The 72089-nt window shown below is 39.9% G+C and overlaps 2 protein-coding genes across 2 annotated transcripts; one reads left to right on the top strand and one right to left on the bottom strand.

The window, feature by feature from the left end:
- The first annotated feature begins 15334 nt into the window (after positions 1–15334).
- Positions 15335–51042, top strand: AIMP1 (aminoacyl tRNA synthetase complex interacting multifunctional protein 1). Its single transcript, XM_019534138.1, has 6 exons — positions 15335–15501; positions 19808–19921; positions 29939–30100; positions 32228–32439; positions 43914–44082; positions 50792–51042. Exons 1-6 carry the CDS (start codon positions 15393–15395, stop codon positions 50956–50958), a joined length of 933 nt encoding a protein of 310 aa, XP_019389683.1. The 5' UTR covers positions 15335–15392; the 3' UTR covers positions 50959–51042.
- Positions 51043–52415: 1373 nt separating this feature from the next.
- On the bottom strand, positions 52416–64741 carry GIMD1 (GIMAP family P-loop NTPase domain containing 1). The gene is made up of 3 exons (XM_019534139.1): positions 64640–64741; positions 62338–62759; positions 52416–53426 (listed from the first exon to the last, which is right to left on the bottom strand). The coding sequence occupies exons 2-3, from the start codon at positions 62728–62730 to the stop codon at positions 53169–53171; spliced, it is 651 nt and encodes a 216-aa protein (XP_019389684.1). The 5' UTR covers positions 62731–62759; positions 64640–64741; the 3' UTR covers positions 52416–53168.
- Between the last annotated feature and the right edge of the window lie 7348 nt (positions 64742–72089).

The following is a 72089-nucleotide window of genomic DNA, read 5'->3' as shown; positions in this document are numbered from 1 at the left end:
TACATTTACAGACCTTTTCTGTTGAAGTCCATATTAATTGCGTAGAAGATTGCGGATGGTATCAAATTATAACATAATTTTTCAGGAGACATTAAAAATACTTAGCACATTAAGTAGTACACATGGCATACTTAAGCAAGCATAGAAAGAAAACAAACCCTAAAACCTTGCTTTCGGGGAAAAAAATGTTCTTTAAAATAGTAATCTTTGCTGACGTTTGGGGTAGTGCTTTCATTCTTTCCTCATGAAAGAAATGCCTACTTTTTGCCATTGTCTGGACCATTGAAACATTATTTTTTCCTCTTCCAGGTACTTGGTATTGACAGAAGTTTCACTGCTATTAGGGTACTGTGGTGAGGGGTGTATGGACAAGAACTGGATTGAATAGTGTTCTGGCTTTCAGGAGTACAAGTATACCTCAGTTGCTGTGGCCATTCCAAATTTTACGGGAGTAGAGTCCCACTCTTCAGCTCCGCTCCTACAAACATTAGGACTTCTGCAGATCTGAATCCTATGTCCTGTGGTCAGGAATCCAGGACACTTGGCAGAGGGTCTCCTATTAATACACTGGCTGCTATGATGTCTGTCCTGCGAACCTGATGTATGCTATTGAGAATACGGCTGGGTGTGAGCTGGCCAGCCTGCCACTCTAAGCCCTGCTTTTTTCATAATCCAGAACAACAGAAGTTGGTAACCTACAGCCCAGAAGCTAGATTTGGCCTCCAGATGCATTTTATCCAACCTGTCTAACTAGAGTGCTTCAGCATTGTTTGGGCTGCAGGGGGCTTTGCCTGTGTAGTGGCTGGAGAAGCTGTGTTATTGGCTCTTCAGCAGGGAGTGGTCACTGAAGTAATAGTGAAGGCCAGGTTGGGAGTGGCCCATGCAAAGAGCTAAGCTAATTTAAAGCAGCCCCCACTCCAAGACATTGCTCACCCCTGGTCTATGCAGTTGGTCTGCTGTATTAAAGGAACTTTGTGAATGTGGAGGGTTTAGATCTGGTTTGCACTGCAAAGCTCAGCTGAACTCAACATAGATTTATGAGCATCTATGCATAAATAGTAGATACATGGTTGAACAGAATTCAACTTCTGGTTCCAGAACTCAGCTCTGGAATTCTGTGCTCCGGTATATTTGTCTGCCTGTGAGGTCCCTTCAGGACTTTCTCTACCTTTCTAGTTTCTTGGAAAAGAGAAAACACACAAAATGCTCTTTATGTTTTTAAGTGGGGAAACGTTTCTCAGGACAGTAGTAATTGTTGATCCAAGTCCTGTAACCAGCTTACATGTGGATATGTTCTGATGAAGCCATTTTCTTCCAAAAATATAATGTGGCAGATGCCACTAGCATGCTTTTGAAGTGAAATGTGACTATGAATGATTGACAGGAACCAGTTGCTGCCAGCCCACATTAGCAAATGGCGTGACTGAGAAGCTAATGTCAGCTCTTCATTTCCAAACTGAAATTTTTTTCTCTTCATTAGGTAATGTAGAAAACCACTTCTGGGTCTTCACTGTGTTTTTGTTTTCATTAAAAATGTGTCTTGTTTTCATGTGGAATTCAACTTATCAAATGTAAAACCAGCTCAAGTTAGTGAAGAGAGAGAGCTGAATGTGTGAAATAATTGACTTTCTGTAAAATGGACAATACAATTACAAGTCAGATGTTTATACCAATATTTTAAATGAGACTGTTCTACTTCTGTGCCTTAAGGTAGGTAAGGCAGGTATTCTGGACAGTATTTTCCTTAACTGGCTTATGTAGGAGAAAACTCTGTGTTAGTATATGGGGAACATGAAATTGATTCTTGATGAAGTTCTATTAATTTATTTTGGTTTAGCTTTTGTACAGCTCTATATTGTTTGTTTTATATTTCATGAGCTAAAATGGTTATTTTTAGCCCCTGGCACATTTTTTGTTTCGGTGGTTAAAAGCTATCTTTACTTATCATATTAATGTCTTGCTGCAGAATGTTAACTTTAAGAATCTAAAAAGCAAAAATGACCAAACTCGTAAGATTACGACAAAAAATTCCAGAAGATGGCACCAGAAGTTATAAACAGTAACTTGTATGGGGAATTATCAAAGATTGCTAAAAGTACTGTCTGTTAGAGTTGAAGTACACCTCATCTGAACTGCATGGAAAGGAGTCGGTGTTCCTCTCTTTTATTCAATCTACACTGTGTGTTTTCTATTTCTATTTTATTACTGATGCTGAGTTGGCACTTCCATTCTCTCTCTGTCTCTCTCTCTCCAGATATTTATAAGGGTAGGGAGAGAGAGTTTTTAAAACAGATCCTTTTTACTAGCTATGAATTCTTCTAAGTTTTTAATAAAAATAATTCTTACTGCATGGTCTTGCAGACCCCAAGAGAAACTGTAACATGGGATTTGATTTTTTTTGAGGAGATTACACATTTTAAAATGTAGCGTTTTGCAAGCAAAATCCTTTTCTTACAAACTCAGAGGGCTCTGAGTGTTTCTCCCTCATTAGCCTAACTTTATAGTTACCAGTTTTGCAGCTAAGCACATAAAACTTTCTTAAAATAAAATTATGGAAACCAAACACACTTACTCTGATCTAACATAAAAATAAAAAAAAAATGCCCTATGTATATTCAAGGAAAGGACTGTCCTCCCCATATTTGGTGTCCAAGAAGCATCAGGATAATCGCTTTGGGGGCCCCTATTCCATGCATTTCATGGGGAATGAGTTTGCTCCTTTCCCCAGACAATCCCCAACAGATGGGAGCAGTACAAAAGTCTTTTAGGAGTGAACTCCCCTGGGATCCCCCGACCTTAAAATTCCGTGTATATTGTGTGAGCAGAAGTAAGAGCTGTTATACCTTAAAATAAGACGCACCTAAATCCTATCTGAAGCCACTTACAAAAATCATGGCTACTGTTTATTTCTGATTTCTCAATCGCACTGTCCTTCAATAAGATTTTTTCAGAAGGCAGAGCTGACAATTAGGCATCTTTTTTTTCTTAACCTGCCAGTTTTAAACTGCAAACTTTTCCTTCTGAAAGATTTATTTGGGTGTAGAACACAGCCTGAAGGTGCAAAGGAAAAGTTTTGAAGTTGATGATTCCTGAAAACCAATCACACTTTTAGAGCCTGTGCTTATTTCTGCATTATCAGTTAACCTTACATTAGGATCAAGTTCAAACTTTCCATTCAAGTATCAGGCCCAGATTTGCTTTTTTTTTTTTTGCTTTTTAAATTTATAAAATAGGTAGCACCTTTTTTTTGTATGAAAGAATTAGTGGTTGGAAGTGGTGATCAGCTAATTAATTGTCAACATACAGGCCCTACGTATTTCACATTTCAAGATGGAGGGACGACTGTAGGAAGACTAGGAAACTAGGACAACAAGAGAACATGCTAGGTCCCATAATTAGGTAAAAGATTTAAGAATGAGGTGGTAACTCTTCTTACCAAAATAAGATATAATTCTGAAACTTCTCAGGGAGAAATGGCAGCATACTACACAAGCAAGGGTGACTTGTGGTATATTTTTCACCTAGAAAACCATGACTGCATGCTTTTAACAATAGAAAAGTATATTTTTGTTACTTTTAACTTGCATCATGAAGCCTAAAGCTTCATGCGAATGCTGTTACTCCTTTCAATCTTTCTCTGATTTTTTTTTTTCAGCATTTTATTCCTAGAATAGCACCTTCCTCATCTTTTATTTGTGTGATGTCCCATTAGACTCCTAAAAAAAATCTCTGTGCTGTAGTGTGTTAAATAAGGAGTTGGGGTTTTTCATGCTTTAAAAATAGGGAGGGGAATAGACTCACAGGACTAGTAAAAGTAACCGTCTGCAGCTGGGATTCAGCCTGATTATCAGGCAGCCAGAAGGGGTTGTCCCATAGTTCCCAGAATTATCAGTTCATTCTTTGGGACTGACACAGCTTCTTGGACAGACTGTAAATGTATTGTTTTTTGGAATCTGTAAAACAATTACTGTGAGTTTCATACTGCAAAAGATGCGACTTAAAATAACTTGTGGGAATCTATACAACTAGTTATTAAATATTTTGGTCCTTGTATTTATATTTAGGACAAAGTTAGACAAGCTTTCGAATGCAAAGCGTTCTTCTTTGGACCTGAAGAAACGCTTAGTATTTGAAAATATGTCTAATTTAGATCAACTGCATAGTTGGGAGAATAAAAGTGTCACTGTCCAAAAATCTTTGCCTCGTGATTCCTGGACCATCATGGCCACAGCATCATTTTAACACTCCTTATGTTTGTTATTGTTTTATGAATACTGGCTACACAGGAGCTGGTAGCTTGAGAATGTTTTGAAAAGTTAAATTATCTTTTTAGATCTGAAACATTTAATGTCTGGAAAAACGGAACAACTTTTTATAGCACTGATCCCAGTAATCATTTGCTCATGTCAGGAAAGAAAATTTAGGTTTTCTCCATTGAGAGCTAAGGGCATCACATAAACACGAATACGTTTATCACAAGGGAAATGCCTGCCCTATTTTAAAATGCATAAGCTATTCTGCAGTAACTGATCTTGTGCATATTATTACCCTGTAGTAAGTGAAAGGTAACCCATGGTAGCTTACCTCTCTGGGGATGAATGTCTTCAACACTGATTGTTCAACAAAAAAAATATAGTGATATTGCTGTTTGGGCTGTAGTCTCATTTTCCCAGATAGATAAAATGAAATGTTATTGCAGCTGTGATTGCTTAAATGTATCTCCATTCTTTTTAGGTTGTTGTCATTTTTTTCTTTTCACGTTTATTTCTTGGAAATGAATCTCTCATTTATCTTTAGGATAGTTGCTGTGAGACTCTCAATTTATTTTAAATTCAGATAGAAATTCCATCATCTTAATATGATATACAATATGCATGTTGCTTGAAATCTGTCTTTGTACTGCTTGTTTCATCATTTAACAGCAATGGACAGTGAAGTTAAATTTTCAGTTTGTGGTTAGTGGCCTCCATCAAGTCAGTAGAGAATAGTCGGATGTGGCTGAGAATCATGTATAGTAGGGCCATGTCCTCGTATTTGTATAATGCCCTGTAGTATGCTCTGCTTTATGAGACCAAGGGTGTGTATCGATATTTTGTATGGGAAATCTATATTCTTCCCCTGCAGTTCTGTACAGTGAGAACAAAATTGCTACCAATAAATCCAGAAAAGCAGATGGCTTTGTGATTTACAAATAATTGTTGATGTGCCTATGCACTTTTTTTGATATGGATTGAAAGGTATTTAAGTAGGGCAGGAGCTGTCTTTTACCCTTTGTTAGATACCAACTAGCAAAATGGAGCTCTGATCCTGATTGGAGTCTAAGGTTCTCACCTTAACACAAATATTTTTAGAGGCCAACTATAGGGCACTCTTTTTCACTTAATCTAGTAAAGAGCAGTACCAAAGCATTATTGGTTTGCATATTGGCCCAATAGGATAATTGTTCCCACTACATGAATTCAAAGTACTGAAATGGTGTAAATGTAGTTTGGGTGTTTGTTTGTGTTTTCCTGTAGCTTGGTGAAAATGGCATTTGTATGTTTCGTGGCACCCTCAAGTATGGACATCTCATTCTTCTGGAGCCTTGTCATTTGAGTTGCAGAAACATCCATCCCTTCATATTCTCCATTCGTAAGGAGAACGTTTGGGGCATAGAAGTCCAGGCTGTATTTTTATTAGTATAACTTCCTGCATAGTCATTTTTAACTACTGCTTAGTCACAAAAAATTAAATATCTACCCCTTGGAAACCAAGTGGCACATCATATCTTCCAGGAAATACATCATGCCCACAAATTGCCACAAAAAGGTCATTAAAAAATTAAATTGTTTTTCTCTAATAGCAATACATTTGTAATTACAGGTCTATAGAAATTGCAGTGGGTCACTTTCTCTCCCTCCTAAAATCAAATAAAAATATTTAATAATACCACTCGGTGTTCACTAATATGGCACAAGTTGGTACTAATGATAGCCATTAGCCTAGTAGACTGCTTGTAGTAGACTCTGGTTTAGGAAGCTTATCATTTTATAAAAACAAATATTTTTTCCCATCCTACCATTTTTTTTCTGTTTTGTTGTAATAGTTTCCCCCCTCCTTTTCCAAAGTAGTGAGGTTATGTGAGGTTCTTCCATTTGGTTCAGCAAGTGGTTTGCCAGATGATGTGCATTCAGAGTAAAGGAAAGCAGAGTCTGGCAAACAGCTGGCATGTTTTATTATACTTACGGGCTTTCATAAGTTTGAGTCTGCCAAGAAGCCTGATTTTAGGAAAAATGACAGTCCTAACAAAAGTTGTTCTCTTTCTTCCTCTTTGAACATGTTTTCCTTTGTAGAAACAAAGTGATCTTCTTGGTGATAATTTGTCAATTTAAGATACTTTCAGAGAAACATGGATAAAATGAAGTCTCATGGAAAAAAATTCTGAAAACTCTTTGAAAGCTATATTACTTCAGACCAAAACCTAGCAAAGTAATCATCCTTAAATAAATACTGTGTGTAGCTTTCTCCATCTTTTAAGTTAGTAATATTTTTATTTAGCATCCAGTTCAAAGGAATCTCATCTCCCTCACATTCTTAGTTACGTAGTCCATTTGTCTGTGACAATCCCATATTGCAATGACAACTTTTAACAGACTTCTGTAGCATTGTAAAGTGTGTTCTTTTTGAGCACAACTCCTTTTCTCAAGTCTGTTTTCTAACCCTCTAAAATTGGCTGTTGATGAAAGTGACAACTACTAGAAGGAATGTTTGCAATAATAAGAGCAGCCCTCTTGCAATTGCTGTTTGGTGTTCGTGTTCAGTGGCTGTATGTGGCACTGGCTGTCTCATGATCCTACTAAATCCCATGATGGGGAGCACAAGACATGGGTTACTGTTGTGATGGGGATTTAGATTAATAGATTCTAGGGTCAGAAGGGACCTCAGTGGACCATCTACTCTGACCCCCTGCACTGGCAGGCAAGAAAAGGGTCACCAAACCTGGGATCATGTGATCCCAGCCAGGTGCCTGACCAGTCTCTTCTTGAAGACCCCCACGGATGGGGTGAGCACCACCTCCCTTGGAAGTCCATTCCAGATCCTGGCAACCCTGACTGTGAAGAACTTTTTTCTAATATCCAGTCTAAACCTACTCTCCTGCAACTTATGGCCATTGTTCCTTGTTGTTCCAGGGGGTGCCCTGCTAAACAGATTGTCGCCTACTTCATGTTGCTCTCCCCTTATGAATTTGTATGCCGCCACAATGTCCCCTCTCAGCCTTCTCTTGGAGAGGCTGAAGAGTAAAGGATTAAGGGTCCCTTAGCCTTTTCTCAAAGGGCCTTCCTTGCAGGCCTCCAATCAGATGAGTGGCTCTTCTTTGGACCCTCTCCAGGTTGTCCGTATCCCACTTGAACTGCGGCATCCAGAACTGGACGTAGTACTCCAGCTGTGGCCTGACCAGTGTTGCACAGAGAGGAAGAATCACTTCCATGGACCTGTTTGTGAAGCACCTATGAATGCATGACGAAGTACAATTGCCTCTGCCAACTACTTCATCGCACTGATTTAGAATGAGTCGATTGATTTTTGACTCTTCCTTTTATTGAGAAGTTTGGAATGGAGGAATAATTATAGTGAAGGCTTTCTGAGGACATATTCTAATGTAAACATCTTCCTTTTTCAACAGTCTCCCTTCATCCCCCATTTGATTCTGATTGATGAACAGTTGACGAATTGCACTAAAATGCAGAGGAAGGGTAGAGAGTCAATGCTGAGAGGAGTAGGCAATAAGGAGTCTGTCCCTTGGGTGAGTAGGGGGCCAACCTTTTTGGCAGGTGTTCCACAAATTAGCCCTGCATCCTTCTCCCAGAGTGCCATTCCAATCCCCTTCCCCTGCCTGCTCTGCTTTCTGCTTCCCGCCACTGTGCTTCCTGTACACTCACCAATCATCTGTGTTATATGCACAGAGGCTGGTTGTGCCACAGGTTGGCCCCCTTGCCTTGAGTGAAGGGATTTGCAGTGGTACTTCCCATACCAAGCTGAATATAAAAGTAAAGTTACTGCTTCAAAACTGTTCAGTGCAACAGTGAAAACAGTGTTGATCAGTGGGAAATGAGCGTTACTAAAATGATTGGCAATTGAGATCACGTAGAATAAATAATATTGTTTGTATAGTTTATATGTGATAACGTTAACTAAGCAATGCTAGGGAAAATTGAGAAACTTTAAAACATTGACTTTTGTAAACCGATTGTTGGAAAATAGTACTTACGATGAATGTTTTTAGTGTTTAGAACCAGTTGGCTTCTAAATTCTGTTTCCTGGTGAAATGACTTTCTTTCCAATAATGTAATTGAATCCATCTTGGGACAATGGATAGGTTCCAAACCCAGTTTATTATTTTTGAATTTTAGAACCTTAACATTAGCTCTTTAGTTTGGCAAAAATCATCTGCAACTGGCAACACTTTTAAAGAGGAGAAAAGACCACATATTTAAAGCAAGGAAATACAACAGCGTTAAATGTTCCTGGCATCTCCCTGGTGTTGTGCATATGGGTTCTTTCCCCACCGCCCCCTTATTGCCCTCCAATTTTATTTTTTTGAACTCTGAGCCATTGTAAATTGTAGGTTAATTGTGTTATTTATAAGGTATACAGAAATTCTATAATAATTTGTGCTGTATAAATGCAGAGGATTATTATGTTCTACACTGCCTGCCGCTTTTCAATTTCACCTTTTTGGACCCTTCTTAATTTTCTTTGTTTAGGAACCAGAAAGAACACCCCCTGCTCTTTGACATGAGACACTACAGAAGCTTGCAGCAGCCAGCTGGAGGCAGTATTTACAGTTGGACAGTATTTACAAAAAGCAGGAATCTGAAAAAGTCAACATCTGGGGAATGAAGGAATAAAGACCTTCAGAAATTTCGGTTTTGCCCTCCTTCATATCTTTCTCAGAATACAGAGATTTCTTTTTGCATTCTGTTCACATTTCTACATTTTTGTGAACAGTTTTGCCTTTTTCACCCTCCATTTAGGCATTTTGGACTGGAAGGAAAGAGAGCAAAGGCATACTTTGCTCACACTTCAGTTGCAGGACTGGTGAAGTAACCCCTGATTCTTTACTTTTTGTAGGTATATATAAGAACTAAATTAACAGATGGCTTATCCAGCTTTGGTATTAATTTTATCAGAGTAGAAATTAAACAACTTGTGGGTATCAATGTAGCACTTCCTTATACCTGCAAGGCTTGCGTAAGTTGTTCAGATGTTGACATTTATTTTCATTTAATCAAATAAAAGGTGGTCAGTCAGTTCCAAAGCTCTGATATGTAAATGGTTCAATAGAATGCCAGAAATTTGAAAAGAAGTGAACAATTCTCACCCCAGCAATTAAGCAACAAGATTATTTCTGTGGATTTTGGAATTTTGTTTCTGTATCTTATCATTCAGATCCCTTCATTTAGTTATAAAAATGCTGGGTTTCTTTTTCCGCAAATAACATTGTCAGTTTTTACCTACCTAAGAAATGTCTCTGAAATTCTTATAACTGAAGATAAGCAGTTTTGTAAAGGCACATTTTCAAAATCAAATTATTTCCCAGCAAGACAAGAGGGTTACACCAAAGATGAATTTGGCCCCCAACTTGACTTTTTCATTTCCAGAAACAATAGGAGAAACTTTTCATTTGGGAAGAAACTTTACCGTATTTATTCTAATGTATGCTGATTGAGTTAACTTTGGTGATCAAGAAGTCCATTTACTAACTAAATTGTTCGTTCAAAGTTACTGTGGCTTTTATATTTGGATTTGAAAATGGCTTATATCTCCCAGTACAACAAGGAGAAGCAAAAATTGCTTTTTCCTTTTTTTTCCAGTTGCCACCCTGGTTAAGGTTTTATATCTCTAGACTTTATTAATATTATTTAAGGATGATGTTTATTTTATATTAGTTTGGGATTTAAGGTGTAGAGCATATTATTCATTTCAACCTGTTCTTGAAGGTTGCGTGCATTTAGCTTAAGCACTGCAGAGACCACTTAAGTCACTCCTGAGGTGCTTTTCATTATAGGATAGGAACAAGTTAGTAGATACGCACTGAAAATACATACATCCATTTGCATTGATTGAAATAAATGGTGTTCAGCTGCTCAGAATGAATACGTTTTTAATAAATTTAAATAAATTTCATATTTTAACAAGCATAAGTTTGAATTCTTTGCTTCTAGCAAATTTTTTTTTTGAAGGAATGTCCCCCTCTGACCATAATTTTCTGCATCTGTGACCTTTTCCACTTTAAATGTCAAGTAAAACCATAAATGTGTTTAGAGATTCCTTCAAAGAACAGAAACTTATTTTTCCAGTTTTCAACTCCTATTTTCCTTTTAAAAAAAAGAACAAAAAGGGGACCTAACGAAATCTTTTCTCCTCTGTGCTCATTTTTATAAATGGCTAATCTCATACTATTTTAGCTGGGTCTTCATATAGCTGTTGTTAAAATATGTTCTTTAAACGCAGGTTCTTCTTTTCTCTTGATTTGTTATTAATGCACCATGAATCAGAAGTCCAGGTTTTTATTTGTATATTACTTTTCTCTTCATTTTCTCCCAAGGCAGCTTTCTTCTTTAAAAGAATTCATTTACATTTAGGAGTAGTTTTAATATTGAATTGTATCAAAAGTGAGTTCCAGTAAAGTTCCAATATTCAAGCTCCAATTAAAAAAACAAACCTTCAGTATAATTATTTAAATGAAAAAAGATATCAGGAAAACAAATTTCATCACTTTTCCAGTGCTCAGATTTTTACTGCTTTTGAGTGAATAATAAGTAGTATTAAGGATATTAAGTAATTTGAATGTTTTTTTTATGTTCCCCGCAAGTTTTATTTGAAAGAGGGGACAGCAGTGTCTTAAACATGGTTTTCTGAAATTCGAGTGACTTGCTTTTCTAATTTGAATTTATGAACATTTTATACAGATAATTTGTACATCAAATCATAATATTCACTTTTTTTCTTCTCCTGCTTTTCGTCTTAGCACCAGAGGGGTGAAACAGTAGGAAGGAAAATAAGAATCCTGCACCCCTCAGCACTGATTGTCATAGTATTAAATTACAGTTTTATTGGCTTTCATTTAATGTTTTAAATACATTGAATGTTTTAATTTAAGCACATAGTTTCAGAAAAGTTTTGCTAATTAGAAACCATTTGTATATACATCTTATTACTGCATATTTTTGTTTTCTTGCCCTGCCTGTTCTGCAGTTCATTTTGGTCTGCTGGCTCTGTATTAGAATCTGAAATACCTGTTGCTTTTCTGTTATTGTTATAATACTAGATCTATGGAAATGTATTTGATGAGTGGGAAAAGGTCTATCCAGTATAATCATGTAACTTCATTTCCAGAGCCTCAGTTTATTAGCTAACTTGGCTAAAAACTATAAAATGTACCAGTTCTGTTCATTTTGAAGTTTTAGTAGCGTTTTTGTTATTGTTGGCAAAGTTTCCACCGTTAGTAGTATTATATTCCCTTGAGAGAATATGCGGTTTATATTTTTTCCCCCAAGGATCACTGCAGTTGAGTTAGCCACCTTGTATACATTTATTATAAAGTGTTATCCTTTAATGCCATCTCTTCTTTGATGCCTTTAACAATGTAAAGGAAATTAATGTCACTGCTAAGTCACTGTTTTTAACTGTGCTAGAAAAAATTGAGGTTCCATCTTTGCTGTAATCTAACACATCCTAACATTTAATTTCATCTCCCCTTCCATTAAATAACTGGAAATGAATGATCGTTATAGTGAGGCTGTGTTTGTAAACAGAAGTTTATGCCCTTGTAATCATTCCTGCCTTGTTCGATGTGATGTTACAAACCAGTATTATAGAAGTTTGTTGTTGTAATGATATTCCTAAACTGGTCTATGTAAAAGGAAAGCTAGCAGAAGAGAGTGCAGTACAGGGGAAATCTTATTCTATTGGCATATAGATCTCTTTGGGCTTTATAATCTAGCTTTTTGTGATTAAATAATGAATAGGGATTTCCCTACAACATGCAAGTCAGAAGTATGCTGCAAACGCTGCTTTTCTATGTAGCACCTAGTGTGCATTAGAGCTTTCAAATATAATGTTGTTTGATGTAAAAAAAAAAGCCAAGATTTTCTGACTAACTCAGGACCAATTATAATATTTAATAACCATTTGTCACCTGGAAAGGCTGAATTTTCTTTTCTTGCCTCTGTTGAGGAAGGGAAAGAGGAGCAAGCATCATTGCTTGTTTTGAGAAATGTTGTGTACTGTAGGTTCTCTTGTGTGATAGTCTTTTGGATTCTAAAGAGGACAAGACGATGGTTCCTTCCTGTCTCCTACAGAAGAGAATTCTATTTTGTATCACATAGTTTTCATTGGGTCATCATCACTTTGGAAACGGTCAGCAGCATTGTCCTAGACTGGCTGACTGATGAATTGGTAGAATTTCGGGGAAGAACTGGAAGGCTGATGTTGTGGCCTACATTATTGAGTTCTGCGAAATTTCAGAGTACTTAGAATTGAGTTTGATATTCACTGGGTGCATCTATACGTGCGCTTTACTGCAGAGTAAACTAATTAGCTCCACAGTAAAGCATCACCCTCTGCACATGCGCCACTATTAGGGTGCAGTAAACTAACTAACTCTGCCATAAGACAATACTATCTTGCAGCAGAGTAATTAACTGTGCTAAAATGCACATGTAGACAAAGATTGGGTGGGGGCCAGACTCCTGCTTGCCACCTAGCCACATGGCTCTGCAGGGCCAGCCCCCTCATGCCCCAGCCAACCCCCTCATGCCCAGTGCCAGCACCCAGAGTTTGGGCCTGACCCCAGTGCCCTCTGCCAGCCCAGGTTTGCTCCACTGTGCCTCACATTGCTGCTGTCTCATGCGCACATGTAGACCCTGCACCCAGGAGCAGTTTACTCTGGCTCAAACGGCTTCACCTTAATTTCATGTGTAGATGCACCCAGTATGCAGCAAAGTGATCTTGGGATTCCTAACAGTTCTTCTTTATACTAAACAACATATTCGGAAGCTCTGATGCAGACGCTATATATAAAAGCAGTGTTTGCAACATACTGTTGATTTAGGTCCTTAGAAAATGGGATAGTGGTTAGAAACAGATGTGTTTTAGCGTAGCTACTGTTTTCTGCCCTAGCAGAGAATGGGTCAGAAGTCTGTTATTATCTGTTGTTATGACAGAATCATTGGCAAGATTATTACACCTGTTCTTTTGGACACCCTGAGATGGGAAAAGGTATTTTGAGGCACTGCTACAACTTGAGTCCAGGCATTGAACTGGGTGATATTATCTGACTGCATGGATCTTGCATGATTGAGTGACAAGACTCCCACACCTTTGAGACCTGTCATTCATTCTGCAGGATCTTTCAGAGTATTTCTCTCCATCTGCTCTTTAACAACATCTCACCCAGCCGTAATTTGTGCAGGTTTTTTTCTCCTTCCAGATATTAGATGGCTAAGTGAAAGCATTGTCTGCTGCAGATGAAAGTGATTAAATACCTGGATATCATCAATATATTGTTGACATTTGAATCCTTATGGTTAAACACAGACATTGAAAGAACAGAATGATGAACTTCACTTGCTGGGACTCACAGGAATGAGGCAGAGAAAGTGTTCATTGTCACTTTCTCTATCGTGAGAGAGGAACTCTGAACTATTGGTATCTGCAAGGAGCTGAGAGAGATGACAGAATGGGACTGCATTTTCCTGTGCCTCTTCTTGCAGAACTGTTTTTTTGTTTGCCTCGGCTTCTCTTATTGGACCTTGGTCCTTCTCTCAGATTGAAAATGGAGACAAAATGAGGCAATTAAAATATGAACTATAAAACAGCTCTAAAAGTGAAAGCTCAAAAACTAAATGTTGCTGCTTGAGGGATGGAGGGCAAATAGGAGGGAGAGTAACTTGGTCCTCCTTTCACAGTGTGGTTAGGCTTGAATACTTAGAAATTCACTGTTGTGTTCATTTTTATCCTTAGTGTTTATGTGCAACCATAAAGGTATGCTGTATCCTAAGTGTTCTAACTTGATTTACTTGGAAAATTGTTACGGGGCAGCATATTTTTATTCTTAGAAAATTTATAAAAAATATTTTCAGTATTGAATACAAAGATAAGATACATTGGCCTTTGGTTTAACCCAGTGATTTTCAACCAGGGTACCGTTGCTCCCTGGGGTGCTTTGAGATCCTTTCAGGGGTGCCTTGGGATGCTACACAATGTAAGTACTGTTTGGTGTGCAAACATGATTCGCAAGATGAACACACCAATTTCAAATAAGAATCCATAGTATAAAAAAATAAAACAAAGACAATTCTGACCTGTTATGATCTTATTGGCTAGATACAGTAATTTCATGTAAACCGGTAGAAGAGATCAGAAACCAGTTCAAATCTGTAACACAACAGAAGTTCAGTATACATAGACCACTTTCAAAATGGTTGAAACCATTTTAAGACAAACCTGAATGGATGTAGTATCAGACTTAACTGATTTAGGTTAAACCAGTTTATTGAACTTCTGTCCCACATCCCCTCCAGTTTCACGGTAAATTACCATCACCCAGCATGCTGGGATGCTTTGCACCTTCCCTACAAACTCTGTTTTGCAAGGTGAGTGGGCTAGCATTGTCCCAAGCTGTCTGATCCAATGAAGCAGGGAAGCATGCACTAGCACCCCCTGGCTTCTGGCCTGGACCACTGCAGGCATGTGGCTGTGTTTCTGGAATCAAAAGTGAATGTCTGTTCACTTGCTTATCAGTTCAGTCTCCACAGCATAGACTAATCTGTGAAGACTGAATCGATTCACTTTTGGGCTTTTTGACTGTCTGTACTTAGCCTTTGAGTTCTTTGCAACAGAATTGCTGGGTTATTTTTCATATAAAAATTGTGAAAATTAAGAGCTGGTATTTTTGGAGGGGTGCCTTGAGCCTAAAAAGATTGAGAACTGCTAGTCTAACCTTATTTTCTGCTAGTCTTTTCCATGCTTATTTTTTTCCAGTGTCTTGTTTGTTCCTTGGTGGGCTCTGGCTCTTTCGTTTGGGGAAGGTGGAATTTCTTGCTGTTACGAAGCAAGAACATGTTTTATGCAGATGGGAGGAAAAGTGCCTTTTCTTCTAAAAGACTTTAAAAAAAGAAGGGAAAAATGCAGCTGGCAAATATCAGTCTGGTTAACATTGCCTTTTGTTGGGGCTAGGGTTGGGGGGAGCCCGATTTGTGGATTTACCAAATGTTCTGCTTCATCAGCAGTTGATTTTTAGGGCTGCTTTATGTGGTACAAGATGATCATGTTAACTACATTAAGAAAATGTTCACGTTATCTTTTTCCCCTATTCGTTTAGGTTTTTAGTCCGTTTCTTGCTAAAGATGGCAGCCAACAATGCTGTGTTGAACAGACTGGAGCAGAAGGGCGCAGAGGCAGACCAAGTCATTGAATACCTGAAACAGCAAGTTGCTCTTCTAAAGGAGAAAGCTAGTAAGGAAATCAGTATTTGAAAGCAAATTTTACTAACCAGATGATTAATATTTATCTTACATAAAAACAGCTTCGTTTGGGGCAATTGATGTTTGCATGTGTTGAGGATATATTCAGATTCTCCAAATTAAAATCTGAACTAGAAATACCTTCTTGTTTCCTCCCTCTAATTCCTTATCAAAGTCATAGTTTTTATATTCTGGAAATAATCAAAGAGGGGAGGGATCAGTGACACAAGCAGATTGTAACAACCCTAGAGGAAGTAACTAAATGATCTTAGGGAGATGTGTGTGTGTTACTGTTTCTCACTGCCTTGTAGAATTCTTTGAAGGTGCCAGTGAGCTGTCTGTCCCACTTTTTGATGCAAATGATGGACTGCTTCCTGCAAAATAGAGTACAGAATGCTACATGTATGTAAATTCATGTCTCATTTTACTTTCAACAACCAGGATTTACATGGACTTGGCATGTAGCCTAATATTTTGTCATATGTTCTACATACGCTGATGAAACAGCTTTGTTTCCATTTCTGCATTGGCCTGTTTTTTGAGATGAGACCCCATGGTTCAGTTGCTGAGGTCCCAAAACTATTGCTAGTTACCCACATCTTTCTGTTTGCTTAAGCACATCCTGTCTCAGAGCTCCAACTTCCTGGGTATTCTTTTCTTTGGAGATAAATGACAAGTTCGTGTTCAGCTATGATGCCCACATCCTTTATGGAATCACTGCATCCCAGGATAGAATCTCCTGTATTGTATGTATAGTCTGCATTCTTTGTTTCTACATGTCAAACTTTATACTTGGCTATATTAGAATGAATTCTATGTGCCCAGCCCACATACCACCCTAACACTGATCTGTCATCTTTATTATTTACCATTTCACCAATCTTTGTCTCACTTGTGAACTTTACCGGTTATGGTCTTATGTCTGTAGAGTAGGACCAAAAAGTTCTGTGTGAGATCTGCTAGGCATACACCTGTTTAGTGGTGATTGTTCATTTACAGGCCATTCTGATTCCAGTAGGATAGTCAGTTTTTAATCACCATATTAATGCCACGTTAATTTTTTTTATAGTTTTAGTTTCTTAATCAAGATCTGTGTTGCACACTTTACAGGAATATTAGTGTTTCCTTTATTAGACAAATTTGTAATCTCAAAAAAAATACTCCTTTTCTTCCCTCCTTTAATTTTTTATTAATAGTACTGTATCAGCTACTCCATTGTTTTGCGTGGGTTCAAAGTCAGGCCTATAATTGTCTGGGTTACCAAGGTTATTCCCTTTATCCTTTAAAAATATTGGCACGATATTAGCTCTTTTTCTCTCATGTTCTAGGAATTAATAAAAATCAATATTAACGGTTTGTATAGTACTTTAACATTTTTGGATGCACGTTATCCAGACCTGCTGATTTAAAACTTTAGTAGCTGCTTTTGACATTCTCCTGAATTGTTGTTGGGATGGAAAGTGTTTCACCACTATCCAGGGATACAGCAAGATTGTCTGGCTTTTCTCAAATAGCCAACATAAATATTCAGTGAATATTTCTGTTTTTTATGTTGTTTTTTTAACAATTCTAACATTTCTACATTATCGTTGTTTGGATAACAGTTTCTTTTGTATGTATCCATCTCAAAGCCATTCATGAAGTGAACACTCAGCTCTCAAAAACTTACCTCCAAATCTTTATAAAGAGATACTTAGCTTCAGTTCTCAATGTGTTAAAATTATTGTTAATTGTTAGTAAACAATTCTTCCTGTATTTTATTGCATAGAAAAATAGGTTTGGATGGGACTAACAGAGACCATCTAGTCAAACTACCTGCTCAAGGGATCACCCCTGTTTAAACCAACTTAGAAATATATTTCTCTAACCTATTCTGAAAACTGTTCAATTATATGGACTGTACAGCCTCTCTACATAATTTGTTCCAATGCTTAACCACCCACATAGAAAGGTCTTTTTAATATCCAACCGAAATATCCTTGTATGTATCCATCTCAAAGCCATGATGGCTTTGATCAAGTTAGTGAGTGCTCAGCTCTCAAAAACTTACTTCCAAATCTTTATAAAGCGATAGATTCAGCTCTTTAAAAAGCTTCCCTAAAAATCAGTCTAGCCAATATCACAGTTGAAAACCCTTCTTTTTTCCATCGTCCTTTATTAGAATTACAGTCCAGTTCCTAGCGACACTAACATTTCTTTCTCCATTTCCTATTAAAGCCTTTTTCTTTTACAAAGCAAAACTCAGCTGCTCCCTTAGTTTTCCTCTCAAGTGGTGCCCACTCTCCTTTTTCTGATGACAAGAATACATCCTTTCTAGTGTTTTGGTTCATGTGCTTTAATTCATTCTCTGTCGCACTTAAAAAAAAAAAAAAAAAAAAATCCATGGTGTTAAAACTTTTTCCAGACACATCTTGATTACTTTAATTGTTTCATCCATCCTTGTTCACACAATGCATGCAAAATACATCTAGTTAGATCATTGTCCTCACCAAGCTCTTTAACTGAATGGCCACCCTGACCTCTTTGAATCTCTCCATTGGCTACCTGCTTTATCAGGATCTTAGTTCATGAGGCCAAGAGGCTTGAATGTGTCCATCTGGTCTTGTCTTTTACTGAATTGCCCATCCCTGTCCCAAGAGCCAACTTGCCCAACAAATAAAGTCAATCTCTAGCCTGTTCCACATAGAAGTTTTTGTGGGTTCTTTGGTATCACCTGTGATGTGTGGAACTTCCTTCCTAAAATATTTTGTAAATTGACATCATCAGAATCCTCCCCACAAGCTACTTTTTCTCTGATACATATTAAAAATTGGACAACTGATTATTGGATCATAGGCAAAAGAAAGCAGTAACCTCAAAACAAACTCAGATCAGTGATTCAAAACAAACCATATGATTTCATGACTCAACTCTTCCCAGTGTTCTTCCTAATCATTTTCCCCTCATTTGTCAAACCTTCTGTCTTCTCTTCCTAGTCTGTTCCTATTCCTATCCCATACAGTCTCCAAAAATTGTAACTTCCTAATCTTAATTGGATCTTTTGGGTTTTTCTGCAGCCCAGTTGTGTATATTATGTAATAGTGTGCATCTGCCACCTTTTTATATAGTTTAAACTGAAAGTTCCTAACATTGTTAATAAATGAGTTTGGACTAAAGCCTCATATCTTCTCAGCTCCCAAGGAGTTTCTTTTGGCATTGAATCTGACATGTTTTACTTAATAAATTTTCAAATGATCAAACCTTTCAACACGTTCTGCTGAACCCAGAGGTAATGCCTTGAGTATTCTCCCTCCTACAGCTTCCACTGAAGCTCTGTCATCTTTCCATCCCAACCTTTTCACCTAGTAAGAAACAAGTGTGTTCTAAAGATTAAACGATTCAGCCCTTTATCACCAGATTTTGCTCCTCAAGGCAAATTATGACAATATCAACAGTGTTTAAATGAGTTAGCTTAACCAAATCACAAGAGAAAATGTAATATACAAGGAATGAAGCCCTTACCACTTACTCTCAAATTTTATTCCCAAGAGTACCCCAGATCAACAAAATAAAAGTTTTCTTAAAACTGATGCCAAACTGCACATGTGAAACAAATCTGTTTGTATTTCTTTATTGGCTTTTCTGTGGTGCTTATTGCTTTAATTTCTTGAGTACATTACAATGAGCCTCTTGGCACCACCATTGCCTTAGTTTCTACATAGTAAATTGACTTGCCCAAAACAAAAAAGAGATCTGAGGGAGTACTTGGAGCCAAACACAGATCATCTTATTTAGCCAATGGAATAGAAGTCTACCATCCTTTCCTTCAGGGCAGCAGTAAGGTGTTTAGAGTTGTCATGATTGCTCTTTGCCCATCTTTTGATCTTATTAAGCTATGTGTAACTTTTAAAATCCAAAATCCAGTTTTGGAATGTGTTAGACAACAGTTAATTTGCTTTGGGTACTCCAAAAATTAAATAATTGTGACATTGAGTTCGAAATACTGAGTTTTCAGGTTTCACAATACTGGGGTTTTTTATTAAATGTAAGTCTATTCAAATGATATAAAAATGGATATTTGAGAGACCACTACTTATTTTTGTTGACAAAAATGTTCAGTAATTATAATGAAACATGTTTATGAACTTTTTAATAGTAACTTTAAAGTCAATATTTTAAAATGATTTACTCTGCAGCAGCCATACTAAACTGCCCTTTGTGAACTCAAGATTATGTTTTCAGAAAGTAGACATCATCTTTAAGTGGTAAATTTTAATGATTGAAGCTTACAGTTTCCAACATAAATGTGTCAATTCCAGTCTTGCAGGCATCCCTCCGAGAAGAGAAGAAACTTCGCGTCGAAAATGCAAAACTGAAGAAGGAAATTGATGGGCTGAAACAGGAGCTGATTCAGGCAGAAATTCGAAATGGAGGTAAGAAGGGAAGTTGTGTTCATATGCATGAGCTCCTGTCACCCTCTAGTGACTGTACATTTGATCACTTATTTAATCCATCATGATTCATGCTCTTGTAGTAATTACTGATGGCATCTTTTAGAAGTTTTTCTTTTTCTTTTTTTTAAAGGAATATTTTTAAAGTAATATTTTAGAACCCCATATTTCTCAGTGACTAGCCACATCAAAGAGTTGCAATATGTGAGCATTTTAGAAAACTGCAAAAACAACTATTGCATATGAAAGATATTAATCAGTGTTGGAACTGCATCTTTCTACATATCTGTACAATGCCCCCTACAATGGGATGTTGATCCTGGTTGGGCCCTACTGTAGTACACTGGAAGATATTGGATGCTGCAATCTTTTCAAACTCCAGCCACTTCATTTAGGTGTCTAAAATGTAACTGAGCTCATTTTAAAAACCTAGGTCCATCTGAGGGTACTGAGGAGTTTTAAAACTCTGGCTCCAAGTGTCTTGTTACAATTATTCATGATATCTGTGGTAGTACTGAAATTAAAAACCAAGCTGTCTCAGTGCAGTGCCTTTTATTACACAATTAACTTTTCACTGCACCATCCTTTCTACCTTTGTTTGGCCCTAAGTCCTCTAAGACTCACCTTCATTCTGTAGTTCTGTTTGTCACAGGAGGAGGCTTCAGTGTTCCAATTCCAGCACAAGTATTTTTTTATAAGCCAACATGTGTACTATGGAAATATGACTTAGAAAAGAAACCTCATTTTTTTTTAATATGTCTATTGTTTCAAAGCTTTAGTACTGAAAGCCAGTAAAATGGTATTCATTGTAGCCCAGAAATTCTCAACTAGAGTGCCACAGCACCCTGGGGTGCTTTGAGATCTTTTCAAGGATGCCACAAGGTGCCACACAGTGTCCTGTGAAAACTAAGAGCCAACGCATTCCAAGGCATGCCTTGAGTCTAAAAAGGTTGAGAACCATTGGTGTAGCCAAATCTTACCGCTTTCCAATACTCATGTGTTATGCTATTAATTCAGTATATAGTCTTCAAAACAACTACCACTTTGTCAATGCCGAGAATCATTTTCTTTCTTTGGTACAACTAAATTCCTTTCATAAGCTAAACCAGCGGTCCTCAACCTTTTTTGTACCAAGACCTATTTGTAAACATTGATAGCCAGTCCCAACCCAGCATCCTTCTCTCCCAGCCCACTGTCCCCCTGACCCCAGGTCCCAACCCCTCTGTGTATGGGAAAGATTTTTTTAAGATTTAAAGGAGAATCCATTTTTAAAATTTGTTGATCCATTTTCAGAGTTTGTCCATGACCCTTTCATACATTCTTGCAACCCACTTTTGGGTCATATCCCATGGGTTGAGAAACACTGAGCTAAATTACCCATTATTCTGCCCCTCCCCCTACCCCCCCACCTTTGGAATTGAGAATCTGCAGTAGTTTGCGTTAATGTCTTTTTTAGATGTGGTATATGTAGGTATTGTATAAGAGTGTCTACTGATATTTTGCAGAAAAATATTGCACTATTATACTTCAGGGACAAGCCTGTGTGTGTTCTGAAGTTTTGACGTTGGTATTGCATTATATAAAAAGGATAGAGAATTAATATCCTGTTTGACAAAGCCTTTGGATAAACTTCATTTCTTCAAGTAAGCAATATTAGGAAGCAATGCTAAATTATAAGAACTTTCCTGTTGAACAGAAGATTGTATGGTGGTTCTTCTATATATTTGCAGTAGAAGGAACATAGACACCAGCATTCTGAATATTTCTTCAGAATAGGATGAACAAAATGAATTTCCAAAGCTAGCGATCACAGCAACAAGCAAATTGAGCTAGGCAGCTAGATGGCTGAATAGCCAACCATCAAAGGGAAAATAAGGAAGAAGCTTGATGGGGCATTCAGTTTTTACAGCATAGGAGTATAATTACTGCCAGTCAACACAGCTTAATGGCAAATAAGTCTTGTGTTTGTTTGACAGTTTAATTATTTGAGAAGATGAGACTGTTCTGTTTGTTGAATTCAAAATGTATTTAGATTCTCATGTCACAAAATATTCTGATTAAAAGGTCACTGCTATACACTAGGGCATGTGTTAGTTAAAATAAATTAGGAGCTCGCTAACTGGTCTCAGAAAGTGCTTGTCAGTGGAAACACATCATGTAATTAGGGTGTTTCTATTGCAATTCTTTATGGATTAGTATTAGGTACAATGTGCAACACTTTTGTCAGTGATCTGGAAATAAATATAAAATGACAGACAAATTCTGGAGACAAAGATTTGCAAAGTGGTGAATAATGACAAGGATGGTATAATCATATTGAGCCACTTTAACACAGACCCATTCAAAAAAAGTGTCTTTGAAGAGATCCAGATCTATTGAGGTGCATTTAGAGATAAGATATATGCAGAAGTGATTTTGCAAAGAATCTAGTGGTTATAGCAGACAAGCAGCTGTACTGCCCATACATACAGTGTTGCCACAAAAAAGGCCATTTTAGGCAGTAGAACCATGGAAGTGATTTTTATTTCTGAACATGGGAATGGATGACATATACTGAAGTGCCACACTGAAGATTAGTTTCAGTGCTTTTAACTACTGTTGAGGCATTGGAGAGAGTGCTGAGAAGAACATTATTATTTGAGGGGTGGAGGAAATGCTTACCAGTGAGAGAGCCTTGGAGCTCAATTTGTTTTGGTTTATCAAAAGGAAGATTGAGAAGGGACTTGTTTATAAAGTATACATGCTTTCCTAGAAAGAAAATCCTGTATGCTTTGAAAAACAATAAGAAGAAAGGAAAAAGGGATAACAAGAACCAGTTTCTGGAAACTGAAGCCAAACAAATGGAAATCAGAAATTAGACACAAATTTTTAGCAACAAAGTTGAGTAGCTGTTGAGACCATGGGAACTGAGTAGATTTCATATCTCTTGATGTTTTCAAATGAAAACTGAATACTTTTCTGGGAGTTCTGTTTTAGCCAGATACAAATTATGCTTTAGTGAAATATTACTGAGTTCAATATAAGGGCAACTGGATGAAATATAATGACTTGAAATATACTGTAGGTCAGAGTGGATTATGATAGTTATTTTGCCTGTTAAATAATTCTATGTGAAAAATAACCCGTAGTCTCTTCTCAGTGTAGTTCTCAAGACAACTTTTTACCATTTTCATTCAACTTCAGAGCTGTGCGAACTGTTCATGCTTCATTTTGTTTCATTTAGTTTGCAGTGAGCTTATTTTCAGGACCAGCAGCTGTTCAACTTTAAAAAGGCATCTCTCACTTGTTATTTATCTTCAGAAAATGGTCACTGTCTGTATAACAGACTTCCATATTGTAGTTGTCCTGTAATGGAAAATGTAGGGAGTTAGGTGGGTGGTTTGTGTTTTTTGTTTTACGTGGTAGGCCTTGGTATATTTCACTTGACCAACTAAGTAAATGCTATGACTTTCCACTCTGAAAATAATTTAGAAGCAAATATTGCTAAAAGTCTGGAAAGGAGCTCTTCTATACTTGGCACATATCCACTGGTCAGGTCATTCTTCATGTGATATATATTGCTGTAGTTAGCACATACTTCCTATTTAAACTTTCAAAAAAAAGTTGTATTCCATAGGTTACAGTGTGCAAGGTTATCTGCACAACATACAGTACAGTTATAACAGGAGTAGGTTACATGTATATTTTATACTGGCTTCATTTAAACAAGACACTGTCTTGGGTATGATAAAGCAAAATATTTTCTTAATCTTTATGCTAAGGAAGCCCCTTAAAATCCAGAATTTTGACGACATTGACTGTGATACGTTAAGTCATTGTTATCTCCTTTCCCTTTTTCTTTGTCTGGTTCATGGCAAAATTTGTAATGGAGAGAGTTCTCTCCTTTCCATAGACTTTCCTGATTGGTATATTATCTCTTCCAGCCCACCATCATGGCTCAAGGCTTTGTCTTTGTAGAAATCTATTGTACTGAGTGAGAATTATGAGACTAACTAATAATATGTTCTTTTAATATTTTTAAGCATAATGCCTTGAGTGGTGCATAAGGGCTTGTTATGCACAAACTAGTTACCTCACTATAAAGTGGGGGCAGTTACTATATCACATAGTAATTACATACATGCAGGGACAGAGTTGTACTTGTGTCCAACATGTCCACAGGTGGCGGATAGTGAAATACCCTTCAGGCAAGGTTAGCTATGAAATAAGCAGGAGTAACTCTGATGATTAAGCAGTCACAGACCAAGCAGCAGCAGCAACACCAGGATGTGAGGACAGCAGATGGCAATGTAAAGTTACATAGATCCTTTGATGCTGCTGTGACATGGTGAGTACAGGTTGCCATTATAATATGCCTGCCTGGCCCCCAACTGTGGGTCTACAAGTCCTCAACAGCAGATCAGGTGGAAGATGTTAGAATCTCAATGGCTGCATAGGTGGCTGAAAACTGCAGCAGAACAAGATCCTCAGTTGTCTCGGGCTCCTTGTTCCTGTTCTGTCAAGAGCCACGTGGAAGCTGATGTACAGTAGCTTCACAACACAAGAAGCCATGCACAGGCATCTTCCATGCCAGCACATTCCTCAAGCCCTTTGGTGACCATCTAATGGTAATGGGAGCAGAATTGTGAGGTCTGGAAACTCCTAGTCATGAATTGGCCCAAAGATGGCAGTTACAAGAAGGTCATGTAGCACTTGGACAAGACAGGAGGGTAATTCAGCAGCTGTAACTGTCACTGAGTGGCCGCCTTCAAGATCTACTCTGCTCACCCCACATGGGTAGGGTGCTAGAAAAGGTGCCCTAAACATAGCTTAATACAGTATTCTGTAATTCTTCCTGACTGAATAACTGCATCTAGTGGGATCACTTTTCCTGCAGTTGAAAACAGCAGCAATGATGCACCATTATTTTCAGGACCTGGAAGATTGGGACCCTCATGGACAGCCCTAATGAGTGCCTAGAGCACTGCTCTGTCATTGTGACCAGAGAACTCGGGCAACACAGCATTGAGCGAGACCCAGCAGGTGGGAGATGGCCACTTTAAAAGAGCATGGAAGCAGCTATACCTTCTTCTGGAAGAGTAAACAGGAAGGAGAACACTGACTTGAGAGGCTGAGGGACTTGGGATTGTTCAGCCTGGAGAAGAGAAGACTCAGGGGGGACTTGGTTGCAGCCTACAAGTATACCAGAGGCATACATCAGGGTTTGGGGGAGCATCTATTCACCAAGGCCCCCCAGGGAAGAACAAGAAATATTTGGCACAAGCTGACTGAAGATCACTTCAGGCTAGACATAAGAAAAAAAAATCTTTATTAGCCAAGTACCAAGGGTTTGGAACAGGCTCCCCCCAGAAGTGGTACAGTCATTCACCCTGGCGATCTTCAAATGTCTTGATGCCTATCAGTCTTTCTTACCTATGTGCAGTGGTGCTGGACCCAGTGATCTGTAAGATCCCTTCCAGCCCATAACAACTATGAAACTATGTTCACCACCACTGTTCCACCAGAAAAACAGGCACAAAACATCATGGCAACGCCCACAGTCTAAGCATTGGCACCTGATTGACTATGTCATCGTCTGTGCCCAGGATCACAAAGATGTCTGCATCACCCAAGCTATGCTAGGAGCTGATGACTGGACTGATCACTGACTTATCCACTGGGTTATGTCACTCAGACTGGCTCTCAAATGATGGTTGCTTCAGAAGCAATCCTGATGGAAGATCAATGTTGAGGGACTCAAGGACCCAAGCAAGCAAGACTTCTTTCACCAGTGCCTCAACAGAAAAACTGGTGAATTCCAATCAACAATGGGAGAATGTCAGCAGTGTGTGGAGTGCCCTTAAGGCCACTGTCATCAGCATCTGTGAAGAGACACTTGGATTCTCTACTAGGAAACATCAAGGCTGGTTTGATGAGAATGACTGGGAGATCCAAGAGTTGATTGATTGCAAGTGCAAGGCCTTTTGTGCTTGGCAAAACTCCAGCAAGCCAAGGCAGAGGTCCAAAGGTGGACATGTGATATGAAGACCAAATAGTTGGAAGACGAGACTAAGGAACTTCAGCATCTGGTTGACATCCACAGTATGCATGGTTACAGTCCAATCACTTCGGGACCAACCCCATTGAGAGCTAAAGATGGAGGAGACCTGATGAAGGAAAGGGGAGATATCAATGCCCATTGGAAGGAACCTTTTGAAGACCTTCTCAATTGAGACTTTGCTATTGACGAGAGTGTTCTCAACTCAATCCCGCAACACCCAGTCAGAGATAATCTTGGAATCCCTCCTGCCCTTAATGAAATGAGAAAAGCTGTCAAGTAGATGAAGAACAACAAGGTATCTGGAGTGAATGGAATCCCCACTGAAATCTTAAAACAGGGAGGAGAGGAGCTCACATCACAGCTTCATGCCTTCATCTTATGGATTTGGAGTGATGAAGAAATCCCAGATGACCTCAGGGATGCCATGACTGTGACACTCTTCAAGAAAGGAGACAAGTCCAACTGTGAAAACTACAGAGAGATCACCTTGCTGGTCACCACAGGAAAAATCAATGTGAACCCTCTGAACTGTCTCCTTCCACTTGCTGAAGAGATTCCTCGTGGAATCTCAGTGTGGGTTTAGGACATCAAGAGGCATAATTCACATGATCTTCACACCTTGTCAGATGAAGGAGAAATGTTGGAAGCAACATAAATATCTCTCTATGGCCTTCTTTGACCTCATGAAAGTTTTCAACTCTATCAGCTGAGAAGTGTTGTAGAGAATCCTTTTGAAGTATGGATGCCAAAATTTGTCACCATTCTCTACCTGCTCCATGACAGTATGCGAGTGGTGGTTCGCAATAATGAACCATCACAGATCCCTTTGAGTTTAAAATGGGAGTTAAGTAAGGCTGTGTTATCACTCCAGCACTCTTTTCAATATTTCTTGTTGCGATGTTACATCTGAGCATCATCAAGCTTCCAGCTAGAGTGGAGCTAAACTACTAGGGGTGCACAAATAAATATATTTTGACTGATACTAATGGCCAGTTATTAAACAGCCATATTAGTCAATACCAATCCAATAGCCAATATGCAACCTGGTAGCTTGGAGAGCAGTGTCCGGCCAGTAAGTCTGTATGGGGGAAATGGTGGAGGCGGAGCAGTTTGAGGCCCCCACAGTGAGAGAGCGAGTGGGGCTGGGGCAGGCAGTGCCCAGCTGGGGCCGGGGGATAAAGCCATGGGCAATTGGTCCAGAGGAGTTGGGGGGGGGAGGTGGTTCCCATTTCTGCATGCACCCCCAGAGGAAGCGTGGGGTCATGTGCACCTCAGATTTGTGCATGGAGTGAGGGCGAACTGCCTACTATGGGCTTGGGGCCTGGGGCTGTGGTGGCCTTTCCTGGTGGGGGGGCTGGGCTGGGGCTGCGGTCAGGGCAGGTGGTGATGGTGCTGGGGTGGGTGGGGGGAGCTACCGGATGGATTACAGCAATCCCAAAATTTACCATAGCTCCCCTCCAGCGCCACCGCCACCCACCCTGAATGCAGCCCCAACCCAGCCCCCTACCAGGAAGAGGCCAGCACGGCCCCCAGCCCTGAGCCTGCAGCCGACAGCCTGCCCTCACCCTGCACACAAATCTGGGGGACACAAAAACAAAAACAAGACCTTCCCAACCTCTGGCTAATCCCCCAGCCCCACTACCCAGCCCCTCTGCAAGGATTTCAGAACACTAAATTATTAATTAATTTTTTAAATTTGGATACTACTCAATTCAGGTTGAGAACTATTGTTATACATAGATGGCAATATTCACATCACTAGCAGAGTAAAGAGAAATAATGGGGACACTAATCAGTGTCAGAAGTCAGTATTATACATTGTATACAGCATGCATTTATTCCAAGGGATGCCTACAATCTGCTAGAGTGCTGTATACACAGAGAGAAGACGTAGTCCCTACTCAGAAGAGTTAACAGTTTAAAGCATTGTCTTGAAAGATATTTAGCCATCTTTCATAATTATGTTGCTCTAAAATGGATAATACCAAGGCAGAATGCAGCAAAGAGAAAATAACCAAGGCAGAAAGTTTTGTGAGATTAATTCATATTGTGAGGAATTTACAAATACAGAATTGGGGCCTAACAAGATGGAGTATTGGTCTTGTATTGTTGAAATGCAAATAAATAAAGAATATATTAAAAAATTAAACTGAACATCCAAGGGTCTTTTTTTTTTTTCAAGTAGTGCAGGAAGTCACCTGAATCCTTTTAGCATTCATCAGGAGGTTTTTTTGTGGCTATATCTGTCCCTGTGTAACATAAAACTTCTAAAATTTTCCACAACAATTCCAAACAGCAAGATTATGCCACCTCCCTGGCTAGGGACAGACATTCAAAAAGCCTGAGCCTGAATTGATTCAGTCTTTGCAGGTTAGTCCAACCTGGCTAGGCTAAACCAGTTTGTAATCCAGATAGACATCCCAGAAATGCACGGTCATGCCTGCAGTGGCTCAGGCTAGAAGCCAGGGGGCACTAGAGCAGTCCTCCTTTTGATTCCACAGGGCAGAGCTGAGGGGAACATGGCCGGCCCGGGCATGACACTCTGATTATTCCTCCCTATGGCAGGGAATGTTTCACCCTTAACTTAGTATTTATCAGCTCATTAAGAAAACAAAACCTCTCTCCTTTAACTAATGGAGCTCTTCTTCAACAACTCTTCCAAGGAAGGACATTAAGCTACCTGCTGATTAGCTCCAAAAAGCCTGTCTGCTTCTGTCCTCTCCAGGGTCTGCTAGCTAATGCCGAGGTGTCTGCGTAAGGCAGAGGGGAGGAGGGAATAATTCCTGCTTATCAGGGAGGAGTCAGGCAGACATTCTGTGCCTGCAAATCTGTGCCAAGCTCCAGTTAGGGAGCAGAGGAAAGGGGACAGCCCTGCTGTGGAGCAGAGAACCCCTCCTAGCCCAGAGAGCATGCCAGGATACTGGGAGTGTCTGGTTTATCTTAAACCAGCAAGAAGTCTGGGACAGACATTGCAGAAACTGGTTTGAACCAAATCAGTTGAGTCTGCTGCTACATTCAACCTGGTTTATCTTGAACCGGTTTATGTGTAATGTCTGTCCCTAGCCCCTTTCTCTGTACTTTTGGGGCTTTTTTGCATGTAGATGTGTTTGCAGTCCATAATCAGAGTGGTATAACACTAAGATAAAGAGAACTTAAGCTTCTGATAGTCTCCATTTTATGTTGCCTTCTGGACTTTTTTTTATTTCCTAATGGATTTTTTTTAAAGAAATTGCACTATATTTGTTTTTCAAATTATTTTCAGCTCCTAGAGATGCAGTCCTTGGTTTTGCAAAGCTGTTTGATTTTATGCACATGAATTGCCTCACTAAAGTTTCTTGAACTATGTATAAGCATGAAGTTAAGCACGTGCATAAAACTTTGCAGGGCCCTGTGCTTTTCTCTCCTCTGTTATACTGTTTGTACAAAACTTCGTTTTGCCTTTTTTTTTTTAATTTAACCTGAAGTTGAGTAAGGAACTAAAATGTGAGGTACATTGAACCTTCTTTCTTTCTATTACTATGTGTTTGTGTACTATTTCAAATTAATAGATTTTTTGGGGAAACATTTAAAGTTACCAAAGATCACAAAGATTAGTTAATCAGAATGAGATTTGTTGTATGTGTATGCATTTGATTGTTTTCACTGTATTTGCAAATAATACGTAGAGTTGACAGCCTACTCTTTCCTTTGGTTAAGCAAATGAAGCTCCTTCCTGAGTCAAAGGGAGCTGCAATTTTTTGGTCAGCACCAAATCTCCTTTCTGAGATCTGCTTCATAATATTCCTCTTTATCTTAATAGCATCAGTAGTTCTCTCCACTGAGTATTTATTAACTTTCTTTTTCTTCATAACCACTTATGCTACATATTGTTCTTTGTATTTAAAATTTAAAATAATGAGTTTCATTTGCACTTTTAAGAAATTAAATAGCTTTTTAATGTCCATCATATTTAATTTTAGTGAAACAAATTGCACCTCCACCCAGTGGAACCATTTCTACAGCTTTGTTTTCGGAAGACTTGTCACAGCCCACACCTCTCACAGCCTCTCCTTCTGATCTCAAAGATCAAGTTAAGGGTGGAGAAGAAGAAAAGAAAAAGAAGGACAAGGCAGGAAAAAAAGGTATTCCGACTTCTGAAATTTTTTGAACAATAACAGTATTTAATTTATGGATGTTCTAAGTAAAGTTTCATAATTGCAGAGGATGCAAAAAAGATCAGTAGAACTACAGTAAGGAAATCAACACTCCAACTCTTAGAAGATTGGAAAAAGGAAGTATTTACAGTTTATAAAGGGAATTAAGGAAATAGACTTGTAGTTCTTGTTTATGCAAGATACTTGGCAGATATGTACTAAAGTAGCTAAGCTGCTGTTGACTCCTCCCCTAAAATATATATATATATAATATGCATATGTTTGTGTGCATGCTGAATATTAAAGAAGCATAGACTGCCAAAACGAATGGAATAGAACACATCTTCAAGACTCATTGTTAGAGCTTGGTTTTTGCCATGGGCCATAGACACCGTGCAATTAAAAGCCCACAAACTAGCTCAGACATAACCGCTGGCACGAGCAGTGTGTGGCAGATTAAATGTGTTTTGCTTGTACACACCCTTTGGGGCAGATGGCAGGGAAGGGCTGGGGCAGCATTGCTACCACAAGGATCTGACACCTTGCAGTCTCCATCCTCCCCATCTGCCCCTGGCATGCCAACATCTTATAAGTCAAAGCTGCAGGTGTTTTTGGCACTCTGCCAAAAAATGTTGCCGACCTCTGCTATATAGCGCTAAAGGAACTGCATTCAGTTTAGCTGTACTATTTTCATGTAAATGTATGTCCTTTTCTTTTTGGAAAATTCTGCAGTCATTCAGCTTCAGCATCTTGTTTTGCTCAATCTATGTCTAGAATTGTAGCATTGTTAAGTGACTGAGAAGTGCAGTGGTAAAAAGTAAGCAAAGACAAATGACATGCCTGGAAATTAACATTGTATTTTGGGACTCCAGGAGTACCATAATATATTTGCCTCTGTTTGTCATTTATTAGTTGCTTGTAGTAATCTTATAAGGTAATTTTATGAAGATTAGAATTTTAAATAGGAAGAAGTGTAATTATCAATTATCTTTGCACAAAAATACAGCCTCAGTCTGTTTGTTAACTCAGTGCATGATATCAGTGGTCATTATATGAGAATTAAAATTCACTGATGTAACTTCAGTTTGTGAGCCACTTCAGAATTTAGACATCCTTTCAGAGATACCAGGTATCCGGATACTCTCTGAGGTTAGATTCCTAGTCCACTGGTGAAGAAAAGGGGCTGTGAAGTATCTGGGCATGTTGAGGCAAAAAACTGTGCAGGAGCATTGAGCACTCCAGGTTTTGCTGTGACATGTATTCCAGAGGGCGCTGCTGAGAAGCTTCATCTGATCCGAGGCATAGCAATTCCCTTTGAAGTGAAAGCTACAAGAAACAGCTGAGCAGTTCTTCCTTAATTTGGCAACCCACTACAAATAAAGTGGGTTCCAATCAGAAAATATACGTTATATTGTACTGCTACATCAGGCCCTTGTCAAACATTACTTCTATTGAGGAACAGGCAGTATCACTCAATGGAAATAGTCACACCATATAACCCGCTTCATGTTCAAAGGCCAAGCTATCCAGAGAGGATTGCAAAACCAAGCTTCTTGGGAACTTGGTCAGGACCCTGGGCTCCCTCTCCACCAGCAAGTAAGGTGCGATTTGAGATCCAGAATCGCATTTCTTACCATGCACTTGTAACATCTGTAAGTGAATGTCTGTCAGGGGCTGCTGTCATCCTATGTGTAACATGCCACGTATTTAAATTAAAGCTTAATAGAAACTTTCTATAGAACTGTTCAACATTTTTCAAGCCACAAATGTATATAACTCATTGGCCATTTTTATAGCTAATTGCCCATTTTTATGGCTTGTTGACCACTTCTGTTGTGTGATAATTACTTTGCATGTGTAACATGTCTAAAGTTATTGTGTAATGAACTAGTTAATTGCACAATAAATGTAATGTCTGCCAGAGGCCTTTAGACACGCATGGATTGTCTAGGTGATATGAAATACAAAGGTGGTATCATGTGTCATTTAAGGCAATAAAGTGATGTCAGTACACAATTCAAAGCTTTTGCTGAGATCTGGTGGTTGCAGGATCAGTAAGGAAAAGTAATCATGTAACTTCTTTCCCTTGGCTTCTAATTTAACTCTCTCCTGCAGGGGAGAAGAAGGAAAAGAAGCATCCTCCAGCAGCTGGGGGTGATGACTCTAAACCTATAGATGTTTCTTGTCTGGACCTGCGTGTTGGTTGCATTATTACTGCAAAAAAGCATCCTGATGCAGATTCTCTTTATGTCGAGGAGGTAGATGTTGGAGAAGCAAGCCCAAGAACTGTTGTCAGTGGCTTGGTGAAGCATGTACCTTTGGAACAGGTATGTACATATGAAATTATTTATGTATAAAATGTATGTGCATTAATGTGTAGTTTCTTAGCATCAAAGTGTGGCAATTGCTAATTCTGTCCAAGTACCTTGTTTGCAACAGAAAGTTCTGTTCCTTAGATTTTTTTTTAATTACAAATTCTAATTGGACTCTTGAAAGACAGATTTTAATTAGGTGAGACTTTATTCTGTTACTTTATGTGTTATTGCTCAGAGAGAGTCTTTGGTGTGTCTTACAGGGAGTACAGTCCTGAAAATGTTTGAAAGGAAATAAGATGTTGCACTCATGGGGTAGTGGAGGGGAGTAATATAAATGGGTTTCTATTTCAGCTAGGTTATATTCTCTGTAGTCCATTTGAACTTTATTTTTTCTGAATCTGTGATGAATAGCACTCTGGCCAAAGGCTACATTTTTTCTTTAGGTTTAAATTCTCGCTTCATTTTAATGCGTATTTGAACTATATACAAATGAATTGCTTAAATTAAAACTTTTGGTCCTTTAGATCTTTGTTTTACTCCCATGAAGTAACTAGTAACTCCCATAAGCAGTTCTAAAAGAGAAATGTTGCTGTTTTGGTTTTTCAGATATTTTTATGATACCAGGTTTTGGTCAGTTATTACAGCCTGGAGGTTCCAAGCTACTTAATAAATATCATATGGCTACTACTGGTGATGAGTCCAAGACTTAAGCTGTGGGTTCTGATGCAAACTTCTTAACCTTGAATTGTTGTAGGGCAGATATAAGCAAGGTGGCCATGGGCCAGATTTGGTTACATAGCTGACAGGGTTTAGCACCATTCTTGTACTGGGGGCTATGCCCATGCCAGGTGGTGAGGAGGTGCACCAGATGATGAGTACCTGGGGGGCAGGGAGAAGCAGGTCTGGCTAGCTGGAACACTGGCCTGCCCTGGACTCAAACCAGGTTGTCCCTGCCTGCAGCTCTGAAACTTTGCCAACCACTGCTTAGAGGTATAGGTTTGAAATCAAGATTTTAGTTTAGGCCCATTTGTATGATTGCAGACATCTTACCTGAATCTGAACTACCCTTAATTTCCTCGGTGTTTTGGAGCTGATGTTTTAAATTGGGCCCATTTAAACTACCTACTGGACACATTTAACATTTGAAAAGCTGAGAGATCTTTCCAGGACTGACTTGTATTAGAACATGAACTATCCTGCAAACGCTTAACACAGTAAATTTTAAAAGTTCCTTTTAAAACTGAATAATGCTTCCTTTCTGATCATTTTATTTTCTTGTGTAACACCTGTAATAATCCTAGTTCCATTTAAGTGTATTCTGGATTGTCGAGATATGACTGTGTACAGACATGGGCCTTTACATCCCATTGACATTAACTGGTTTCCCTCCTTCAAGGCCGGTGTTGGTCAACTCAGTGGGGTTGGTCTTCCTCTCTATTATCTCTCCTGCCACGACTTTGATGACCTAATTAATGGGGGGAGGGGTGATGACTCCGCGACCCAGTGTTGGCTGTCTCTTCCAGGTGCTCAACCAAGTATACTCAACAAAACAAAACTTCTTGGCATAGGAAGCAGAGTTACAGGTGACTCACCGTGGTGCCTCTCCCGGCTGCAGGGGACTCAGATGCAGGCTCTCCCTTCCCAGATCCTTAATCCATAAATGCTTGATCGCCAAAGCTGCAACCTTTTTTTTCAGTAATTGAAGCCACGATGGCTTAATTGACCACACGTGCATGGCAGCCAATTTAACGTGGGAGCATTGGCTTCCCCTGAGTATGTGAGCTCCTCCAAGCTCTCTGAGCTCCCTTGCCGTGTTCCTGGGGACTTCAGTTCTGGGCAGCAGACAGGTACTCGCACTGTCTGCATGCCCCGACTCTCTCTCTCTCTCCCCTACCATTCCACGCCATCCCCTCTCCCGGGACCGGAAATAACCCTGGGCTGCTTAATGAGCCCAATCCGCTTCACCCAGTAAGGTGATAAAACGGCACTGGGGAAAACTGGGAGCTCCCGTCGGAGCATGGCCACATGGCTGTAGTTTGGCAGACTCCCCTGGCTAGGGGTCTTCTCTAGGTATGTAACCTTGTCTTTTTCACATGGATAAACAACAGCTGAATTAAAGAGATTGTGGATATTTCAAGGCTATCAAATGAGTAACTGGAGTAAGTGGCATATATGCAATCTTCTTGTGTTTATCAAAAAAATATTAGGTTTTTTGATAATCTGTTCATGTCCATTCTTTAAAGTTTCCCTGAATCCTAATCATATGTGGAACAATACAAGAAAATAATAAGAAACATTTGGAAAAATTGAGACTTGGCAAGCTAAGGAAAGGATACTTATCTTACTTTACTGGGAACATTAAGACAGGAAAACCATCTGGATACTTAAAGTTTACAAGTGTGTACATCCTTTTTCTGACCAATAACTATTGTGTATAAAAACAACAGTAGTGAAGTCTTGACAGTATAGATACTCTGAAAGCTTTCTACTCCCTTCTGTTATTAAAAGGGGTGAAAAGATATCTAACAATGTATTTTGAATGACATAAAGCAAGCAGTATTCAGCCTCCATAGTACATCCAGAAGTTGTTGGGAATGTAATATGGTGAAGCGTGCTACACTATAAGGTATTTCTAAAAATGCTTCATTTGTTTTTATTCAGAATAAAATGACAATGCACAGTATCATAGTGGTGTTCAGGGGTGGAGGGGTGGTTACTTGCACGGTGGCATCAAGTTATAACTTGAGCTCTCTGCTATATTTTTTCCATGAACAGTAATTTTGCCAAAAATGTACTTTTGGCTATCCTAAAACTAGTCATGAACAGAACTAAATTTTTCTGCTAAAAATTTTTAACAGGAAAAATATTTTTAAGACTGGATTCACAAGATATGTCCCCTCTTCACCCCAGGCAACACTAATTTAGTTTCCTCTTCTGCCTGAGGGGACTTTCACATATCTTTTTCCTCCTAGGAGAACACCCTAACCACTAGCCTATATAATGTTTTCAGTCTGTTTCAGTATTGATTTAAATACTCTTAGGGAGTGGAACATCTCCAAAAGGAGGGATTGAGAGCACCCTGTCACAAGTGCCTGATGGCCATGGGGGTCATGTCCAGGAGTGGGAGACATTTGTTTCAAGTTATGCCATGAACTAAACAGGGTAGATTTGAATTTAGTCTCTAATATCCCAAAGGAGTGTCCTAGCCCCAGCAGGCATTGGGGTATTTTGTGGCACAGTGCTGCTAGTACCTTGTGCTGGAAGATTTTTCAGTTTGTTCAATATTTTACACAAAGAGTTAAGAGAGTAGGAATGAGTCTAGCTTTGAAAGTTAGAGTAGTCACCCAGGAGGTGGGACACCTGTGGTTTCCTATAGTGTCAAAGAGATATCAAAGTCACTCTCACCGAAAACACTGTGAAGCCTGGGAAGGTAGGGCACCTTCCTGAAAGATTAGTGGTGGTAAATTCAAATCTTATTAAGCAGAAAAGATAATTAAATTTGAATCTCCCACATTCTGAGCAGTTGCTTTAACTTTGAGCTGTGGGGTAAAAGGCAACCATCTTGCTTTCTTTACTCTTCCTTTATTTCTGCAGCAAAACCCCAAAAGTTTTAAATTGGTTCAATCAATACACACCACAGCTTATTTTTCAATAAAAGAGATTAACTGATAAATCAATTATGCATGCACCTCTAGTTGATAGCTACCACTGTTGCATATTATTTTAAAATTCCAGTTCTGTCTCCATATAGGTTCTTCATTATTCTTTTTTCCATCCTCTCAAAGTGTTCTTTGTAGTTATTACAGCTTCACCTTGATCAAATACTATTTTTAGCAAAGATGTTTGCCTTCAAAAAGTTAAGTCTAAAGAGGTCTTGGGAAAACACAAGCAAGGGAAAAATATTCTCCCCCCCCACCCAAATCCTTTACTTTAAAAATTATTTGATACCATTGAATAATTAAACTTTAAAAAAAATCCTAATCTCAGAACCCTTCCAGAAGATTTGCAGTTACTGAGGAAGGTGAGAGAGGGACTCTTACTCAGTGGTTCAAAGGCAGAAACACACTATTTTCTCCAGTTTGCATGGCCCACGTTACAAAGTGTTTTTCTGCTTCCTCTCCACAAAACATGCAACAGATTGTGTACAACACGGGTGTCCAACCTTTTTGAATGTGGGACCGGATCATGAACTTTTTATAACCCAGTGGGCCAGCGAGCCATATTCAAAGACCTCACCCTGCACCCCAAAATGAAAGTAGTATTTACTTTCATTTCCCATCATGGCACCTTGGGCCTCAGAAAACAGCTTGGAAGCCTGCGGGCTGCTTGTTGGACAAGCCAGAGCTAACTAAACACAGGCATGAACCCTCATCCAAAGCTCATCTGAGCCATTCAGGATTCCCAAATTGGCCTGGAGATCTCAAGGGTACAGGCTTTCTTGTGAAGGTCGAGACAGAGGTACCTCGAGGGAGGCCAGTCTCTCTACATTTCTGCACCTATGTTTCAAAGCTTGACCAGAGCAAAAAAAAAAAAATTATAAGCAAACATATTGAATACTAGGGGGGAAAATTAACAGGACTTTTTTCAGCCCTAAAACTTTGAGAAGTGATTTGGCAAGTCCTTATTCATATAAGTTCAAAGGAATAATAAGGAATAATAAGTATGTAATTGAAGCTAAAGCTAACAGGAACCCATGATTCAGACCACCTCTATGATTCCAGTGAAAGACGTTAGGCTTTGGCTTTCAGAGATGCTAAATTCTCCAAAAGGCCCTTAGACTTTCATGGCAGTTGTGGGGGGTTAGGGCTGCTTAAGTCCAAGATGTCTTGTATTGAGTACCAAGAAACTGAGGCATCCAAAATCGGAGGCCACTTGTGAAAATTGGAGCTACGGGCACCTCTGCTTGAAGGCCAACAGGAGATATTTCTGATTAATGGCAGATAAAGAACCTGCTCCTTTTCAGATACCAGCCTGCATGTGCATCCTTTCACCTTAGCCTGCCATGATCAGCCCATTTTCACTGTAGCTACATGCTCCTTCCCCCTGCCCAGGTACATCTTTGTCACCCATAGGATTAAGTCTTCTCCACTGACTTCAATGGAGTGATGACAGTTTACACCAGCTAAGGATCTGCCCCCTGTGCTAAATGTTGATCTCCTACCTTCTTGCCTTTGTTCCTGTGCTGCCATGTCAGAGATTTGTTGGAGTCTTCCCACAAATATCAAAGTGGAAATCATGTTCACCTAAAGTAGGGGTAGCCATAGTGTGACCAAAGATGCAGAGTGGGCCACACTCCTGGGACTCCTGTGGAGGTCCCTATGGGCTGTGCTCCACCTTTAACAAAAAAGCTACATAAAAGCATTGCATGCCAGGAATTGCATCCTACAAGGGCTCCACACCTGCCTTCTCATCCAACATCCCCATTCATGACAGGCCATAGCAACTCAAGCCATTTTACTTAGGTGCAGCCCAGAGGCTGCTGGCAAATTAGCACTGAAGCCATCAAATTGAACAAAGATTTAATGCCTCTCTGATAGTCTGCCTGTATTTATTATGACTGACTCATCTGCCCTTGAAGAGAAGTGCTGGCTGTGGAGTTGAACCACTGTGGACTTGTGTGGAGACGTTTTGGGAAGGCAGTTAGTAACATGTACCTTTACCTCCAAAGAAATGAGAAAGAATCTAGTATCCAAGGGAGGCACTAGATAATGTATATAGCATGAGCTAATGTAAACTTTCATAGTCCGTAATACCCCTCAGTCCTGACCATTAGAACCTCCTACTGAATTCACATAGGCTTAAGCAGGTCCTTTTGAGATATAAAAACAAAGCTTCTTATGGATGCACAGGAGGAGCTGGGTGAGGGCCATGATGCTGCATCCTGCACGTGCTGGACTCTACAGGTGGACCAGCCATGGGCAGGGACCCAGGCCACCTAAGCCCCCCACCCCAGGCCCTGGCTTAGGCAAGCCTGCCTGGCAGCTCCCAGCCCAGAGCCAGCGAAAAAAAAAAAGGGGGATTCCTTTCCCAGGGAGGGAGGAGGAAGTGGAGGTGGTGCAGCGAGCCCCGGCTGGCACCATGCGCTCGCATGAGGACCCGCGAGCTGGGCACGGGGCAGCACCCAGGCAGCCCCCGGCTGCAACTTCTCTGCCCGCTGCCGGGAAGATGAACCACACAGGTGAGCATGGAGCAGGACAGGCATGGGGGCCCCAGGATGATGTCTCCTTCTCCCCAGCCACAGCCCCGAGGGGCAGAGCCAGGTGCAAGCAGTGATTTACCACGGGGGAAGTTGACTGGGGAGGGTCTGGGGGGCTTTTGTCCCTGCTTCCCTCGCCCCGTGTGTACCCAGCTGGGGTCCACTCGCTGCCTGCGGTGCTAGCCAGTGCAAGCTCTGCCCGGGACCTCCCCACGCCACACCCACGGCCAGCACTTTTGCTGCTGGCTACTACTCACGCACACCGCGTTGGCAATGTCAAGCTGATGCGGTGCATGTGGGAACCTTGTCCCTTCCCCAGCCCTTCAGCAGCCATTAGGAAGCTGCTGAGGGGCTGGGGGTGGGACAAGGGGTGGGAACAAAAATAAACAGCGTTTACTTTACCAGCATTTACTTTTGTTTCCCGTTGCAGCTCCTTGGGCCACAGAAAATGGCTTGGCAGGCCACATGTTGGACAAGCCTGGTGTACAAGGTCCTGTGTTCTGTGGACAAATTTAATTAAATTTATGTTACTGGGATCCCAGAACTATTCAGATTTGCTTCAAGAAGCCCACTCACTATAGCTGAGACTCAATAATGCCTGAACTATCTAAACAGGGTGAAGAATTGATTGCTATATTACCATGTCATTTTTGATTCCTTAACAATTTTGGTGTTTATAGATGACTAGGGACATATCTAAATCGTGACAGAAGTTCACGCTGCAGTGGCATCTTTAATCTTGCTCTTTTTGCTGCTCACTCTCCACCCTGCTGCTGGGTGGCCAAGAGGCAATTAATGCTGTGGTTCTTGCCTCGGCCGCTCAGCAGCAGGGGGAGCACACGGCAAAAAAGAACTGGATTAAAGGCACCATTGCACTGCAACCGTGATTTAGGTAGGTTCCCGGTCATCTGTAAACACCTAAATTGTTTACAGATGACATAACCAGTATATGAACCTGAAATCCTTCTACACAGGCATGATACTGAATACTGTAGCATTACAGCATACTGTATCTCATACAATTTGGAAATGATGGCTTGACAACTAGGATAACATCCTGTTTGCATACTGGTACAACTTCAGTGGAGTTGAAGGGGATGAGATAACTTGACCCCTGGCAATTGAACGTTCCCCTCCATTGGCAATCAAACCTACATCATGTGGCCTAAAGGAAACTCTGCTCTTGGGGGAACTGATTTACTCTCAAATGGTGACCAGTTCCTATCCTCAATGGTGAGACTCCCAGTATGGGTTGCAGCTGGAATCTGCAACTGTATTGATTGTGGCTTTTATGAGATATACCAGGTGTGTCAAACTGCCCCTCAGGACTGGATCTCTCTGCAGTGGTGGGATGAGTGATGGCAGTGACCTCTAGGGCTAACAGCTGTCACTCACCCCCACCACCAACACATGTGCCCAGTGGAGCTTTGTGTGCTGAATTTTAGGGATGGGCCCTACCCTGAAAATCTCAGTGCCTCTACAAGCCCTGCAGCCACATAACAGATCTGGCCTGGGGGCCCATAATTTTGACACCTCTGACATAGACAGTTGTCTGTTAAATACTAAGCCGAGTGCAATAACTCTTCCACATAGTGCATCGTCATATTGTAGGGTGTTACTTCTGTTACCAGATTTGCAGAGGTAAAAATGTATATGTCTGAAAGGTTCACTATTACCCATCTGGTTTCATCTTTTGCATTATCTTGACTGTAAGCTACTAAGAGTTTATTGTAAACAAACTGAATACACTGCAGACAATTCAGAGATATAATAGACATGCCGTCTTATTTTTTGTAACCTAATTGCTGGAGAAAAATAATCCTCCAAAATGCCCCACAGTAGAGAATTCAGAGATTTTTTTTTGGCAGGTTCAAAGTGAATAGATAATTTGTTACAAGGGTGTAGGTTGTAGCCGTGTTGGTCTAAGGACATAGGCAGACAAGGTTCTTTGCATGAATCTGATATCTTTTATTACACCAACTTAAATAGTTGGAAAACAATTATTAAGCAAGCTTTCGGGTTCAAAAACCCTTCGTCAGGCTAAGGAAGTTTCTGCAGTTGGTGTGTGCTTTTCCTGGATGGAATGAAAAGTAAAGAAGCCAGAAGCTGGGCTGGTCTGCATACAAGACAGGCAGTCAGTGAAAAGGTAGATTGAGGAGTCAATGGGTAAGAGAGAGGCTGGGGCGTAAAAGGGGAGAGAAGGGGGATGAATAGTGGAGAGATACCTAGGGAGTCAGGTATACATTATAACCTGCCTGACACCTGACTCCCTAGCCATCTCTCCACTATTCACCCCCTTCTCTCCCCGCCCCCCGCCTGTCTTACCCATTGACTCCTCAATCTACATTTTCACTGACTACCTGGCTGCTTTACTTTTCATTCCATCCAGGAAAAGCACACACCAACTGCAGAAACTAACTTAGTCTGACAAAGGGTTTTTGAATCCAAAAGCTTGCTTAATAATTGTTTTCCAACTATTTAAGTCAGTCTAATAAAAGATATCAGATTCACGCAAAGAACCTTATTTGCCTAGTTAATTTGTTACTATTTAAACACTTTACAGCTGTAGCCATTAGCCATTTTCTGGTTGTATATCTGTGAACTATCTAGCAGTGAGGCTCATAGGCACCATCATAATATGAATAATTTATATCTTAGCTGTGTTTGTATTTTTAGAAAAAGCCCTATAATTCTCCAGAAATTCAACTCCATTTGTAGTAGCTATGGTGGAAGCAGTAATGTAGTTCATGTTTAGGCATTTCTGTTGTAGGTAATTGTAGGTAATCTAGCTTTGGTTCTTAGGATTAGACATTGTCATGAGTAAAAATACTTGAGTTTTGTCTGTGTTAAGCTGTATCACAGAAGAATTATGGTTCTAATTTTTGTAGTGTAAACTTTTTTTATTAAGCATAGACCTTTTTTTTCATTGAGGAAAACTTGAGACCATCCATCATTCCAAATCATTCTTCAAAGGCCAGCCTTGAACTTGTCAGAAGATGGTACTGAAATAATTTTTTTCTGTTACAATTTGAGATTCTAATTCTATTTCTTACATGCATTCCTGATCTCTTTTTTATTTTTTTTTTGGGGGGGAGGGGGAGGAGGGGATTGTCTACTCCATGGAAAAATGTTTCCATAAATCATATAGAAAATGAAGCATAGACTGACTTCAGTATGAGCAACTGTAAACTTTTTGGCACTTCCTCTGTAACACTATACAGTTTTTGTTGGTTTGGTTTTTTTTTAAATAATTTTCCATTGCTTTTTGAAGCACTAAACTTCAGGATCCACATTAGATACCCTTATATGTTCATTTTCTGGTAGGAAACAGAAAGAAATATTTTATGTAACCAAATCTGTGGTCTGCACATTATGTTTTCTGGCAAACTTAACATTCAGACAAGTGCATGATAACTTGAGAAGCATTTTTTGTTGTTACTGGCTTTGCAGTTCCTCTGGCTTTTAAGGAGTTGTAGTGGTTTTAACTCATAGTGTAACTCAACTTATGTGTACTGACTTCAAACTAAGGAAGGGTAGCCTGTTGTGACCCTTTTACTTTGAAGTAAATTGCTGAAGGCTAGTTGGTATACTTATTTTTTCTTGTAACTTTGGATATAAAACACCCTTACGTTTTAAGAAAAAACTTATTTTACTTCAACAAGAAACATTGGCTGTCACAGATTCTTACTGGTTAAACCTTGTAATTAAAGTACCTATTCTTTTTTTAAACAAAAGGTTTGAATGCTAGCAGAATGAACTTAATTTTTCAGCATTTCAAAAAAAGATTAACTTGATTTTTTTTTTTTAACTTTCACTCAGTTTAATGTGTGTGAGACTACCAGTTCACACCAGTATTTAGCAGCTCTGCATAGGTGCAAACTCTGTCTTATTCACCCCAGTACTTTTCATTAACATAAGAATTTGTTTTAGCTTCTTTAGCTGAAATTTCCTGTCCCGCCCTTATTTTCATCTGCATTTCAGTAGTGGCATGAATATGTGGCTGTGAATGTATCTGGAGATCTGTTGATATGAAGGGTATTTTGTAAATGTTACATGTAGTTTGTCTATAAGGGAGATTCACTTTTCCTTCCTGACTCTCTCCTCAACTATATACATCTATCCTAGTCATCTCTGTCTAGTAAAATGTCTAGTTCAGTGCATTTCTTTCACATTTGTATCAAATTTTCATAGCTACCTTTCTTTCTGCTATTTATATGATTACATGTTTTTAGTGACAATTTACAGAACAGTAAATTAGGTGCATTTATTTTTGTGTATTTTTTCATTTATTAATGAATAAGTGAGAATGACAGAGATAACAGCCAGTCTCCATATTCCTGTTTGTTTTCAAAATAATTATTTTTATCCATTTATGATGTGCCTCTGTAACTTTAAGAAGAAATACAGTCTGTAATATAATTACGTTTGCACTTGACTGATTTTTGTTTTTTCCTTAATTTGCACATTTATTAAGTTAGGCTTTCTACTTTTAGATGTTTTTTCTGTATCTTCAAAGAGCCATTATATCTGATTTCAAACTTTTAAGATGCCTACTTTCTGCCAGTCAGAATAAACTTAAAACTATTCAGGTTAGAGAATATTCTTATACTCGGAGAAACTTTAAATTTTTTTCCGTTTCTCAGCGGGGTGGGTTGTTTTGTTTTTACCTTTCTACGATTTCTTTGAGAGGACTTTTTTGCTCAGTTTGCTTAGTCTTTCTGTTTTATTAAAACAAAACAAAGTTCCTTGTGCATATTTTTTACCTTTTTCCTATGGAAATTAGTATCCCACATTTAGGAAATGATTGACTAACCAAAATGTTTGTAAAAGCACTCTGACAAAGCTGATTGAAATAATACCACATGGCAGAAAGCTCTAAATAACTATTGCTATTTAAAATAGCTGTATTTTACATTAATGAAAAGCATCCCTTAATTCTATAATAACAGAAGTACATTATTAAGAAATAAAGAAATCCTTATGGATATATGTGCAATCATGTTCAATTTTGATTGAAGGGAGAACAAGTTAATCCTTTCGTGAATTATTTATTTTAGTTTTCAATTGTCTTTTGTTTATTGGCAAGGTAATTCAAAATTCTTCCACATTTCAATTTTACTACAGTCCAGAAGTGGCTGTGCATGCCTGCAAATTATTTAAATTTGCTTCTGAACAGCATTACCCTAGGCTATATGGCCTGTCCCAAGATTATTTTTGCAATCCACCCAAACTAGGCATATTCATATTCTATACAGGGAACTAATTTAAATTATTTTTTGCGTATGCACAGATGCAGAACCGGATGGCAATATTACTCTGTAACTTGAAGCCTGCAAAAATGAGGGGAGTGGTATCTCAAGCAATGGTGATGTGTGCCAGCACACCAGATAAAGTGGAAATCCTTGCTCCCCCCAGTGGGTCTGTCCCTGGAGAAAGAATCACATTTCAAGGTTTTCCTGGTAAGTAATACATATTTAGGAGATTAGAAACTTGGTGGGGGGGAATAATAAACAGGAAACAGCACATCTTTGTTGTACCCATCTCATTGTAGGGCGAGTTTTATATGGTAAATAATTTGAAGTGGGTTAAATTTTTGGTCTGAACTCCATGAGTTGGTAATATTGCAAGTGATCATTACCTTTTATATTTTGAATAAACATACACAAGTGCTCTGTGAGTATTTAGAAGGACTAAAAATAGAAAGAAATATTAAACAGCTAAAAGTTAAAGTGAAAGAAATGTTAGTTAGATGTCATGGCTGCAGCGCTTTTAGATTTATTGATGCAAGTACACTTCTTAAATGTATAGTTTCTACTATTTCCACTTTGCAAACAGAGAAGCAGAGGCATAGAAAATGAGGGTGACTTGCTGAGTCGCACAGTAAGTAAATCACCTAAGTCAGTGGCAGAGAAAGGCATAGAACCAAGGTTTCCTGACTCCCAGTCCTGCACCCCATAAGTATATGCACAACATATTTTTAAAGAAGTCTTATCATTTATATATACGTTGAAATTTGAATAATTCTTAATTCTGCTCTCTTAAAATAACCTTGTTTTGCTTGTCTTTTAAACATTAACTTTATTTGTAAATTTGTAAATGTACATATATTCACAGTATATGTGTAAATTTTAGATGTGTACAAATACACACAGAGGTATATATGCATATATGTGTATGTGTTCATGCATATAATATTAATTGTAACGTTATAAATTTGTCATGGATCATGAAAGGGAAAAATATTTTGTCTCCCTCATGAGCTGGTAAAGTAAAACATGGAGCTGGTGAAAGATGCTGCATAGATAGCATTGTGGATTAGTTTCCTAATTACAACTGAGGATCCAGAGGTCTCATCACTGTTCTGGGAGGATGTCACCTAGTTTTTTTTGGTTCTGTCCTCACATGAGTTAGACCATTCTGATCACTACAGAAAGAATCAGCCTTTCCTCACTTTTTTGCATATGTTCTTAAACATGCATCAAAAATATTGCATCAAACTGACTGGTACAAGATAATCACAGTGCAGTGCACTTTGTTACAATGCATCCTGTTAGTTCATGCCTGCCAGACTACAGTCTGAAGTAGCATTTCAGTAGCAAAATAATTAGAACTGCTTTTAAAGAGACTTCCATTAGTTTTTTAAAAGTCCTTTAACTAATTCCTTCATAAGTTATTAAAAAGTCTCTTCCTAGTGAAAATCAGCTATGTCAACATTTATTATAAAATTGTTTGCAGGTCCTCAGGTATATTGATATTCTATTTCTATTCTATTGGTATTCTATTTCTGCTATTCTGTTTCTAGAAAGCCACAGTATAAATTAAATGTGGTGTGAAAATTGCACTTCAGAACTGAACTCTGAGGCTTATGCTAGAAGGTTTTATATATTTTACAACTATTTCCTCCTGATAGGAAGCCAGAGATATCTGTGGAGCTTTAATAGTTGGTGCCAAATGAAGTCTTTTACAGCCCATTAAAAATTTTAAATCTCTGGTTCCGTAAACTTTAACTACAAAATATGGCAATTACTGCCTACTGCACAAAGGAGAAATTGGTAGCTATGAGAAAAAAGGCTATAATGCTTGTCTTTGATAATGCACTTCTTATGCCAAAGCATACAAAACAGGCACTCTGGAGTAACATGAGGGAAAGCTAGAGACCACTTGATTTTTAAAAGAGCTTCTTTTGCTAGTTCTCAATGAAATACTTGATTTTTCTTGTTAGATAGTCCATGACAGAAATGGTGTATTTTTAAATTGTAGTCTGATCATGGGTAAGAAATGGCACACAGCAGATGGAAGGAATTGTGCATTCCTCTTGTACGTAAACAGCATTTATAGAATAGTTTAGAGGGATCTTTAAGAATGAATAATGTGAAACTTCAGATAAAATCCAAATGCAGTTTTTGAATGCTTGATGTGGTCCATCTTTTAAGCTGAGGGGGTGACTTTTAGTAATATTTATTAGAGTATTGACAAAGAATCAACCAAAGGTAGAGGAAACCATTGTGCTAGACACTGTACAGACAGATGCAGTGGCCTGTGCTCCAAAGAACTTATTTTCTAAATCAGGAGTGTCAAACATATGGCCCCTGGGCTGGATCCTATGCACTGGTCCCTACCTCATGCACTGCATGTGGTATGTAGACTGGACCCAGTGCTGGACTGTACAGGGGGGTGGTCTGGTCTGGCCCGCAGGCTGGGGCAAGCACCACCTGGGCTTTAGAGCCATGAGAGTGAAAGATGCCTCTTCAGGATACTTGTGGGGCTGTGTAGGGTCTGGAAGGAATGGGGTAAGGAAGGATTATTGGTTTAATCATAATTGGGGGGGTAGTGGAATGAATACACATGCATGCACAATATGGATATCCAACATAGGGAGTGTTAATTGATCTTGTGGGTATGGGTGTAAAATATGTACATATAATTTTGAGTGCTTGTTTTTAAAAATGAAACTAAGTTAACCACTACTAGATTTTAATTTGTCAAACAATGTAGGGTTGATTGATTTTTTTTTTTCCCCATCCTCTGCTATCTAGAAGTTTGAAAAAGGGTAGTGTAGGCAGTGAACAAGCTGACAGTTCAGAATGAGTAGTCAGGAGCTGTTTTCTACATCTTTGTCAGTTCAGTAGTCATTTACACCTATGTGGCTGTGTTTCAGCAGTTACTTTGCTGCTGCTAGTTTTTATTCTTTTCAAGAATGATACCTGCCCTCATGTCGGCTTCCATCATTGATAAAAATCAGGTCAGAATTCTTTGCTGTTTCACATTCTAATTTATGTCTGTTGATGCTGGTGTCTGTCTAACTGTTGCTACCAAGTCTCAGAAATATATTTTAAAGAGGTCTGTGTTCTTTCAATTATTATAACCTCAACAAGGAGGCAGAAAAATCAATCTAGACGGCAACAGTGAAGGCAATAAAAGCAGGCAGTAACTGCTTTAATATTGTAGCCTTTATGCAATATATGGCCTGTACCTTAGGTGTGTTTTGTACTTATATAAACTAAATGTGAGTGTTATCTGTTGTTGGTCTATCTGCTAAGAAAATTAGTCATGTTAGTGCCACTGAATGTCCAAGTAATTAAAAGATTTTGCAGATTTTATTTTCAAACCTAAACAGTTGTTTTAAAAATGAAACATCTTGTCTTGAAACCTTAGTTGAGGTGTCAACATCAAATTAATTCCCATGAAAATGACTGGAGTTTCAATGTCTAAATCTTTTTGGTTTTGTTTGTCAAAAATCTCAATTTTGTCTCTTGGCTACTGGTCTCATAAAAGGCAAGGTTAATATGCTAGGTTAACATTAGCATTATTGGAAATATTTGGCTCACATTCTTTCAAATTTAGTTTAATTTCAAAGCTACCTTATAACCATTTAAATACTGATAATTTTTTAAGAGAGGAGTTTCAGACTGAGTGTTTGTTTTTCAGTCGTTGCAATTAAAATAGAAGCAACAGCTGGGTCTGATTCTAGTTGAAATTCTGAAAGCCCGTTCTGAAAGCAACAACAGAAAAGTAACCCAAAACAGTCCCAGCTGTCCCAAGTCAAGCAGCGTGGTCTGAAGTTTAAAAGTAACATAGGTTGATATTGTACATGGTGAACAGGAGTTTTGGGACTTGGGACTTGTTAATTTTCCATGTTGTTTATTGTAGTTTTTGTGGTCATATGCTGTAAGATTTGATACTTTTTTTCTTTTTTTCCTGAAGAAACTGGAGAACTTTCTCAGATTTATTTCCCCTCATTTTTAGACAATGTCTTGCTGAAAGACGGGCATTCAGATAGAGAATGGCTTGTATCCGATGTAGTTGCTCTTAGAAGAAGTATAAAATTAACTTGACAAAAAGATTAACAGTTTTACAGCTAATTCACATATTGTCAAGATTTTGTAGCTTTAAAAAGGAGCTTTTACCCATTAAGTATTTTGTAAGGTTTATTTTCTATTTTAGTGGAAGAATCTGATTGATTTAAGCAAAATGATTCCTGAATACCCCCTCCCCTTCCCACACCCTGTTTCCCAAAACATATATTTCTGATCATTACACAGTTTGTGGTAAAATCCTTCCTTCTCTGTAAAAATAGCTGATGCTTTAAAAACTGTAAAATACAGAAATGGCACAGCAAACACTAAGTATGTTATATGAGACTATGGTTAACTACTAGTTTGGGTCTAAAAATCTTTGGAGTTTCAATTGTTTGTTAACCAATTATAGAACAAAATTCAGATTGTTCTAGACTTGCCATGCAGTGGACAGTTTCTGTAAATGGCTTCCTTTAATCAAGACTTCAGCATACACATTTTTTCAGTCTATAAGGTACATCTCTACCCTACCTTCTTCCTTTTGCACAGTTTCACTCCCTACTGCTAAGAAATTACTATCACTCATGGAAGGACTATCTTCAGTTCTAGGTTTGTGGGTATTTTCAGGTATAAATTGTGTATTTTTTGTTTGCTGGTTGGTCACATCAGATCCTATTTTCCTTCCTATCTCTGGTCTCATAATAGGTAGCACTGTAACACCCTAGGGTAGATTCAGGTATGAGTCACTGATCTGTGGCAAGATGGAAAGGTCCCTTGCTTAGCTAGGAAGTTCTTTCTACCACTTTCTCTCACCTTTTGTTTTATTACTTCTGATCACCAAAGCTTGGACTGTTCACTATGGCCTATCTAATTTGGTTATTTGGCAGATTCAACAAGTTTCATAACTCTGAGAAGAGAATGAGGAAATCATTAAATCCTTCTGATGTTAATTTTAGTCCTGTTTTTTCACAGATAGTCTTGTAACATTTTTCTCTAATAAGAGAAAGGAGTACCAGGGGGTTTCACATAGGAGAAGACGCAACACAGCTTTGATCGTGACTACACATGGTGTTTATGCTGATCGATTGCCAAATTAGTATACTACATGCAGATTATTTAAATGGCACACATTTGATTTAAATGTGCTGGTCAGCCAGTGCATCATAGCAGTAGAATATCTTCCTGAGATAATTTACTGAAGACTTCTTCAATAGCACAGTTGTCCAGTAAGACCTTTTTTGTGGGATGTCAAGCACTGAATAGTTAAGATGTAGTGGGAAGGCTACATATAGTATTTTTTTCTTTTAGCACAGAGAATGTCACAGTTTCACTTTAAGAGCTGGTAGCTCATCAATTACTTGCATCGGGTTTACTATACCAGCTTGTGCACTACCTGTTGGAAATCTAATCCCTTCCCCATAACGTTTTTTGGCTTGTTAAACATAACATTTGAAATTAATGTGCAACATTGGAGCTAAAGTAAGGTTCCTAGCATTTTCAAAAATATATCCACTGAAATGGCAGGAATTCCTTTGGAGGTTCTTTATTAAACATGAGCCCTAACCCTGTGAAAGTACTTATATTTTCCTTTAGACTCTTCTGTCTGCTAACTTAAATTTCTGAAGAAGGGTTAAAAATACCCCAAGGCATCATGACTGAGTAACTTAAATAAAGGAATCTTGTTTTACTTGAGGAGGATCTGCATTGTATTATTAGAATTTAGAACTGAAATTCATTTGATCTTTGCAAAGGAAAATAAATGGTACAGTGAATTGGCTGTCAAGCTTTATTTAGATCATGAAGGATGTTGGCAGGCAGCAGTTCATTTGGTATAAATCATGTTTAAACTAGCAGTAGAGGAGCCTGTTCAGGTTAATTGTGGGTTCCCTTGTCTTTTTCATAATGGAAAGGCAAAAAAAATGCATGCAGGAGGAATATGCTGAAATTGTGTGAAAAATTTTCATTATTCCAGTCTTGTAACTTTCACTGTTTATAGCACTAGAGTGAAATTTGGAGGAGGAAAAAGCTAGTTAGTGTGGTACTTAAGCAGTCTCTATTATCATAGTGCTGGAGCTTGCAACCATCTTTAATATATATATCTTCAAGACAGGGAAGGTACTTACCAGGGCCTTTTTTAAAGATGGAGAGTTGAGGCCTAGGGTAATAGCCAGATACCTGATCGTATACTAGGTGTTCAACTCCAACTGAAAAATCTTTGTGGAGCTGAGTCCCCATGACTTGCCCAAGGACATACAGAAGGCATGTGGCAGAACTCAGACTTGAACAGGATCTCCTGAGGCCAGTGCTGTAACACCAGTTTCACCATCTGTATCTTTAAAATTTGAGTGTGTTTTAGATTTACTACATTCATTTTTTGTATGCCTCTAAAACCTCTGAACTGTTGCAGCACTCACAGTGCAGATCAGCCAAAGCCTGCATGAACACTGTGTTCCAGCGATCACTATCTACTTTGTCACATATTTATTTAAAAGATTGGGAAATAAATTTGGTTTGTTGATTTCCCCCCCCCCCCTTTTAACCCAAATGTTTACATGACAACTTGTTACTTCCTTTTAACCAGACTTATGCACTGTTCTTAAGTTAGTTACATAAAACTTTCCTCTAAAGACCTACAGTCATAACAAGTAAAGATTGTGTAAAAATTACCCAACCCAGTCATGTAATTATGATTTATGATAAAGTGAAAACTGTCAAGGAAAACGTGTCAGATATTGGTAACCAGCATAATCTCAAAGGAAAAAAATGTACTGTGCTTTCTGTCACGTGAACAATCATACATACAGATCGTACACTTTCTTATATTTTTGTATTTGCTTACTTGATTTTTTTTTTTTTTTTTTTTTTTTAACAGGAGAGCCTGAAAAGGAACTTAATCCCAAGAAAAAGATATGGGAGCAGATTCAGCCTGACCTTCATACTAATGATCAATACATTGCTACATACAAAGGAGTTCCATTTGAAGTGAAGGGGAAAGGGGTCTGTAGGGCTCAGACCATGGCCAACAGTGGAATCAAATAAATAAAGCCAATTGCTGAAACCTTTTCAGTGGTTTGAAGGAAAGCTATGTGAACACAATAAAAATGTGAATATATTCCCCCTGAAGGCATGACTGGTTAATTTTTTTGTTTGACCTCTTCTCAGATATTCAGATATGTACCTGTAGCAGTGTTAGAAGTTACCGTTTTCTGTCTCCTTGAAATTGATAGATTCGTACAGTAATGTCAGCAGTTGCAGGCAACCCCCGCTTAATGCTGTTTCATTTAATACTATAACGCTCATTTGAAATTGATACCTGATTTCACTTAGTGCTCAGCAAGTTTCATTATAACACATGCAGTCACCATCTTGGGTCATTAAAAACAGTTGTGGTTGCCATCTTGGGTCGTCAGATACTTTCTGTTTCACTTAACGCTCATTTTTCAGGAACCAATTAAGAATGCTAAGCAGGGGTTGCCTTTATTAGCTAGGCAGATACTTGGGTCTCAATACTGAAAGCTATTGATCTAGCACAAAGGGTGCATAAGCCAGCTAACAAATTTTGAAGCTGGTGAGCTTCCTGCTGAAGCGGATGGAAAAGTGTACTATGCTCTTAGACTTACAACAACTCTGGGAGTGGGGCCTTGGAGAGAAAGATTATTCTTTGTCCTTTTTGAAATCGTCTTCTGTCTGCTTTGCATAGAGTCTGTGCCCCTAACAGTGGGTAAGTGAAGTTCACTTCCTCGGCATGTACCTTGATCTTCTACAGCCTGTCTGTTGGCTATATTGCCCAACTCTGGGTAATCTCTGACTGAGTGCAAAGGTTTGAACAAGACAGACAAACTTTAAAAGCTTGCACACACAATTTCACTTTTGTAGATAAAATCAAAGCCAGTGCATCTACCACTGTAGTTTCAGTCTTTAAAGCAAAGATTCTGTGTTGCTGGAGTTCTGTTCCTTAATTATTGAATTGATGCCTGAAAACAAAAATAAGAGTGAACCCATTTTTATTTTCTAGTGTCTCCATCAAATTTCTTTGGACATAGTAACATTTTATACAAAACACATACTTCACTGTAATAGGAATAGCTAATCATTTTTAATATTTTAGACTCTGCTGTAATTCATCACATTATGATGTTAAAACTAGCCTCAATTAATATGATAAACTTAAATTGATAGTTTTCAAAATTCCTGCCTTTTCATGGATTGACAACAACAAAACTAAAATCAGTTCACAAGTAAACTTTTAAATAACCCTCACTAACTGATTAGGTACATTTCTGTATGTCTTAAAATCTAGCATTTAATTAATTTGATGTCTACCATCTAACCACTTAAACAATAAAGTTAAAGTTAATTTCTCAGTCTCTCTGAATTTCCTAGGCTTTGAACTCTATCTAGTAAGCTGGAAAAACAGCAAAAGGACAAGGATATTAAATTAAAAGAAACCAGTGCAAACGAGATGAACAGCTGGGTTTTTTTGGTTTTTTAAGATGTGTTTGTATATGTCTCTATACTATAGAATAACCATGCTAATTTTGTATACATGTGGGAACAACCAGAAATAAGTAGTTCTTTTAAATGCACTGAAAAATCTTTAGCATTTGGGAGCCAACTATCTTACCAACTATATATCTAATGAGGTCTTATTAAACACACATTTTTGAGAAATTCACACTATTTAATTTAATTTATTAGAAAACATTGAGAAATTTACATCAAGCAACTTTCAACATTCAGGATTTGAAAACTCCACAAACCATGGGCTTCAGAGGAATTTGTCTCTGTAAAGACTGCAGTTAAAAACAAAATGTAATAAATGCTTCTTCCACTAGTGTGCCACAGCCACTTTGGAGTTAGAATGTGGCAGCATGCCAGTGCATAGCAGCATGACAATAGTTTAGAGCATGCACAATCTTTATTTTTCTCAATCTTGCACTCCTTCTGAACTACAAGATAAACATGTTGTATAGTATATCTGTGACTAAGTACATAATGGCACAAAATTAAAAGCACCGTTTGTAACTCAACCTATTATTTGAGTGTGTCGTGGCTTGTGGATACCATGGTTATAGGCATACTATAAATACTAATAATAATTACTTTTGTAGCCTAAACAGTTTATTTTATCTGTGGTAAAGAGGCATAAGCATTGGTTTGGACATGAAGACACCAGAAGTATTCATGACTAGGTCTTCCCATTGAATTCTTTTCAATGCCTGAAGTTATTTCTTTTTGTCACTGCTTATCTAAATAGAAGTTACCTGGTAACTGTTTTGTCTTATAAAATCCATAATTTTCCTTAAGATTGTTACTCTTTTCTGTTTGAGTGCGTGTGCCTTGTTGTCTACAAAAATATATTTGTGTTGTACTGAGCTCAAGAGTGTTAACAGGGTATCTGAGGCAGCATGCAAGTACTCCTCTTCACTAAATCCAGCCTCTTCTACCTTGTCTGTATGGGTAAGAAAGACTGCAGTAAAATTCTTCCATGTGGGACCCAGAAGTTCCTGTAATGAAAAACAAATTTCAGATAGTTATCTTTCCATGTTCCCTCCTCCTGTCAAAGAGAGAATAGTTATGTATTAACAGACCAATATTTGTTCCGTTTCTGGCAGAAAGCCATTCATGTAGATTGAGGCTACAGACGAAAGTTACATTTGTCGTGCGATCATCCCTTGAAAGCATTCTACAGCCACACCCTTACAAAAATGCACGGCTGCAGAGCTTTTTAAAAATCCATGATTGCGCAGCACATTAACCCTCATTATATGACAGTTCAGATTAAGGCACTCCAAAGCAGGGTGCCTTCATTAACTTCTGCCTGATTGGGTGGCTGGGTTCAGTCTTGTGGGGGGAGAGGGGGCCCTTGGTCTACCTGCCCCACTCCAGCATAGATGTTTGGTGTTGGGTTGGGAGGGTAAGGGATCAAGCTCCACTTTGATGCTTGAGCGCAGAGCAGAGTTGGGTGCTGGGGTGGGGGTTCTAGGGCACTGATCCCAGTACCTGGGGTCAGACAGGGGCAGCTTTGGGTCCCAAATGCTCTAATCTTGATACATCTGGCTGGACTAAGCTGGCATGAGGTCCCAGGGCCCCAATCCCAACATGTGGGGCAGGGAGGGGAAGGAGAGGGAGCATGCAGTCTGGATCCAGGTGTGCAGACTAAATCCTGGGGCGCACGGTCCAATCTGGCCTGTGGCCTGGCCTTGCACCACATGGCCACTGTGTTAGATGATACTCACTTAGATATGTGTTCACAAAAACTGTAAAATTAGACTGGCATAGGAAGTCCTTAATATTGCAACTAGTCTTTGGCTGGTTGGCATTTCATGGTTTATAATTAGCTGGATTCTATTTCTGCATGCATGTTGTGTTCAAAAGATGGGCAAGAATCAGGCTTCACATTTGACACCTCTGTTTTCTTATTTATTGCCTCTCTGCTTTCTTTTGCAAGTAGGATTCATGCAATCCCCCTCTGTGAGGATAATGGTTCCTGAGTTTGGATTGATACCTACTTTAAGAGAAGTCTAATTTGAATTCAGGTGGTTAAGAATCACTTTTCCAACCATTTGTTCTTTCTTTTAAAATTAAAGAATGCAAAATACTATGTATTGTATTTACTCAAATCTGAGAGAAGGTCCCCCCACATTCAACATGTAAGGGAATACAAGTTGTGGGAGGGGAGAAGTGGAAGGGGAAGCAGCTGTTGTGGGTTTGATTCTGGCCTCAAGCCCAGGTCAGGGCTGTAGTCAGAGCTGCAGCAGCCGCCTCCCCTCCAATGCGCACACACATACCTGCCTCCACAGCCCTTGCCCATCTCTGCCTGACCCCTGCAGCATCTGCTCCCTCATCACTTATCATCAGCTGTGGTTCCAGCTGCTGTCCCAGGGTCAAGTTGCTACCTCTTGAACTACTGATTAGAAGAGGCTGCAGGTAGGGGGATAAAGGCTGTGGGGAGCAGGCGGGGAGACAGAGGCTGAAGTGGAGGGGCAGAGACTGCAGGGGCACAAGCACTGTGAACAGGGAAAGGGTCTAGGTATGGGGGACAGGTGGCAGGGAGAGAAGGGGGTGATGACAGGAGCAGACTGCTCCCTCTCCTGCTGCCTGCTTTCCTGTTGCTGCTTTCCTTTCTGTGGCTGGGCAACCCTCCAATAAATACATACATTTTCTACATATAGAATCTGATCATTGGAGTGTCATCTTAAATTCAAAGTCATCTTGGATTCTGGTAAATGGCATTTTATATGAAGGCATCCCTTCACTCAGCACTGATATACAGTCACTTCTAACCATAATAGTTAAATTACATACACAAGAATCTACAGCAATATCTACCTGTCTGATCTATCTATATTTATATTTAAAGATTAGTTAACTATTTTGGTGAGAGGAATATATATTTTTTCCTATTAAGTTTCTTAAACATGTACCCTTAATATCTTGACTACCACTGTTGAGTACCAGCTTCATTATAAGGCTCCATTTATGAACAATTTAGTTAACATTATTTTGGGATACAATGGATTAAAATCCAGGGCAAGCTACAAAACTGGTTATTAAGCATCCCTGGTCAGGGGATCAGATCTTGCTGCAGAATAAGCTTTCAGGAGAGATGAGATTAACTCAGAATTTGATTGCTAGCTGATCTTACTGTATGCTGTATTTACCTCTGACATGAAGCTTTCCTCAGTAACCATCATGGCAATTGCTACTCTTACCCTCCAAAATAAAAAATTACACATGGAATTTCTTAAACTAAGACAAAGAAAAAGAATCCATGATCTTATGAATCCTTGTTATTCTGATTTAAATTTATGTGGTATAATATAAAAAAACTGGAAAGAGAAATTCTAAATACCATATTCTGATTATAAATTGATTCCACATTTTCAGATTCAATTTTAGGGGGGAAAAAAACTGTTTAGGATCAACATAAAGATACCTGATAACTATAGGTAAATTCATTCCTTTACAAAATCCCAAAGAAGAATCAAAGGCAAGGAAACCACCAAAGAGAAAAAAGGGATGGGTTTGTATTATTATCTGAACTAACTTTGTAAATCTCACCCTGGATTTCAGTGCTGCAAGTTAAACTGATATCACTAATTTATTTGGCATAAGCCACTGAACATCTGCTAAATAAAAACTACTATCAACCTTGGCAGATTCATGCCAGAGCTAAATTAATAAGAAAGTGGTGATAAAATGTGATACATGTTCATGGTCTACCTAGGAGAACTGCCCACCTCCCAGCAGAAACTAGGGCCGTGTCCACATGTGGCCATGCAGTATGTGGCACTGAAGACGCGTCTTCAGCATTACATACTGCAAGTTCAGTTATCTTCAGATGACCACAGGGATATCCAGAGTCAAAAAAAAACCCACAGGAAAAAAAAGGTGTGCGCACAGCAGCAGTGGGTTCCACCCAAAGCGAGAGCCACACTGTGCTGCTGGCCAGGCTCTGTGCAGCAGGCTTGCTGCCGTGACTGCAGCCTCGAGAGGCCCCCAGGATCCCAGGTAAGGCTGCTGGGGCCAGACCAGTGCTGGCCCCAGCCTCCCCTAACCCACCCAGGGTAACTTGCGGCACACTAGAGAGTGCATGGTACAGGTGTTTCCTGGGGACAACTAGCAGTGGCACAAGGTGTACTGCCGCTACTTGTCCCTGGGGAACCAAGCATCCACACAAGTCTGGACATGGCCTAGGAGCGTATAAGTGTTCATTCAGTTTCTCCAAGAGGAAACATGCCCCCTCTAGGGGAAAGATATTCCAGGTTGACACCTCAAAGAAGTCCCTAGAAAGAGATTCTCTCAAAGAATGAATACCTTTATGCTCCCTTTCCCATCTGATCCAGGAGGAGAGTGGAACAGCTACCTGCTGTTCCCCAACTCCTCCCCAGACCAGGGACTGCAAGACGGGCAGTGCAGGCAGCAATTTCAAAGCTGGTGGAACTGGAAACTAGGCTTGGAGTGAGCATCAAACCTGGTTCCAGGTAACCCTGGCTTCCCATTACTGCCTATGTTGCCCTGCTAGGTGGCATGGGTGGCTATTTTAAATATTACAGGGCTGGGGAAGTTCTCTCTGTCTCTCTTCCAGTCCTGCAGGCTTTGAAAGATGTATGACCCCCAACTTGGGCCTCATATGTGATGATTTTTAAAACTAGAAATCTGAGAACTGTGGTCAGAGAGCCTCTGGTTCCCCAAGCCTCCGGCTTTAAATCAACCCTTTAAATCACTCTTTAAATAATAATTTTTTAAATCAGTGATTTAAAAGTCCAGGGGTCTACCTATTGACACCTTACAGCTTGTCCTCTCCCCTGCCTGGAAAGGTGCTAGTGGGCTCTCCTAAGGGTAGAGTTGACCCAAGGAACAGCCCTTTAGTGCCCCTTCCTGAAGAGCCCCTAGAGAAATTCTCACTACTAGAAATGAATGCCTGTCTGTAACTTTAGAAATATTAGAGCTTTTTGGCAAATCTGTATTTCTCAACTGTTGTGATATATAATCTATTGTTATCACAAGTTAGGAAATCTCCCAGCATTTGTGCAGTTGTGTAGCCTTAATACGGTCAATAACACTTGTCTAATTTCGGCTGCATACACAAGTTCAAATGATCTGGGATAATTGTTCTAGCTTTGTTTTTCTAGTTGAAAAACTTACCCAGAGACCCCTGAATAATTATTTGAGTGCTGAGCCCCTGGAAAACAGAGAGCTTTTAGGGCTAATGCTGTATAACCAGGGCCCACCCTGTAGACACAACACTGCACACCTTGATGGCTTCCTTAGTCTGCCTAGAGACAGGGCTCCCCTGGACTATGACCATCTGATTGGCTGAGCCAAATCGCTCTGGGTCAGCCTGCATCTCCCTACAGAATTGCAATAAAGGCATATTCTGCTCTCTGAGTGTAGTCAGTGACAGTCTGCTGGAGGGAGGTGGGCAACTGCGCTATGGTTTTTCTTAGAAGGGAAGATGTACAGGCATTCACTCTCCAAGAAGTACCTCTCCCAGGGAGCAATTTAACTTGGGTTGTTCTTGGGTTATTTTTCTCCCGAAGTGGCCATTTTTGCTCTGGGAGAAAAATCATGAACATTTGTATACTTGTGACTTCTACTGGGAGAGCAGTGAATCTCCCAGGAGAAACTAAGTGTCTGTATGTGGCTAAGACATTTTATGCTGGTCATTCAATCCCTTTTCTATATTGAAAGCTTTTAATGCCATGTGACTAAAAATGTTAAAGAATCCAATAATCTTATTGGTGCATGTGGCAGGGGGCAATCTCTCAAGACCAGGTCTCATATCAGTCCACCTACCTGTCATTACGGGATAACCCACCCGATCTTGCCTGCCACAACTGTGTTGTTTGCAAAAAGTGATGGTAGAATGCGAGGGATTTCCTAGTACTGCCCTGATGCCAAAGGGTGTTATCTACAACTCCGAACCTCCTCTATACCACAGCCCATGCCTCGCAGATGGCATCCAAATTAATGTTACTCCTGGTCTGAGACTGGAGCCAACTGAATCCAAAGCTGAGCTACACACACACACACACACACACACCCTCTCCCCAGAGGCCTCTTCCACTCCGCCCCTCTCTCACTGGGGCCTCTGACATACTGCCCATTACTGGGCCACACCCCACTGCCTTTGCTCCTTCTTGAGCCATCAGGCTTCACTACTCCCAGACTAGCCTCACCACACATGACCTTCGGTTCCTGTGAGTTCCCCTACTGTACATGGTCCAGCCTTATGCCAAACCCTGGGCTACTTCTGCCCTAAGCCTCTCACCAAGCACAACTTCTCACAGAGCTGGTCCTTGTGCTGTCCTTCAAATCTACTCCCATTCATCCCTACTCAGCATGCATCCTTCAGGCCTTCTCACACTTCAGCCCTACTCTGTGTAGGGCCTCCTAATGTTCTGCACACTACCCCCTCTGAGGTCTTCAGGACCTCATTTCTGCTGGGCTCAGGCACCTACATGTGAGCATATCTGGTCCCACTACTCCCCCAGCTGCCTCCAAAACCCACCCAAAGATGGGGGTTGGGGTTAAGGCACCCTCCTTGCCTTTCATTGGGGTGGTAACTGGCCTGGCATTTCCTGGGGACCCCCATACCACCAGGAGCCCCACCAGGCCACCCATCCCCAGCAGGGTATAGTTTTAGGTCATGCTCAGGACCCAGAGCCTCCTGCAAGATATTCTATACAGCAGCTCAGCCAGGCAGTATTTTTGCCTGCACTGCCAGCAGCAAACTGCTCCGTTTATATAGGCAACAGTGGTTTAAAATGGCTGCCACAATCAAGTGCTTTCTGGCTGCTTGACTCAACCCTTAAAGTGGCAGGCACTACCAGTGCCCTGCCACAGTGCAATACCAGCATGCATTTCTGCCCCTGATATGACCTGCCTCTTCCATCAACTGCTAAATGAAAGGAAGGGATAGAAGGGTTAACCCCAATTTCTTATTACAGCAACAATGCTGTTATCCGGCATCCCCCCGGGGAATGGGGGATGCCGGTTAATCAAATTTGCCGGTTAATCAAATTAACCACATCAGTGTCCTGGTGCACTACGCATCTGTGCCAGTGTGCCAGGGGACAGGGAGGAGAGCCCCATGCAGGCTGCTTTGCTCCAGGGCTGCGGTCCACAAGGAAGTCTCACAGTTGGCTCACAGCTTCTCCCGTGTCCCTTGAAAGATTGACAGATGCCAGTTAGTGGAGCTTTCTGGTTGGTGAAGTGCTGCATAACACAGCATTTGCTGTACTCATTTGCTGCTCTGAGCAGACTGGAGGCAACATCAGATTTTTTTATATTGCTTTGTAAACATACAAATATTTTTAATATGAATAAAGGCGTACACTTTTCATTTTTCAGTATTCCTCTAACTGTAATTATGGTGCATCCTGTGTGGGACTGTAAGTCCATTTTACTCCCCTAATAATCAATCAACCCATGCTATGCTAATGTGAAGTTTAACACCTAAATAAAATAAACTTGTGGGTCTAATTGCTGGAATGCAGCAATTAGACCCACTAAGCAAGAAAACTCCATCATATTAAGCAAGAAAACTCTAATATATTGATATTGAAAAGTCAGGTTCTTTCCTATTTGTTACTTATAAAGTGCAGATTGTAAGAAAAATTCCAGAAGTAGCTACTTCCAGCATGTAATGCACTTAATGTGCAGCATGCTTTACATTCAGAGGAAGAGGAAAATATCTGCTAACAGTGCTGAGATGCATCTCAGAATTAAAGCCTCTAGCCTTCCATTCAGTTCACTAGACCACAATGGCAAAATAAAAAATCCAAAAAGAAATGTAGGTTATATGTAACAATTTAATAATGGACTGCCTTCATATGGTGAGGCTCTTTGCCATTTATCAAGAATAGGTCATGATTGCTGAAGGCTGTTCCTGGTTCCAGCATCATTTTGGAACAGGACATTGTAGTATAAACACAGAACACACAAATTTTCCCAGGACACAACCAGCTGTCCTGCCCTATTTGTTTGTGGTTGATGAAATCATAGCATCTGGTCTCTGAGAAAAGTAAATCCCCACCCCCCACCCCCAGCCAACCTTTACATCAGCAGAGAGGCACAGTTATAATCATGGAACAGAAGTGGCAGGTTTGAATTTAATTAAGAATGGGCGGTTAGGTCTTTTAGTTAATTTATTTCTTAATCTGGGGGTGTGCAACTCATTTGGCCCTGTGAACCAGATCTGAACCATGTGACTGGAAGACCTATCTCAAGCGGCAGGGCAGTGACTTGCAAGTAAAAGGACCTCCTGTAGCAATGCCACCCTCCCTCCTACCCCTACCCCCAAAAAGCAGCATTCTCCTGGTATCTGAGAAAACATATTTTAGACACCAATAGAACAAGCTAAATTCTGAGATACATTTTTAAACAGAATGCTATTTGTTAGGTCTGTCTGTGCACAGCAAGTTTCTGGTAACTTTTATTATTGTGTCCCACTATGAAACGGCCATCGTCTTATCATGAAAACACAGAATTGAAAGTCTGCTGCTCTGGATTCTTGTCTTAAGTCTGCCACAATTGTGTGAATGTGTTGCAATCACTCAGTGTCTTTTGTCTGTATTTTTAAAAAGGGGAATAGAACAGTGGGAAGCCCTTCTGTGTGGTAGCTACCGCACAAATCAACAAGGAATAAAACCCGTCCTCAAATGCTTATTGGTGGCAGAAGAAACTGACAGGACAGAAGGATGGCAAAAAAAATCCTGCCCCAGTGTACACTGATAGGCTCTGAGATGGATACAGGAAGCCTTTTGTGCCCCTTTGGGATGTTGGCTCTGGGTTGAGGGGGAACACGCCCAAGGAGACATCTGATACACCTAAGAATTAGCTAGAGCTCCAGGAGAAGGAAATGCTCCCTGTCCATGAGTAAGAGATATTGCAGCAGCTTGCCAGCAATTAAGTGGCCCATTCCTGATAAATCTATGTTATTGTTACTAAAAACTGTTGTACAGTGGGTGCCTTCTTGTCTCCCTATGGTGAGGCACAGGGGTTTGAAGCTCAAAACTAGCACAGGTAAATCTTGTCAACTGAATGAGGACTATTAATATTATAATTGGTTGGGAAGCTTCAGAAAAGTGTGTGTAAAATAATGTATTGCTTTCTGTCTGTCTTTTGTGCAATATGTATTATAATAGAGAGGTAGATGATCTGAGCTATATTCCCAGTTCTATCCAGAAAGTACCTGATGGCCATCAGGTCCTTACTGGTAATTCTCTATGCACAATTTCCTGATCTGTTAAATGGGAATAATTCCTATCTCAGGGGGAGTTCTGAAACAAATTCTTTTTATGGTGATGCTTTGAGTTCATCAAATGAAAGCTGCTATAAAAATGCAGAGTATGCATATTACATTACTATTCACAGCAGTAGCTTCAATCAAAAATTAAAAATGCCCTTTTAGATAGCACTTTTATAACCACTGATAATTAAAATTTCTATGCACATTTGTTAGGAAATGCATATGTGCAAGAAGGAGGAATTAAGTGGATAGTCAGAGCTTTATTAAAGAAATTCCTGCTGTTTTCTTCAATTAAAACCTGTTAATTCTTTACTTGCAAACATTTAAAGTACCATTTTCTGTTCAACAGATCTAGATCAGTGATGATAAACATCAAAAAGCAATGAATGCAAGTCCTACTACAAAAGCAAACCTTTCTGAATGGATCAAATGCATTCACAAGCTCATTTCTGCTCAGCAGCTTGTAACTGATAACACTGTTAGATATAACATGTGAAGTGTATTAATGCCCTCAGTTCTGGAGGGAACAAGTTTGAGTTCTGAGTTGAGTGGTCCTTGTTAAATTTTCACCTACTCCTTTTTTTCTTTTAGTTGTTCCCCATATAAAACAACTAGGTCTGAACACAAAATAGTTGCCAGTAGATACGGAAATTTGTTACCTGTAGCATCTGAATTGTGTGGTCATTCTCGTCTTTGCAAAGAGGCAAGTCAGCTCTCAAGACTAAGAGGGCTAAGTGAAGGCCCTTATCTCTGAAGTGTTGATCCAAAGCTGTTTTTATGGTTTTCACCACCTGTTCTTTGCTCAGGCTACTATGAGAATATCCTGGCGTGTCGAGTACATGAACCCGAAGAGAGAGTTCACAGCCATTTCGCCGCGTGACGCCTGTGATGCGACAGCTGCGTCCAAAACTGCAAGATGTAGTCACTGAGCTGGGGGACAGGTGGCTGTCAAAGTCTGAACTCCCCAGAAGGCTATTCCCAAGAGCACTTTTGCCACTCTGGGTCCTTCCCAGCAAGAGCAGGTTGACGGTGATATCATTATCATCAAGCATTGTAAGTGCCTTTGTCCTTAAGTGCGTGTCTGTCAATGCAGAACAAGTTCTATTAATATTTGTTTTCAGCTAGTTATAATACTTCTGTAAGTCAGTAGTAAACTGCAAGAATTACAACCTATATCAGTAACCGCACTTGGATCAGAAAGACGGTTTCCCCTGCCTTTGATTGATTCTAAAGAGCACGCTTCTTTATTCCTGCTGCCCTAGAAAAGGAGACCTAAGCATGGTACTAGAGCAGACCTAGTGGGTCTCCCATATTGAAAAAGATGGAAAAAACAGGTGGGAGTAAGGAGCTTATAAAAAAGATAAGAGCAAGTAAGGAAGGAAGGTGACCAACCAATGTTTGAGTAGGGAAAATCACAAAGGCAAGGGGGCTGGTTGCCAAAGAAGACATCAAGAAAGGCAGGAAAGTTAGAATGGAGATAAATATGTTCTATAGCTTTCAAGTGCCCCTATTTTGTTAGTTAAGACTGAATTTGGCCCTAGAAACGTGATGGTGTGGGAAAAGCAGCATAAGCCCCACACAAATTTTGGAAAGTGGTTTAGAAAGTTTCTTCCATAATCTGCAAGGTGTTCTGGCAAGTCACCAAATTATATTGTCAGGTGGAATGGAGCCCATTTCTGTAGGCCAAGACAAAAAGGGGAAATTAACACTAGTCTGGGATTTTACATTTGACAACCTCATGCCACAACAGAGTTCTGTCCTAAAATTGGAAATGCAGGCTGACTCCAGAATAGAGTTTTCTGGTCCAGATCAAACTCCACTTCTTTCTAGGGTGGTGATAACAGAACAATGTCTGGTCACTGCTTGTGTTTCAGACTCTATAGGTTGGGTAATAAGAATCAGTGTAACCTTTTAGGCTCCTATACAGTACCCACCACTGCTAGGGATGGGAGAAACAAGGATGGAGAGTGGAAATGATAATGTGTTCAATGCACTAAAGTAACCACCAAGAAATTACCTGGTTCTGGAGTCTTGGCTATTATCTCAAAACAACTTTAGCAGATTTTTGGAATTCAAAGAGAATTATGATTCAGGGACATTTTGAAAAAGGTTGAGTCTACATTGGGGAATAAATTGTTGGCTTCATATTACATAGACACCTGAAAACACTGGAGGGTTGCTCAAAGTCCTTTGGTTAATATTCACTATACACATTCTAGAAAGTCTGTGGCTGCTTTTGAATGTCATTTCCTATCATCACATATTTGTTTAGGCACTGTTGAGCTTGTAGTTCAATATTGCTCCATCATCATTTGAACCAGGCTCAGAGGAGCCTTCTGTGAAAACTCAAGCAAGTGAGAGGTTATTAAGCTAATACATTTGTGTTAAAGGGGACACTATATCCTTCATGTGATGATCTTCCTTGAAGAGTTCACAATGTGTGGAAAACGGATGGTCTATCCCCTGACTATTAAAGTAGATGGATTAATTGAACTTTTTTTTAGTAGCTGTCTAATAATCTTTATGGAAGACATCTGGGAAAACAGACATCTTTTTATTAATTCGACTATCTAGAATTTTTTTAGGTTCATTTTCTGTAACATATTAATAATCCCTCTCCCAGCTGAGATTTGTTAGACCTGTGCAGAAAAGTCTTCCTTTTTAAACCCTGTTGCCTGCTTTGTATGTATTATGCAGGCCTCTTTGCCGTCATGAGTCTGATTTTTTTCAGAAGTGTTGAACATCTACAGCATTCATTGAAGCCAGAGGGGAAAAGGTTGATGTATTACAGTCTAGCATTAGGATTATATAGGAAAATCACAGCAGATCAGGTGCATGTTCAAACTTGTATATAAAATTTAAGTATTGTTTTTTATCATAAAGGCTGGCATTTTTTGTTGATATTTTTCAAGTCAGTCTGGAGATCCTAAATACTTAGATTGATAATGGTATGTCACTTACCTTATTCTTCTTTAAAATTCTTCCTCTACCAAGATATATTCCTATTCCATGTATGCTGCTTTTGAGTATGAACTTTGAAGTTGACAGTGGCAGTGTACCACACTGAGACTGGTATGTACTCTTTACTCTGGTTAATCTATTACAAATAGCTCTTCACTTAGGTAGGTCTACCCAATAATCAGGATTGCTTACAAACTTCCTCTTGGCCACCTGCACACTTGCAGCTTTGCATTTACTTACTCACTGAGACCATCTCAAGGCTATATTAATTCTATCAGTTCTCTGAACCAAAGCTCTTATTTTACATAGGGTTAAGGCACTTAGTGATTATTTCAACTCTACATTTTTAACTATGCAGAATTAAATTTCCATTGGGTGGGTTATGGAGGGGGGAGGTGTATTTACGTGTGCATACATGTTCTACAGTATTCTTATGATGAATTTTAATGGGTTGCCTTTTAAAGTAACTGCCAATGTCAAAACATGACTCGAGTTTTTTTGCACTAGTCATTAGATAAAATACAGAAAAGGGGCTGGGAACCAGAATGAAACCAAGTTCTCCCTGCTGTGATGTAAGTGCCCTAATGCCTAGGCTACAGACATGGTTACTTTTGTCTCTCTTCTCTGGCCAAATGAATCTCAAATTCCTTGCTCTATAGTGGCAGAGATTCAAAAAGAGGAGGTAAATAATGATACCCTTATACTCTGGGAGGTGTGGGTCTGAATCTGCTCAAAATGAGGCAGGAAATTAACTTAGCTCTTCCACTTCCTGGCCAAGTATTCTAAACACTATGCTAGTATCTCCCATCATTCTTGGTTTTTCTTAGAGGAAAGAGTGAGCCCTGCTTGGTTCTTTGAAAACCAGGTTGTAAGCACTTCCCTTATGTCATGGATTGCAGACTGTGGAAAGCACTGAAGACCTAAAGAGGGTGGGATTTAAGATGCCTTCCTGCCTTCGGCATTTCCTATTGTTTAAGTCTAAGCAGCTGCACTGTGGTCATACTGACTTTAGGCAGCTTCCTGCTCAGCATGCTGGTTGCTCTAAATCTCATTCTGACACTGACACATTCTCCTCATTCACTGTAAAGAGAGCCTAGGCACGTAGATAATACTAACTGTTAGGTGCCTCAATTCCTTTACTGGGGCTATCTCAAAAAATTTGTTAATTCAGAGTAGTCATAGTAAAGTAGTTTTCCTAACCTGTCACTGTACTACAACCTTTCTATGGAGAGAGTATCCCTTTAAATGGAAGAGTGATTGGGATTCACTTTACAAGATGATAGATTTTTTCAGTCTCAGTGGCCAGTGTGGCCTGAAACCTCAGCCTCCATTTCGATACAATAATGCAGCCCTGAGCTACCTCCATAGACCATTTCTGTATTGAAACTTAGCTATGGATTTCACACAGTATACTTTTAGTAATGATGCCCAATCGGGCTATTATCACGAAAGCAAGTTAGGCGCATTCTTGGCCAGGATGGTTTAATCAGGATTCTGCCTTTCAGGTCTACTTTCCCATGATGATCTGATGGTATTAGGAAGACAGGACTCTTCTTTTAACCCAGCCAGTTAAGTTGCCAGGACCCTGCTTTAAATTAAGACCTGTAGATTCACTGTGGCAAGTACCCTTTTCTAGCTCCAGGATAGATGTTGGGGACATAGATGCATTCACCTAGACAGAGAGAAAGCAGATGAAGGAGCCAAGAAAGGGAAACAGCCTGCTGGGATACTTGGGGAATATCCAATCTCAGAGATAAAATGTAGGCTATGATTGACATTATTGCTTTTGAGTGACGGATTTCGCTAAACCCCAGGAAGTACGTGCTAACTTTGGGTCTGTGTGTGCTCCTGAGGGTAGAGTAGGGACTTGGCCCACTTGCAAGTATCTTGAACAGCAATGTCAAAGTAAAATAGGTCCTGATAAATCACAACGAAAACTTCACAGTACTTCTTCCCACCCTCAAAAAGGCATGTTTTACAGGATGTATTGTAACGTACCCTAAGTTGGAAGACATCTGGAAGATCTTATGACTGCATGGGTAGAGAGATTTAAGAAGTCTTCTTCCTGTGGGAATAAGACAGGGAAAACATGAAATTGATTTATATGACAAACATTCAAAACTCCTTGAACTACTTAGAAAGAGTCTTCCCCAAGGTGGCAGTATCAGCCTGTTTCACAGGTACTTTGAAACTAAACAGGGGTTCCCTTTCTCCAGAGATTTTCCACTGAAATAAAGTATCAGAGATAAAATCCATTCAAATAAAGATTAATTATTACACAGATATTCCGAGTAGCAGTAGAATAATTTAAAGTTGAAAATAAGTATTTCCCAACTGTCACCTCCAAACAATATTCCTGCATTTTTTTTATGCATGTAGAGAATATATAGCATCTTACCAGGATTCAAGTAGTCATGCAATTCTATTTTAAAGTTGATGGTTACCAAATGAAGAGAGTCTTAAGCCTCCATGCCATCACTACACAATATCTTCCCCTGGTCTGTTTTGAGCAGGTATTCAGTTATGCTTAGTGTGGTCTTTGGTACTGACATTGCCATCAGGACTGTTATTCTCAAAACATAAGTTTGTAGAGAACTAGCAGAAGCATTTAGAGTACAATAAAGATTGCTTTGATGTTTTATAAGTACAGCACTTCTGGCTGTCGGGGGATGAGGAATTTCTTAATTTTTTGTTTTTTCTAACTTGTGTCAGAGCTCTGAATGGGGGAAGCCTTCTGTTGATTATTATTAGAGAAATGCAAATAAGTCTGGCTGGAATTTTCAAAAGAGGTAATTAGACCATCAAATCCAATTGGACTTAGTACCTGACCCTATCAAGCTCCTTGTAAAATCTCAGGCTAAATGAATAAAATAACATAATCTACAGGTACAACCTGGAATCTGTATTCCTGTTAGCTTACACTAACTTTATAGTGCACCTTAGTTATGTTATTGTATCAGCTGTTATTCTTTTGTTATACTTGTGTTCAGATCACTGACTTGCAAGTAACTTAATACTTGTTGTTGTTGGGTTTGTTAATTTGTTTTCTGTGTTTGCTAGATTTTCCATATTATCTTAACCTAGGTCTCCCTTCATGACTGGTGTCTCCCACCAGACACTTATCTTTTAGTTCCCATGTACTCCCATCCCTTAACCTCATTCCATATACATGCTCTCATTTAGCCTAAGATAATGCCTCAAATAATTTAAGTTGTGCATTGGCAAACTTCTCTCACTGAGGGGAAACCAGTGGAGGCCATTTAATGGATTACCACACACAGATGCAGGCTCCCACCCTTCCTCAAAATTATGAGACATGCAAGGAGCTATACAGTGTCCTGAAAAAATATAATACAGTCCAAGCACTCCAAGAATTATACCTTCAGTTCCATTACACAATAAGAAATGTGTAATCTCTGTGAAGATTCAGGCAAGCCATAGTTTACTGAGTGAGAGATAAAACAGCTTGTTGCTACTCCCATTTCTGCTAGGATTATATCCACAGCCCTAGCTCTGTCCCAATGTGAAAGGAAAAAAAGTTAAATATACCAACAGTACTTCACAGCAAATTTTGCTTCATTTCTGCTAAGTCCAGTCACACCTATCAACAGTAGGAGATGATTCATAACCTCATAAACCTTTGACATGCTCCAGAGTAGTTTCTTTTTTGCAGGAATAGAATCATGTGTTTGGAAGGAACTTCAGTGATTATCTATTTCTCCTAACACCCTGCAGAGATGCAGGATTCTCTCCTCCTAACCCATGCAAAGCTTGTGCTTCTTCTTCCACTCTCTTTTTCACAGCCCTGGGCAATTGTCCAGGTTACCCACCCTTAAGGCTGGCACTGTATATGCTACAGGACAGAGGGCTGCCCAGCTTCTATGGCTAGGTGGCACAGTGCTGTGCCTGCTGGAGCAAAGGCTCTTGGGGAGGAGGACAGAGACACTCCTGACTATCATGTGTTAATGCTGCTGTACCTACATCTGCAGGATCTGCCACCAGAGTGCAGACAGCTGAGAAGAGTTAGACTCTTTGCCCGAACTCCCCCCAGCAGTTGGGACTCTGCCCAGGGCACTGCAGGAGCTTCTACCCTAACTTTGCATAAAGATGTTGCCAGCCCCTCCTGCTTCCCCATCTCAGTGAGCTGCTAATATTAAAATAGAAGATGTAACTGTGGGATAACAAGTGGCTGGAGTTGCTAACTCTGGTGACCTGAAATCATTGTGACAGTTCTAGTCAAGGTTTGTTTGGCAATATCTATTGTTGGACCAGCCCTATAGTTGGGAGAGAAATTTGACAAAGTTTTGGTCACAAACTCCTTTCCTCAGGGCAGAAACAGACTACTGAATACCAGGTAAAACAATTACTTTTGTTTAATTCAATTATATAAATGAAAATAGTCACTTATAGAAGGGGTAGAAGGCAGTAAGCTGTCAAAACAAAGAGCAGTTATCAGAATGGGAAGGGAGAAGAGGTAGTGGTAGTGATGTGGGGGGGAGCCACGGTGGGACGCCACAGGGGGAGCATGGCCACAGGTGCTGGCTTCAGCTTGCCCCACCCCACTTTTGTCATTTTCGCCTGCAGGCCTGATGCGGCCCGAAGGGAGAAGCTGGCCTGAGTGGGGGAGAAGCTGGTCTGTCACAGTGGGGGAGGGGGAGAGAGCAGCAGGGCTGGCCCGGCCTGGCCTGGCCCAGCCCGCTGCAGCAGTGGTGGAGGGAAGGAGTGGGCCTTCTCCCTCCCTCCGGCCTGGGCCCACTCCTCCCCCACCGCCTGCTGCCACTGCATTGGCCCCAAGCCTACTCTTCCTGTCCCCCCGCCGCCACCATGTCGGCCTGGGCCTGCTGCTCCCCTGTCTCCACCACTGCAGCAGGGCAGGCCCAGGCACCAAGCAGCAGGAGAGAAGGGAGGGCATGGGGCTCCATCTCCACCCACTCCCTTCCCCCTCCCCCCGTCATTCTTGATGGGCAATTAGCTGGAATATACATATTGTAACAGGTTAATATGGGGTATAGTCTATATTGTCTCTTTTCTTCTTGAAGAATTTTGCAGGGTAAAAGCAGTTTTTAGGTGGGAGCAGGTGTTAGAAATGTTCTCGTCAGAGCAGCTAAAGTGGTATCTGAGGGCCTGGCTATAGATTACAGCTTCCTTGGTGTGTTTGGGATAATTACTCATTTGCAGAGGTAACTTTTGTAGTAATCTGGGTTTTTGTACATTATTGTTTGTAAGGTGCCATTCTGGATGTGGATTTTGGCATCTAAAAAAGTGATGTTAGTATTAGAGTACCTTAGAGAGAGCTTGTTGGAAGGGTGGCTGCTTCTGAGGCTGTGGTAGAAATCAATAAGAAAGTCCAGGTGTTCATTCCAGATGATAAAAATACCTATGTAATACAGGTATGGTGGGTGAGAAATGCATAGTCTCATTGACTAGCCCAATGTTCATGAAGTCTATGGAGACTAGGAGTAAGTTAGAGAGTATTGTATATCTTCAAATAATTTTTTATGACCATGGAGACACTGTAAAGGTGACATAGTTGCAAATAATTGCCATCTGCTGAGCCTCTTCATCTAATTTTCCTCAGAGGAACTTAAGTGCCATACTATTTTTTTTTAATACCAATCAATAAATCCATAAGCTTGGTTTTCAATTCAATTGGTATTTATATTGCAAAGTCATACAAACGTTTTTATTATCTCTATTACCATATTTACTCAATACAAGATGAGGCCCCAGTTTTAAAAAAGTTAAAAAACCCAAATCTTCAAAAAAGATTTTTTGCAGCAGTTTCACAAATGGTAAAATGCTTCAGTTTTAGATGAACTAAGTTCATGGGTACCTGTACTAATTTACCTATATTCAAATTTTGCCCCTTTTTCATGTGTTCAGGAGGAATAGGGGCTGACAATAAGGAGGGGGTGGGGGAGAAGTTAAGGGGCAGAGGGCAAGAGGACTACTTGACCCCCTCCCCCCCCGAACTGTGTTTTCTGCTGTAGCACTGGGAAGGGGACAAATTCAAGGCAAAACCTTGAATAATAAGACTCTATACTTGGGAAGTTATAACCAGAGATGATCCCATCAGGGTGAGGGGCCTAGGGCAAAGCAGCCTGTGTGGGGCCCCCTACCCATCCCATAGCACACTTCCACTGGGGAGCAAAAGCCCTGGCACACCGGACATGGCAGGATGGGTGACAGCTGGAACAAGCAAAGAACCGTTCAACCCGTTGGGTGAGCAGGTGGCTACACTACAACCATGGCCTCTCCATCCAGCTTTGTGGGGCCCGGGGCAGTTGCCCCAATACACCTCCCTCCCAAGGATGGCCCTGATTATAATGCAATTGTACATTTTCCATATATAGAATCCAATTATTGGGCGGTATCCTAATGGATGAAGATCATTTTCTATTTGAGTAAATACAGTAGATTACAAACCGCATAGGAAGCCCCGAGTCATAACAGCTTCTCTTTATTTCTTGTTCCTTTGTTAAATAGCCAGCTAAGGATTTTATCCATACAGTTAAACCCCAATCAGGGATAGATCCAGTGGGGGTGCAGTGGCATGGCCACACCCTCCTTTCTGACCACATTGGACTTCTATAAGTCTCTGAAGAAAGTAATAATCCACTCCTTCCTTCCTCTCTGTGCTCTGAGTCATGGCTTCTTCCATCCCCCCACTCCTCAGCCTGCTGCTTCTTCTGTCCCAGGGACTAGTGAAGCTCCTGTCTTGCTCTAACTAGGCTGCATGGGGGCTGGGCCCAGCCCAAGACAGTGGCAGCACTAGTGGGTGGGTAGGTGGTTTTCTCCTCCCTACCAAGTCCCCTTGAGTGTTCCCCAACAGCTGGGAGCAGGTGACACTGGTCCCACCTGCCCACTGTTCCTGCTATCTGGAGCTGAGCCCAACCCCTGTGCAGCCCAACTGGAATGGCTCTAGAGCTCCCCTCACCCTTGGAACAGCAGGGGCTGTAGCAGCAGTTGGAAGGGGAAGGGGAAAGGGAAGTGTTGTGCCTCTGAACACAGAAGGGAAGGGTGGGGGAATTCATCCCTGCTTTTGGGGATTGCACCAGCTTTTGAAAAATCCTGGATTCACTTCTGGCTTCAAGGTACAATTCAGTACACTGTATAAGAAGAGCTTAAATGCATGGTTTCATACTGCTGACTGGCTCTTGTGCAACTGGTAAGTGTATTCCATTTCAGCATCATGTAAATTTAACATTGTTGTTGTAAATCCAGCTACAGGTTATTGCCACCCATATTACTGCCAGCTGACATAGAAGACAGCTTCTGCAGGGAATAGCAGGAAGACCAAATGCTGCTGAGCCAGGAAACTGATTGTTGAAAAATCTACAAAAAACTTTGTCCTTTAATTAAAGGAAGGAGAAGGAGAATTAATACTGTTAAATGATATTTCCTTTTATAGTTAGAGAAAATTACTTATATAACATTTCCCACCCTTATA

The sequence above is a fragment of the Crocodylus porosus genome, unplaced genomic scaffold (genome assembly GCF_001723895.1).
Source record: "Crocodylus porosus isolate Cpor-Errol unplaced genomic scaffold, CroPor_comp1, whole genome shotgun sequence".
Lineage (NCBI taxonomy): Eukaryota > Metazoa > Chordata > Crocodylia > Crocodylidae > Crocodylus > Crocodylus porosus.
The sequence above is the reverse complement of the archived record's forward strand: the minus strand, read 5'-3'. Positions and strand labels throughout refer to the sequence as shown.

What these genes read in the sequence shown, in the direction of transcription:
- AIMP1 (XM_019534138.1), top strand. Translation starts at nt 15,393, where the DNA reads ATGGCAGCCAACAATGCTGTGTTGAACAGACTGGAGCAGAAGGGCGCA. An exon ending in TCTTCTAAAGGAGAAAGCTA is followed by an intron (nt 15,502 to 19,807) that starts GTAAGGAAATCA and finishes TGTCAATTCCAG; the next exon opens with TCTTGCAGGCATCCCTCCGA. An exon ending in GGACAAGGCAGGAAAAAAAG is followed by an intron (nt 30,101 to 32,227) that starts GTATTCCGACTT and finishes TCTCTCCTGCAG; the next exon opens with GGGAGAAGAAGGAAAAGAAG.
- GIMD1 (XM_019534139.1), bottom strand. Translation starts at nt 62,730, where the DNA reads ATGCTTGATGATAATGATATCACCGTCAACCTGCTCTTGCTGGGAAGG. An exon ending in ACACAATTCAGATGCTACAG is followed by an intron (nt 53,427 to 62,337) that starts GTAACAAATTTC and finishes TTTTCATTACAG; the next exon opens with GAACTTCTGGGTCCCACATG.